The 72089-nt window shown below is 43.5% G+C and overlaps 2 protein-coding genes and 2 long non-coding RNA genes across 4 annotated transcripts in view; 2 read left to right on the plus strand and 2 right to left on the minus strand.

Annotated features, from left to right (window-relative positions):
- The window catches only part of LOC106561504 (tripartite motif-containing protein 16), a 13363-nt gene extending 12967 nt beyond the window's left edge, over positions 1–396 (plus strand). Inside the window, exon 6 of the mRNA XM_045688413.2 lies at positions 1–396. This exon is cut by the window's left edge and continues 460 nt beyond it. Coding sequence (XP_045544369.2) covers positions 1–64 — 64 coding nt within the window. The 3' untranslated portion in view covers positions 65–396.
- Positions 397–11189: 10793 nt separating this feature from the next.
- On the minus strand, positions 11190–33314 carry LOC123724512 (tripartite motif-containing protein 16). The gene is made up of 6 exons (XM_045688411.2): positions 32660–33314; positions 31618–31704; positions 16476–16709; positions 13822–13981; positions 13637–13696; positions 11190–13407 (listed from the first exon to the last, which is right to left on the minus strand). The coding sequence occupies exons 1-6, from the start codon at positions 33254–33256 to the stop codon at positions 12890–12892; spliced, it is 1656 nt and encodes a 551-aa protein (XP_045544367.1). The 5' UTR covers positions 33257–33314; the 3' UTR covers positions 11190–12889.
- Positions 33315–36856: 3542 nt separating this feature from the next.
- On the plus strand, positions 36857–44895 carry LOC106561502 (uncharacterized). The gene is made up of 6 exons (XR_014379134.1): positions 36857–37259; positions 37684–37779; positions 41259–41492; positions 42160–42319; positions 42445–42504; positions 42741–44895. It is a non-coding gene; the product is annotated as an uncharacterized LOC106561502 (long non-coding RNA).
- A 1492-nt stretch (positions 44896–46387) lies between these two features.
- On the minus strand, positions 46388–47094 carry LOC106561507 (uncharacterized). Its single transcript, XR_014378950.1, has 2 exons — positions 46990–47094; positions 46388–46662 (listed from the first exon to the last, which is right to left on the minus strand). It is a non-coding gene; the product is annotated as an uncharacterized LOC106561507 (long non-coding RNA).
- Between the last annotated feature and the right edge of the window lie 24995 nt (positions 47095–72089).

The following is a 72089-nucleotide window of genomic DNA, read 5'->3' on the forward strand; positions in this document are numbered from 1 at the left end:
CACTCAGACCCTCTATCCTGGGTTTTATGTCTATGATGGTACTGCTGAGCTGGTTAAACTGTAGTAGGGTCCACATAGATACTAGTCATGCTGGTGTAGTCTATAGCTGAGCTGGTTAAACTGTAGTTGGGTCCACATAGATACTAGTCATGCTGGTGTAGTCTATAGCTGAGCTGGTTAAACTGTAGTAGGGTCCACATAGATACTAGTCATGCTGGTGTAGTCTATAGCTGAGCTGGTTAAACTGTAGTAGGGTCTACATAGATACTAGTCATGCTGGTGGTGATGGTCCCCAGATGTGATGATTCATTCTGCTCTGTTTTTCTTTCCAATTGATTTTTTTCTGACTGATTTGATCTTCATAGATTTCATCCATTAAAATGCTTTGTATTAATATTTTTTAATCTCTTTCCATTTCCATGAATCATGATGTATGGTGTTGATGTATATTGGTTGTCATTCAGAACCATTGATATGCTTTCTCAATTTGTCAAGTTTTCCGTAGTGGCATTGAACAGATAGTTACTAAACTATATGGACTGGTTTCCTGGACATGGAACAGATAGTAACTAAACTATATGGACTGGTTTCCTGGACATGGAACAGATAGTAACTAAACTATATGGACTGGTTTCCTGGACATGGAACAGATAGTTACTAAACTATATGGACTGGTTTCCTGGACATGGAACAGATAGTAACTAAACTATATGGACTGGTTTCCTGGACATGGAACAGATAGTAACTAAACTATATGGGCTGGTTTCCTGGACATGGAACAGATAGTAACTAAACTATATGGACTGGTTTCCTGGACATGGAACAGATAGTAACTAAACTATATGGACTGGTTTCCTGGACATGGAACAGATAGTAACTAAACTATATGGACTGGTTTCCTGGACATGGAACAGATAGTAACTAAACTATATGGGCTGGTTTCCTGGACATGGAACAGATAGTAACTAAACTATATGGACTGGTTTCCTGGACATGGAACAGATAGTAACTAAACTATATGGACTGGTTTCCTGGACATGGAACAGATTAAGTGTGAAAAAAGTATGTTCAATGTAGATGTCCAGGAAACCGGTCCTAAATGTGTCATATTTCATCCTCCCATACTGCTCAGTCCAGCAACATCAAACCTGTCCAGCAAGTGGTGCTATTGACCAAACAAAAAAACAGCAGATATCTTGACTTGCCACTCAGTATATCAGTAATGTTCAGAATAGTACTTTAATATCATTGGAGATTGATGGTCTTTTTAATCCACTATCCAGAGTCAGGAACAGATGAAGTTAGGTCTGCTACTGTTCAGTGATTAAATATGATTTATGGTAATGGGAAATAAAAAATACAACACTAAACTTCATCTAGTAATAGTTTTCCTTTGTTATTTATTCAAAGGTGTGTCTTTAACTTGTAAATGGATTGTGTGGAGGTGAGCTAGTGGTGTAGGTGAATATTCCAGTTGTGTTTAGGCATCTTCATGTCTGACATCCCCCAGTTCTGTTCAGACCCATTGAACTGGGTCACATTCTAAATGGTGACTTGTATTGATAGTCCATACTGGACCTAACTGTGGTTTACCAGTGACTCCAACCTAAGTGTATGTAAACTTCCGACTTCAACTGTATTCTCTCATTACTGACATACTTTTTCACTAACATAATTGCATAACACAAAATAATTCATGTTAGATACTGCTCACTTCCATGAGAGCCATTGAAGTGTTGGATGAGATAGGACCCTGCCTTCACCTGGGGATATTTGTTGGACCCATCACAACAGGTGATGAGGACCTCATCCTTCAGCTGGACAAAGAAAGCCAGGGACTGCAGTCTGCTCCAGTCTCCAGCAGGGGGCAGTAAAACCCTATGGACCTGAAAGGGAAAGTGATGAGTAAAAATGAAAGGTGAATTTACATTGATGTTTCCACAGAGATCTGAGTCATTTTCACTAGGCACCAAACTGAAGAAAATGAAACTGACCTTAAGAAAATAAAAGTGTTTTGCTACAGTGTGCCCTAACGAATACAACCCTGGATTCAAATATCAATAAGCCAAAAACGTATTGTATGATCTTATCAGGTAAAGGTGTTTCAAATGGAACGGCAAGTCTCACCACTGAGAGGAAAACATCACTGGTCCACCTCTGCATCAGGTCAGCTATGTTGATCAGTACTGTCCCAGGGATGCTGGGAGCAGAGATGAACTCCCCTGACCTGGTACCACCTACGGAGTTGTCATTTTAATATCAGTTTAACCCCATTACTGCTATAACACACATCAACCATGTTAATAGAATGAAATGGATCCAGGTTCCATTTATTCTACAATAGATTTCATCACAGGTCACTTGGTAAGTTTGTTAATATCTCCAAAGTGGTCTGAAATCAAGATGACTGCAGGTCTGAATCCCAAACTAATGGGGGGAAGTGGCTCCATCTAATAAGATGGTATTTAGAGGTATGAACCTTTGCTATTGGGGTGGACAATCTTTAACATAAAGTACTAGTCAAAAGTTTGGAAAACCCTTGAATGAGTAGGTGTTTTCGGAGAAACCACACGCTTGCTCTGTGAATGAGGAAATATATTACTATTTCTCCATCGAGTTTTGGGAGAAACCACACGCTTGCTCTGTGAATGAGGAAATATATTACTATTTCTCCTTCGAGTTTTGGGAGAAACCACACGCTTGCTCCGTAAATGCACGTGAGATCTATGCACATTTCTCTCAAACAATTTGAGAGAAATGGGACTCTTGCTCTTACATGTCAGGACTGTTTTCTTGGTACATATCCATGTCTCTGGACTTTACACATCTCCTGTAATATGTAGTGTTAAAGACTCTGGTGACTATGGATTGTCCTTCAAGTGCTGTCTGTAAATCCACATGTTGTAACCCCCGATCTAGACTGGCCATTATCTTGCTGCTTCTTTTGTCTGCAATCTAACCCAGGTCCTGACATTCTTCCCCCTGCCCAATTAAGTAGGCAAAGTGGCCTGAAGTTTCTGCATATGGATGTAAGAAGTCTTCTGCCGAAGCTTGATTTTGTGGATATATGGATAAAAACTGCAGATCCTGATGTATTTATGCTTTCTGAAACCTGGCTCAAAAAATCTATTACAGACAAAAATATTGTCATAAATGGTTAGAATGTTTTTATTGCAGATGGTAAATCCAAGGGTGGTGGTGTTGCTGTATACGTAAAACACAAATTCTCAGCGGTCATTCTGACTTCTACTAAACCTCAGCAATTTGAATATCTGTGTTTGAACCTAAACCTTGGCTCCTGTTTAAATATTGTTGTATCTTGTTGTTATAGACCATCTGCTACTGTTGGCTCTCTGGATTGTATTTTCAGATTGTTATCACAGCATGTCAACTCTGAGTTTGTCCTGATGGGTGATCTGAATCAGGATTGGTTAACATCTAACTCTGATCAACTCTAAATTCTATGCAATAACTATAATCTCACTCAGATTGTCAACAGTGTAACGGGGTTGAATATAAAGGATCCTCTGAAATCCTCTTTGATTGATTTGATCTTAACCAATACTCCTCATCGTTTTAATGCTTCTGGTGTTTTTGCAAATGACATAAGTGGTCACTGTGCTATTGCCTGTGTGAGAGATGGTCAAATTCCTTAGCATTCTCCACGTGTCATTACGAAACGAAACCAGAAGCTGTTTGATATTCCAGGTTTTTTTACATGATGTATCTAGCATTGAATGGAATAGAATGGAATGAATTACTGATGTTGAATTAGCCTTTTCTTACATCCACAGTGCATTCCAGGATGTATGCAATAGGCCCCTTTAAATAAATTCAGGATTAAGGGCAGAGAGAACCCTTGGTTTACTGAGGAACGTACTAAAATCATAAGGGAACTAAATGCTATGTGGGCTAAAGCAAGAGGGTTCTGGTTCGGCGGATGATTGGATGGCTTTTAAACGTCTTCGAAATATGGGTGTGGCTATGATCCGAAAAGTGAAAGGAGACCACTACCTGAAATCTACTTCAGATCTTTTAAATAATTCCTCCACATTTTGACAAGTAGTGAAAGGTTTGGAGTGAAAAGAAGAATCACAGCTTCCCAAACTATTGTTGGTCGACACACAGGTAGTAACTGAGAGAACCTCCATTCTGAAAGCCTTGAACCAGCATTTTATAGATGCAGGCAGTTTATTTGAAAAGGTCAAAAGGTCTAAATGAGCCCCCTATGAATTTACCTGACACCCCTGTGCACTCCTTCACCAGGTTCTCCTTCTCATCCCTGACACCCCTGTTTACCTCTTCACCAGGTTCTCCTTCTCATCCCTGACACGCCTGTGCACCTCTTCACCAGGTTCTCCTTCTCATCCTTCTCTGTTTCAGAAGTGAGTAAAGCCCTGAAAGAAATTGATAGAAAAAAATCCCTTGGCCCTGATGAACTAGACCCCTGCTTCCTACACCTAGCTGCTGACATCATTGCTCCCCCCCTATATTTGTAACCTCACGCTTGTCGTTAAGGAAATCCCCAAGTTAAAACCTGTTTGGGAAAGGCGTTCCGCTAGAGGCACACCTGGCCAACATCCGGTGAAATTGCAGAGCGCCAAATTCAAAAACAGAAATACTCATAATACAAATTCATAAAACATACAAGTGTTATACAGTGAGCAAAAAAAGTATTTGATCCCCTGCTGATTTTGTACGTTTGCCCACTGACAAAGAAATGATCAGTCTATAATTTTAATGGTAGGTTTATTTGAACAGTGAGAGACAGAATAACCAGAAAAAAATCCAGAAAAACGCATGTCAAAAATGTTATAAATTGATTTGCATTTTAATGAGCGAAAAAAGTATTGGACCCCCTATTTAATCAGAAAGATTTCTGGCTCCCAGGTGTCTTTTATACAGGTAACGAGATGAGATTAGGAGCACACTCTTAAAGGGAGTGCTCCTAATCTCAATTTGTTACCTGTAAAAAAGACACCTGTCCACAGAAGCAATCAATCAATCAGATTCCAAACTCTCCACCATGGCCAAGATCAAAGAGCTCTCCAAGGATGTCAGGGACAAGATTGTAGACCTACACAAGGCTGGAATGGGCTACAAGACCATCGCCAAGCAGCTTGGTGAGAAGGTGACAACAGTTGTTGAGATTACTCGCAAATGGAAGAAACACAAAAGAACTGTCAATCTCCCTCGGCCTGGGGCTCCATGCAAGATCTCACCTCGTGGAGTTGCAATGATCATGAGAACGGTGAGGAATCAGCCCAGAACTACACAGGAGGATCTTGTCAATGATCTCAAGGCAGCTGGGACCATAGTCACCAAGAAAACAATTGGTAACACACTACGCCGTGAAGGACTGAAATCCTGCAGTGCCCGCAAGGTCCCCCTGCTCAAGAAAGCACATATACATGCCCGTCTGAAGTTTGCCAATGAACATCTGAATGATTCAGAGCACAACTGGGTGAAAGTGTTGTGGTCAGATGAGACCAAAATGGAGTTCTTTGGTATCAACTCAACTCGCCGTGTTTGGAGGAGGAGGAATGCTGCCTATGACCCCAAGAACACCATCCCCACCGTCAAACATGGAGGTGGAAACATTATGCTTTGGGGGTGTTTTTCTGCTAAGGGGACAGGACAACTTCATTGCACCAAAGGGACGATGGATGCCATGTACCGTCAAATATTGGGTGAGAACCTCCTTCCCTCAGCCAGGGCATTGAAAATGGGTCGTGGATGGGTATTCCAGCATGACAATGACCCAAAACACACGGCCAAGGCAACAAAGGAGTGGCTCAAGAAGAAGCACATTAACTTATTTCATGTAGGGGGCAGTATTTTCCCTTCCGTATGAAATACGTGCCCATATTAAACTGCCTCCTACTCAAACCTAGAAGCTAGGATATGCATATTATTAGTAGGTTTGGATAGAAACCACTCTGAAGTTTCTAAAACTGTTTGAATGATGTCTGTGAGTATAACAGAACTCAGGCACAAACCTGAGAAAAATCCAACCAGGCAGTGGAAATCTGATGCGTGGAATCTTTCCAAGTCATTGCCTATCTAACACACAGTGACTTAGGTTTCATTTAGCACTTCCTAAGGCTTCCACTAGATGTCAACAGTCTTTAGAACCTTGTTTCAGGCTTTTGCAGGGAACAGAGAGCGAACAAGAAGGTGGGGAAGTTGGTGACCCAGAAAATGACATGAGTTCATTGGCGCGCATTCACATGAGGAGGTAGCTGTGTTCCAAAATGTTTTTCAAAAAAGTTGTACGTTAAAAAGGCCCTAAAGATTGATGCTTTACAACGTTTGACATGTTTGAACGAACGTAAATAAAACTTTTTTTAACTTTTTTTCGTGAAATTTTCCACGTGCTTCCTACATTTGGAGTAGCTTACTGAACGTGCAAACAACAAGGAGGTATTTGGACATAAATGATGGACTTTATCGAACAAAAAAACATTTATTGTGGACCTGGGAATCCTGGAAGTGCCTTCTGATGAATATCATCAAAGGTAAGTGAATATTTCTAATGCTATTTATGATTTTAGATGACTCCAAAATGGCGGGTAACTGTATTGCCTAGTGTATTTTTCTGAGCGCAGTACTCAGATTATTGCAAAGTGTGCTTTCCCCGTGAAGCTTTATTGAAATCTGTCACAGCGGTTGCATAAAGGAGATGTTAATCTATAATTCTTTGAATAACAGTTTAATATTTTATCAACGTTTATGATGAGTATTTTTGTAAATTGTTGTGCTGGTTCACCAACAGTATTGGAGGGAAAATATTATCTGAACATCATGCGCCTATGTAAAAGGCTGTTTTTGGATATAAATATCAACTTGATCGAACAAAAAATGCATGTATTGTGTAACATGATGTCCTAGGAGTGTCATCTGATGAAGATCGTCAAAGGTTAGTGCATAGTTTTAGCTAGTTTTCTGTTTTTTGTGACACATCTCCTTGCTTGGAAAATGGCTGAGGTTATTTTTGTATATGTACTGTCCTAACATAGTCTAATGTTTTGCTTTCACTGTAAAGCCTTTTTTTTAAATCAAGGCTGTAAAGCCTTGATTTTTTACTGGCTATTGTCAAAGTCAATCCGTCGTAAGAAGTTTTTAAGGTCCTGGAGTGGCCTAGCCAGTCTCCAGACCTTAATCCCATAGAGAATCTGTGGAGGGAGCTGAAGGTTCGAGTTGCCAAATGTCAGCCTCGAAACCTAAACCTCTCTAGGGTAGAGGGCAGTATTTTCACGGCCGGATAAAAAACGTACCCGATTTAAACTGGTTACTACTCTTTTCCAGAAACGAGAATATGCATTTGATAGAAAACAATCTAAAGTTTATAAAACTGTTTGAATGGTGTCTGTGAGTATGACAGAACTCATATGGCAGGCCAAAACCTGAGAAGATTCCATACAGGAAGTGCCCTCTCTGAACATTTCTTGTGCTTCTGTGGCATCTCTGTCGAAAATACAGGATCTCTGCTGTAACGTGACAATTTCTAAGGCTCCCATGGGCTCTCTGAAGGCGACAGAAAGTGGAATGAGATCTCTGCTGTTTCTGGGCTAGGTACAGGAGCGCTGTTTGTGAGTGGTCAGGCTGGTGGCTCAGAGACAGGAGATGCGCGGCCCCGAGAAGTGGCCATGTTTCTCTTTCAGCCTTTGAACGAAAACAACATTGCCCGTTTGGAATATTATCGCTATTTTACGAGAAAAATAGCATAAAAATTGATTTTAAACAGCGTTTGACATGCTTCTAAGTACGGTAATGGAATATTTTGAATTTCTTTGTCACGACATGTGTCCGCGCATCACCCTTCGGATAGGGACCTGAACGCACGAACAAAACGGAGGATATTTGAACATAACTTTGGATTATTTTGAACCAAAACAACATTTGTGGTTGAAGTAGAAGTCCTGGGAGTGCATTCTGATGAAGAACAGCAAAGGCAATCCAATTTTTCTACTAGTAATTCTGAGTTTACTGAGTCTCGATGTTGGCGAGTGTCTGTTTAGCTAGCCTTGATGGCCGAGCTATCTACTCAGAATATTGCAAAATGTGCTTTTGCCGAAAAGCTATTTTAAAATCTGACACACGATTGCATAAAGGAGATCTATATCTATAATTCTTTAAATAATTGTTGTGTATTTTGTAAACGATTATCAAGAGTTTTCGGTGTGTTTGCTAGTTCTGAACGTCACATGCTAATGTAAAAAGCAGTTTTTTGATATAAATATGAACTTGATTGAACAAAACATGCATGTATTGTATAACATAATGTCCTAGGAGTGTCATCTGATGAAGATCATCAAAGGTTAGTGCTGCATTTAGCTGTGGTTTTGGTTTTTGTGACATATATTTTAGCTTGAAAAATGACTGTGTGATTATTTCTGGCTGGGTACTCTCCTGACATAATCTAATGTTTTGCTTTCGCTGTAAAGCCTTTTTGAAATCGGACAATGTGGTTAGATTGACGAGAGTCTTGTCTTTAAAATGGTGTAAAATAGTCATATGTTTGAGAAATTGAAGTTATTGCATTTTTAAGGTTTTTGTATTTCACGCCACTCGATTCCACTGGCTGTTGACTAGGTGGGACAATCCCACATACCCAAGAGAGGTTAATGACTTGGAGAAGATCTGCATAGAGGAGTGGGACAAATCCCTCCTGAGATGTGTGCAAACCTGGTAGCCAACTACAAGAAATGTCTGACCTCTGTGATTGCCAACAAGGGTTTTGCCACCAAGTATTAAGTCATGTTTTTCAGAGGGGTCAAATACTTATTTCCCTCATTAAAATGCAAATCAATTCATAAGATTTTTTACATGCGTTTTTCAGGATTTTTTTGTTGTTATTCTGTCTCTCACTGTTCAAATAAACCTACCATTAAAATTATAGACCGATAAATTCTTTGTCAGTGGGCAAACGTACAAAATCAGCAGGGGATCAAATACTTTTTTCCCTCAATGTATTGTATCTATGTATGTATGCTATGTATTTTAGAAGTTTAAAATTATGATGTGCCAAATGTTCATAATATCTGAAAGTTATAGAATGAGTTTTTTTTCTATCTGTCAGGTATCAGCCACAGATGTGGATCAATTTCCCTGAGGGGTGGCAGGTAGCCTAGTGGTTAGAGTGTAGATGTGGCAGGTAGCCTAGTGGTTAGGGTGTAGATGTGGCAGGTAGCCTAGTGGTTAGAGCCTTGGGTCAGTAACCTAAAAGGTTGCTCGATCGAATCCCCAAGCTGACAAGATGAAAATCTGTCGTTCTGCTCTTGAACAAGACAGTTAACCCACTGTTCCTAGACTGTCGTTGTAAATAAGAATTTGTTCTTAACTGACTTGCCTAGTTAAATAAGAATAAAATAAATGAATGTCTGTACTCTGCTCAGGAAGATAATCGACTTAGAACAGCTATAGTCTAGTTCCTCCTGGACAGATGTTTATTTTAGTCAGATGTGACCTGATCGAGTAAGTTCGGTTTGTCACTGGGGTTGACTCTTGGTCTTCTAGAACCAAGAGGGTGTCCTGCAGGTAAACAAGACACCACTGAATCCGCTGGTCTTCTAGAACCAAGAGGGTGACCTGCAGGAAAACAAGACACCACTGAATCCTTCGGTCCTGCAGAACCAAGTGGGTGTCCTGCAGGTAAACAATTCAATTTGTTTTTGAGACCTGCAGTCATCTTGATTTCAGACCACTTTGGAGATATTAACAAACTTACCAAATGACCTGTGATGAAATCTATTGTAGAATAAATGGAACCTGGATCCATTTCATTCTATTAACATGGTTGATGTGTGTTATAGCAGTAATGGGGTTAAACTGATATTAAAATGACAACTCCATAGGTGGTACCAGGTCAGGGGAGTTCATCTCTGCACCCAGCATCCCTGGGACAGTACTGATCAACGTAGCTGACCTGATGCAGAGGTGGACCAGTGATGTTTTCCTCTCAGTGGTGAGACTTGCCCTTCCATTTGAAACACCTTTACCTGAGATGGTACAAGACGTTACAGGCTTATTGCATGTGGAAACAGACCTGCGTTCAATTACTATTTAAAATAATTTGGAATACTTAATAAGCAGTGGTTGATTGAGATTGTTGAAATGGAATCAATAGAAAAGTCCTAAAAGTACAAACATCAAAATAATTTCTTGCTCAGTTAGTACCTCCCTGTTTCAGTTGATTTTCTTCAGTTTGGTGCCTAGTGAATATGACTCAGGTCTCTGTGGAAACATCAATGTAAATTCACCTTTGATTTTTACTCCTCACTTTCCCTTTCAGGTCCATAGGGTTTTACTGCCCCCTGCTGGAGACTGGAGCACACTGCAGTCCCTGGCTTTCTTTGTGCAGATGGACGTTGAGGCCCTCATCACCTGTTGTGATGGGTCCAACAAATATCCCCAGGTGAAGGCAGGGTCCTATCTCATCCAACACGTCAATGACTTTCATAGGAGTGAGGGAGATTTACTTTAATACAATAATAATTCCTTGAATGTAACTATCATCTCTCCATGGGGGAGTACAACCATTACCTCTCTCCTCTTTCACATCCCTCTATCATCTCTCCATGGGAGAGTACAACCATTACCTCTCTCCTCTTTCACATCCCTCTATCATCTCTCCATGGGGGCGTCCCAATAATCTCTCCTTCCTCCTGAAGTGTAGCTTTCCTTCTCTACTCCTCACAAATGTAAAATCATTGGATTGGTGTTGGCATGGGGTAGAGGGAGTTTACATATACCAGTCATTTCCTTTGAATACATGAAGGGAAGTGGACAAGTTCACACTTAGAGAGAAAGGAGATAATTGTTACACACCCCATGTGTTCTGATAACTACAGGAATTAAACTATATTGAGGTTGTCTGCTTTCAATGCACACAGACAGACAGACAGACAGACAGACAGACAGACAGACAGACAGACAGACATCAGGTAAAGTTGTGGAGATGAGGGAATATGTGATCAGAACCCCTCCAGTCTGGTTAACCACAGTTAGGTCCAGTATGGACTATCAATACAAGTCACCATTTAGAATGTGACCCAGTTCAATGGGTCTGAACAGAACTGGGGGATGTCAGACATGAAGATGCCTAAACACAACTGGAATATTCACCCACACCACTAGCTCACCTCCACACAATCCATGTACAAGTTAAAGACACACCTTGGAATAAATAACAAGTGTTGTATTTTTTATTTCCCATCACCATAAATCATATTTAATCACTAAACAGTAGCAGACCTAACTTCATCTGTTCCTGACTCTGGATAGTGGATTAAAAAGACCATCAATCTCCAATTATATTAAAGTACTATTCTGAACATTACTGATATACTGAGTGGCAAGTCAAGATATCTGCTGGTTTTATTGTTTGGTCAATAGCACCTCCTGCTGGACAGGTTTAATGTTGCTGGACTGAGCAGTATGGGAGGATGAAAGATGACACATTTAGGGCCGGTTTCCTGGACATCTACATTGAACATAGTTTTTTCACACTTAATCTGTTCCATGTCCAGGAAACCAGTCCATATAGTTTAGTTACTATCTGTTCCATGTCCAGGAAACCAGTCCATATAGTTTAGTTACTATCTGTTCCATGTCCAGGAAACCAGTCCATATAGTTTAGTTACTATCTGTTCCATGTCCAGGAAACCAGTCCATATAGTTTAGTTACTATCTGTTCCATGTCCAGGAAACCAGTCCATATAGTTTAGTTACTATCTGTTCCATGTCCAGGAAACCAGTCCATATAGTTTAGTTACTATCTGTTCCATGTCCAGGAAACCAGTCCATATAGTTTAGTTACTATCTGTTCCATGTCCAGGAAACCAGTCCATATAGTTTAGTAACTATCTGTTCAATGCCACTACGGAAAACTTGACCAATTGAGAAAATATATCAATGGTTCTGAATGACAACCAATATACATCAACACCATACATCATGATTCATGGAAACGTACAAGATTAAAACATTGTACTATAATAAATATGAATACATTGAATGTTTATTTTAATTCAGAACATCTGAAGATCAAATCAGTTAAATCATTGTAGATAAAACAGAGTAGAATGAATCATCACATCTGGGGACCATCACCACCAGCATGACTAGTATCTATGTGGACCCTACTACAGTTTAACCAGCTCAGCTATAGACTACACCAGCATGACTAGTATCTATGTGGACCCTACTACAGTTTAACCAGCTCAGCTATAGACTACACCAGCATGACTAGTATCTATGTGGACCCTACTACAGTTTAACCAGCTCAGCTATAGACTACACCAGCATGACTAGTATCTATGTGGACCCTACTACAGTTTAACCAGCTCAGCTATAGACTACACCAGCATGACTAGTATCTATGTGGACCCTACTACAGTTTACCCAGCTCAGCTATAGACTACACCAGCATGACTAGTATCTATGTGGACCCTACTACAGTTTAACCAGCTCAGCTATAGACTACACCAGCATGACTAGTATCTATGTGGACCCTACTACAGTTTACCCAGCTCAGCTATAGACTACACCAGCATGACTAGTATCTATGTGGACCCTACTACAGTTTAACCAGCTCAGCTATAGACTACACCAGCATGACTAGTATCTATGTGGACCCTACTACAGTTTAACCAGCTCAGCTATAGACTACACCGCATGACCAGTATCTATTTGGACCCTACTACAGTTTAACCAGCTCAGCTATAGACTACACCAGCATGACTAGTATCTATGTGGACCCTACTACAGTTTAACCAGCTCAGCTATAGACTACACCAGCATGACTAGTATCTATGTAGACCCTACTACAGTTTAACCAGCTCAGCTATAGACTACACCAGCATGACTAGTATCTATGTGGACCCTACTACAGTTTAACCAGCTCAGCAGTACCCCCTACATAGAGCCTAAACCCAGGATAGAGGTTCTGAGTGAATGTGGCCTGGACTCTGTGGAGGAGGGTCATTGTGTCAGAGACACTGTAGAAGGACAGAGTACCTGCCTTGTGATCCAGGTACACTCCTACTCTGGAGGACTGAGGGCCTGATACTTTAGTCTTAACATTATTGTGTTTGAAACAATAACCACCTCTACAGTACAGTAAACTCCAGGACTTGTTATTGTATCCAAATCCAGCATCTGTCTCTGTTCTGCTGATGTCTTTATATGAGACTGCTGTATAAACCCACTCCCCACTCCACTCCACCTCCCAGTAACAGCGTCCAGACAGACCCTCTCTACACAGAACCTGACAGTAGTTGGTGAATCTGTCTGGATGGTCAGGATATGGTTGGACTTGGCGTGTACGTGTCACTTTTCTGTTCCCTTCAGACAGAGAGAGGAGTGTGTGTGCTGTGTTTGGGTCCAGTTTGAGCTGACAGTAATCTGGGAGAAGAGCAGAGACCAATGAGGGGAGTCAGAACAATAAGTTAAGTCAGGTTCTGTATCTACCCTGACTTTGATTAGAGCACAGCAGAGATCAAATCAGAGAAATATGAGGAGTCAGATAGATAGCCAGTCTTTGATTAGATCTACTATTGCTACATATTTCTAGAGGGATTGTTAGGTGTCAGTAATAATATACTGTTAGTTACTTCACTATAAAGAGACTCACATTGTAACAACTGTTCTCTGGTCTTGGGCTGTGGAGGCAGTACAACATCCACTATATTCACTACAGACACACAAACACATAGACAGAGAGAGGGGATGTTATCATCATACCATATTCCACATGTATATGACTAGTAGGGAACTTTCAATGGTCTAAAGTTGATGTTCTTATTGTTTTCAACACACCTGTAGTGGAGATCTTGGTCCATTCTCCTTTAAGGAAGTCTTCTAGTTTCTCTCTCAGTTCAGACACAGTTTTACTCACATCTCCAAAGTACTGAAGAGGACGGACAACAATGCTCGGTAAGTCTGAAGACTTACTGATACTGGAGAGAGACTGATAACTCTGGAGAGAGAGAGAGGGAGATACAGAGAGAGAGAGACAGAGAGGGAAAGAGAGAGAGGGACAGAGAGAAAGACGGAGACAGAGAGACAGAGACAGAGAGAGGGACGGACAGGGAGAGAGAGGGACGGACAGGGAGAGAGAGAGGGACGGACAAAGAGAGAGAGAGGGACGGACAGAGAGAGAGAGGGACGGACAGAGAGAGAGAGGGACGGACAGAGAGAGAGAGGGACGGACAGAGAGAGAGAGGGACGGACAGAGAGAGAGAGGGACGGACAGGGAGAGAGAGAGGGACGGACAGGGTGAGAGAGAGGGACAGACAGAGAGAGAGAGGGACAGACAGAGAGAGAGAGAGGGACGGACAAAGAGAGAGAGAGAGGGACGGACAGAGAGAGAGAGAGAGAGGGACGGACAGAGAGAGAGAGAGGGACGGACAGAGAGAGAGAGAGGGACAGACAGAGAGAGAGAGAGGGACGGACAGAGAGAGAGAGAGGGACGGACAGAGAGAGAGAGAGAGGGATGGACAGAGAGAGGGACGGACAGAGAGAGAGAGGGACGGACAGAAAGAGAGAGGGATGGAGAGAGAGAGAGAGAGGGATGGACAGAGAGAGAGAGGGACGGACAGAGAGAGAGAGGGACGGACAGAGAGAGGGACGGACAGAGAGAGAGAGGGACAGACAGAGAGAGAGAGAGACGGCCAGAGAGAGATTGGGACGGCCAGAGAGAGAGAGGGACAGCCAGAGAGAGATTGGGACGGCCCGAGAGAGAGAGGGACGGCCAGGGAGAGAGAGGGACGGACAGAGAGAGGGACGGACAGAGAGAGAGAGAGACGGACAGAGAGAGAGAGAGAGGGACGGACACAGAGAGAGGGTTGGACAGACAGAGAGAGAGGGACGGACAGACAGAGAGAGAGGGACAGACAGAGAGAGAGGGACGGACAGACAGAGAGAGAGGGACGGACAGACAGAGAGAGAGAGGGACGGACAGACAGAGAGAGAGGGACGGCCAGAGAGAGATTGGGACGGCCCGAGAGAGAGAGGGACGGCCAGAGAGAGAGAGGGACGGACAGAGAGAGAGAGAGAGAGAGAGAGGGACGGACAGAGAGAGAGAGAGGGACGGACAGACAGAGAGAGAGGGACGGACAGACAGAGAGAGAGGGACGGACATACAGAGAGAGAGGGACGGACAGACAGAGAGATAGGGACGGACAGACATAGAGAGAGGGACGGACAGACAGAGAGAGAGGGACGGACAGACAGAGAGCGAGGGACGGACAGACAGAGAGAGAGGGACGGACAGACAGAGAGAGAGGGACGGACAGACAGAGAGAGAGAGGGACGGACAGACAGAGAGAGAGAGGGACGGACAGACAGAGAGAGAGGGACAGACAGAGAGAGATTGGGATGGACAGAGAGAGAGAGGGACGGACAGAGAGAGAGAGGGACGGACAGAGAGAGAGAGAGGGACGGACAGAGAGAGAGAGGGATGAACAGAGAGAGAGAGAGGGACGGACAGAGAGAGAGAGAGGGACAGACAGAGAGAGAGAGAGGGACGGACAGAGAGAGAGAGGGACGGACAGAGAGAGAGAGAGGGACGGACAGAGAGAGAGATAGGGACGGACAGAGAGAGAGATAGGGACAGACAGAGGGAGAGATAGGGACGGACAGAGAGAGAGACAGGGACGGACAGAGAGAGAGATAGGGACGGACAGAGAGAGAGAGGGACGTAGAGAGAGAGAGAGGGACGGACAGAGAGAGGGAGAGTGGGACGGACAGTGAGACAGACAGGACAACATAAGAGAGAGGGACAGAGAGAGAGGGGCAGAGAGAGAGAGGGACAGAGAGAGAGAGGGACAGAGAGAGAGAGGGACAGAGAGAGAGAGAGGGACACAGAGAGAGAGAGAGAGGGACACAGAGAGAGAGAGGGACACAGAGAGAGAGAGAGAGAGAGGGACACAGAGAGAGAGAGAGAGAGAGAGGGACACAGAGAGAGAGAGAGAGACAGAGAGAGAGAGAGAGAGACAGAGAGGGAGAGAGAGAGAGAGAGAGAGGACACAGAGACAGAGAGAGGGACACACAGAGAGAGAGAGAGAGAGAGAGAGAGAGAGAGAGAGAGAGAGGGACACAGAGAGAGAGAGAGACACAGAGAGAGAGAGGGACACAGAGAGAGAGAGAGGGACACAGAGAGAGAGAGAGAGGGACACAGAGAGAGAGAGGGACACAGAGAGAGAGAGGGACACAGAGAGAGAGAGGGACAAAGAGAGAGGGTCAAAGAGAGAGAGAGAGTGACAAAGTGGGAGAGAGGGACAGCGGGACAAAGAGAGGGAGATGGACAAAGAGGGACAGAGAGAGAGAGGGACAGAGAGAGAGAGAGGGACAAAGAGAGAGAGGGACAAAGAGAGAGAGAGAGAGGGACAGACAGGAAAACATAATGTTTGAGATTAATAGTTTCACATTAAGTTAATTTCATGTCACATGTAACAAGACAGTTTAGTTACCTGGAGGAAATGGATGTGATCCTCTGTGTGTGAGAGCTGCTCCAGCTCAGTGCTTCTCTTCCTCAGCTCAGCTATCTCCTGCTTCAGTTGCTCCAGGAGTCCTTCAGCTTGACTCACTTGAGCCTTCTCTTGGGCTCTGATCAGCTCCTTCACCTCAGAGCTCCTTCTCTCAATGGAGCGGATCAGCTCAGTAAAGATCTGATCACTGTCCTCCACTGCTGCCTGTGCAGAGTGCTGTTGAGGGAGAGAGAGAGAGAGGGAGAAAGAGAGAGAGAGAGAGAGGGAGAAAGAGAGAGAGAGAGAGAGGGAGAAAGAGAGAGAGAGAGAAAGAGAGAAAGAGAGAGAGAAGAGAGAGAAAGAGAGAGAGAGAAAGAGAGAGAGAAAGAGAGAGAGAACAGACAGACAGGACAGACAGACAGACAGACAGACAGACAGACAGACAGACAGACAGACAGACAGACAGACAGACAGACAGACAGACAGACAGACAGACAGACAGACAGACAGACAGACAGACAGACAGACAGACAGACAGACAGACAGAGAAAGAGAAAGAGAAAGAGAGGCTGGCTGTGTTAGAGATATGGGTTACTGAGCTGAAGGAGCAGGCCCCAGCTACTCCACCACCAGACACAGAGCTTCTATAGGACCAGATCAACCAGTGCAGGACCCAGCTGAAGAACTCTGTCCAGGAGCTGAGAGATAGCCTTACCACAGCTCTTGAGGAGGTAAAGGAGGAGATGGCAAAGGAGTTGTCTGTAGAGACTCCCAGAGAGAAGCTGCAGCCCCTCACCACCCCTAACAACCCCACCTTTACCCACAATCCCCCCCATACCGACAACACTTTACCCCCAGTCACAAGGAGGCTCATATGGAGACACCTACTACAGAGAGAAGCTATCTGGCCCCCCCTGACACACACCCACACACCCCTCCATGTACACAGGCCCTGTGTACTCCAGCCCCAGACCGTAAACACTAATCTGGTAAAACCCACTGAGGTGGCCATCCTCATTGACTCAAATGGGAAATTCATCCAAGAAGATAAACTCTTTCCCCAACACAAGGTGTGCAAAATATGGTGCCCAAAAACACAGGATAAACTCCACATCCTGTCCCAGCCTGACTTTGGCACACCAGGCCACATTATTATACACAGGCACCAACAACCTGCGAGAGGAGCAGGAGAGAGTAGGCAGCCTGGTCAACAGAGTAGCAGAGAGGGCCTCTGAGTGGTTCCCCAACTCCCACACCGGCACCAACAACCTGCGAGAGGAACAGGAGAGAGTAGGCAGCCTGGTCAACAGAGTAGCAGAGAGGGCCTCTGAGTGGTTCCCCAACTCCCACATCACCATCTCCACTCTGCTGCCCCGCAAAGACTTTCATCCCCGTACCATTCAGAAAGTCAACGCTGACATCACCAGAGGGTGTGGCCTACTCCCGAACTTACACATTGTTCACCACCCAACAATCACCCCAGAGCATCTGCACGACCACTCCCACCTGAGGAAGCAGACAGAATGGGATGTTTGCCAAGTCTCTAAAGGACGTGTCACTTGGTAGACAAACACCCCATTACGCACTGGACAGAGGACCACCCAGAGACCCATACCATACCAGTGCACCACCAAGGAGCCCCAGGCCCCCTCAACGCCCCACCAGACCCAGTGCACCCCACAGGCCCCACCCACCACCAGAGCATCACCACTTCCATCGGCTTAGCCAGACCGGACCGGGCTCAGCCTACTACCCCACACCAGACCACCACCCCTACCAGACCAGAGAGGAAGCCCCACGGCCCAGAACTGGCCCTCCTCCACTCCACAGGGCCCAACAGCAGGACCAGCGCAGCTACGCAGAGGTCGTCAGAGGACAGGAGAACCCTGTAAGATTAAGTGAGATTAAACCGCTTCTCCAGTACATCTGCACTAAACACGGACGGACGGACGCGCGCGGGCACACACACACACACACACACACACACACACACACACACACACACACACACACACACACACACACACACACACACACACACACACACACACACACACACACACACACACACACACACACCTATTGTTCTAGAATTTACTTGTTCAATGAATAGGAATATTTATATGAATAGGAATATTTATATAACAGAAAAAATGTTAGCTGTTATCCTGTTTATCTCTTAACAACTTATTAGTTAGTAGTTACGGTATTTCTGACTGCTATTCTTTCTTTTTGCAACATGAAATCCCTATCAGTTAGCATGTGGAACATTCAGGGTCTAAACTCATCAACCTTTGGACTGAAGAGTTTAGCACTGGAGTTCAACAAACATCTGAAAGATGTTGACATCATCATTCTGCAGGAGACATGGTGTAAGGCTGATGTTGTCACTCACTGTCCCACAGGCTACACAGAGGTCATTGTGTCATCACAGAAACACAGCTCTGTCAATAGAGGCAGAGACTCTGGAGGACTGATCATTTGGTACAAATCCGAACATCTAATTGATCCCCTCAAAATTGGTAAATATCAAATTTGGTTAAAACTGAAAAAATAACTTGTACTGACAGAAAAATATGTGTTCCTTTGCGCAATATATATCCCCCCCTCAGAAACCCCATATTACTCAGAGGAGATGTTCCCCACCCTTGAGGAAGAGACGTGTCATTTCCAGGCCCAGGGAAATGTGCTCATCTGTGGGGACACAAATGCGACACAGGAACACTACCTGATCTAATGAGCACACGAGGGGACAGCTTTATTACAGGCCATACTGTTTCTAACTGTCTTAATTCTCCCTCATAGAAACAACAGTGACAGCACCATCAACAAAAACGGAAGGGATCTTTTTCAGCGCTGTAGAATCCTGGGTCTGTCCTTTGTCAATGGTAGGTTACGGGGGGACTCTTTGGGTAGATTCACCTACTGCTCACCTCTTGGCCACAGTACAGAAGACTATATGATTACAGACATTGACCCTTTCTCTCTCAGCTCATTCACTGTCAAGTCACTAATACCTCTGTCTGATCACAGCCAAATTACGTTGTTCCTCAAAAGAACAGACATGGAAACAACCACACATTCACAGCCCAGTAAGCTGTACAACATCAGAAATTCATACATACAGATGGGCCCAAAACAGCGCAGAAGAATACCAGAAAGCAACCTGGAACCAAAATATCAAAACACTCTTAGATAACTTTCTGGATACCACATTCACTCACAGCAAAGAAGGCATCAATCTAGCAGTACAAAACATCAACTATATATTCAGGCACATGTCATGACGTTGCCCTCTTTGGGTACAGCGAGCACAGTTGACCCCCCTCCCTCTGCACCAGGCCTTTTCTATGCACCATCCCCCGACCTCTATACTTTGACACCAGGCTCTGGGAGAGCGGCCGTAAATTCCTATGAGAAGATTCTCTCCTCATGGCCACAGTATAGAGAACAAAGGAGTCTTCCACCTCACAGAACTGGAGAACCGAACGATATTTATGTTCTGGAGAAGGTATAAAAGATCGGTGAAGAATCCAGTTACGAACTGGTCCGTTTGGTACAATTTTGTGAAACTCATGAGAGACAATACGGCCACATTACCATGGCGCTGTTAATATAATAGCCTCAGTTATAAGACTTACATCTAATGGCTGTGTAAAATGAATGAATAAGGATGAAGCTATTTGTGAGATGATGGGATGCTATCTAATGATGTTAATGTGAGAGAATTGTATTTCTGTTTAAAGTTTCACTAAGTCATTGGCATGCCCAGGGACACAGATGTGACCTGGCGTCATGAGACAGCCTTTTTCTGCTCTTCCGAATAAAACCCGCCTAGGTTTTCTATCACCAGACCGAGCTTACCTCAATTACGAGTTGGCTAAAGGTTGGAGACCAGCTTACCTCAATAACGAGAGGGCCAAGGTTTGACCATGCATTTCTCTTGTTGAACTTTTAGCCATACCACGTGGTTAACCTGTTGGGTCTAGGGGGCAGCATTTGCACGTCTGGATAAAAAAAATGTACCCGATTTAATCTGGTTACTAATCCTACCCAGTAACTACAATATGCATATACTTATTATATATGGATAGAAAACACTCTAAAGTTTCCAAAACTGTTTGAATGGTGTCTGTGAGTATAACAGAACTCATTTGGCAGGCAAAACCCTGAGACATTTTCTGACAGGAAGTGGATACCTGATGTGTTGTATTGACTTTAAACCTATCCCATTGAAAAACACAGGGGTTTAGGAATATTTTGGCACTTCCTATTGCTTCCACTAGATGTCACCAGCCTTTACAAAGTGTTTTGAGTCTTCTGGAGGGAGATCTGACCGAACAAGAGCCATGGAACGTTGATGTCCCATTAGACACCTGGCGCGCTAGTTCATGTTGGGTACCCTCGTTCCAATACGTTATAAAAGAGTATGCATTCGTCCACCTTGAATATTATTCATGTTCTGGTTAAAAAAGGCCCTAATGATTTATGCTATACAACGTTTGACATGTTTGAACGAACGGAAATATATTTTTTCCCCTCGTTCATGACGAGAAGTCCGGCTGGCTTACATCATGTGCTAACGAGACGGAGATTTTTGGACATAAATGATGAGCTTTTTTGAACAAAACTACATTCGTTATGGACCTGTGATACCTGGAAGTGACATCTGATGAAGAGAATCAAAGGTAATGGATTATTTACATAGTATTTTCGATTTTAGATCTCCCCAACATGACGTCCAGTCTGTATCGCAACGCGTATTTTTCTGGGCGCAGTGCTCAGATTATTGCAAAGTGTGATTTCCCAGTAAGGTTATTTTTAAATCTGGCAAGTTGATTGCGTTCAAAAGATGTAAATCTATAATTCTTTAAATGACAATATAATATTTTACCAATGTTTTCTAATTTTAATTATTTAATTTGTGACGCTGACTTGACTGCCGGTTATTGGAGGGAAACGATTTCCTCAACATCAATGCCATAGTAAAACGCTGTTTTTTGATATAAATATGAACTTGATAGAACTAAAAATGCATGCATTGTCTAACATAATGTCCTAGGAGTGTCATCTGATGGAGATTGTAAAAGGTTAGTGCATCATTTTAGCTGGTTTTATGGTTTTGGTGACCCTGTCTTTGACTTGACAAAACATTACACACAACTCTTGTAAATGTACTGTCCTAACATACTCTAAATTTATGCTTTCGCCGTAAAACCTTTTTGAAATCGTAAAACGTGGTTAGATTAAGGAGATGTTTATCTTTCAAATGGTGTAACATAGTTGTATTTTTGAAAAATTTGAATTTTGACATTTATTTGGATTCAAATTTGCCGCTCTTGAAATGCACCTGCTGTTGATGGAGTGCACCACGGGTGGCACGCTAGCGTCCCACCTAGCCCCAAGAGGTTAAACTCTTAGACTATCGATACCGACAGAATAAGAACAAGTTTTGATATTAATTACTAGTCTGCAGCTAGGAATTCGGTATCATTGAACGCGAAGACCGACAACCGCCGAAAACATCTATTCTATAACGACATGAATGAATGTCACTCTGAACTACCCATTCTAACCATGACTGAGCGAGAGAGGGCCGACAGACTCTCCAACAGAAACAAACTTTTCAACAAAGATCCCGATGACACACTTATCGTAAATATATATATATTGATTGCAATTATTCCCGAATGAGTGAGCGTTCATGTGCAAAGGGTTAGCATTTCAATTGTTATAACTATCAACTCTGTAGTGTCTTCTCAGCTGACCCCACTCTCCTTTTGTCTAACAAGCCGCCATGCCAGTTTAGCCCACTAGGGCACATTCCTCTATCATTTCTTTGTAACGATATCTACTGTTTGTTATGCATTTCTGTGAATTACCTAGTTAGTAAATAAATGATTTTAACCTCTATGGGCTAGGCGGGACGAATTCGTCCCACCTACGTAACAGCCAGTTGAAGCCTGTGGCGCGATTTTCAAATACCTTAAAAATCCTATTACTTCAATTTCTCAAACATATGACTATTTTACAGCTATTTAAAGACAAGACTCTCGTTAATCTAACCACACTGTCCGATTTCAAAAAGGCTTTACAACGAAAGCAAAACATTAGATTATGTCAGCAGAGTACCAAGCCAGAAATAATCAGACACCCATTTTTCAAGCTAGCATATAATGTCACAAAAACCCAGAAGACAGCTAAATGCAGCACTAACCTTTGATGATCTTCATCAGATGACACACCTAGGACATTATGTTATACAATACATGCATGTTTTGTTCAATCAAGTTCATATTTATATCAAAAAACAGCTTTTTACATTACCATGTGACGTTCAGAACTAGCAAACTTCCGGCGAATTTACTAACAATTTACTAAATTACTCACGATAAACGTTCACAAAAAGCATAACAATTATTTTAAGAATTATAGATACATTACTCCTCTATGCACTCGATATGTCTGATTTTAAAATAGCTTTTCGGTGAAAGCACATTTTGCAATATTCTAAGTACATAGCCCAGCATCACAGGGCTAGCTATTTAGACACCCAGCAGGTTTAGCACTCACCAATATCAGATTTACTATAAGAAAAATGGTCTTACCTTTCCTGTTCTTCGTCAGAATGCACTCCCAGGACTTCTACTTCAATAACAAATGTAGGTTTGGTCCAAAATAATCCATAGTTATGTTCCAACAGCGACGTTTTGTTCGTGCGTCCCAGACACTATCCCAATGGTAAATAACGGTCGTGCGCACGGCGCATTTCGTGACAAAAGATTTCTAAATATTTCATTACCGTACTTCGAAGCATGTCAACCGCTGTTTAAAGTCAATTTTTATGCCTTTTTTCTCGTAAAAAAGCGATAATATTCCGACCGGGAATCTGCAATTAGATAAACAGCCGAAGGAAAATATATCACTGGGTCGAATCGGGCACGCGCCTAATTCCATTGTCCTCTGATGGGCCACTTGGAAAAGGCGATAATGTGTTTCAGCCTGAGGCTGCCTCGTCATTGTTCAGGTTTTTCCCGGGCCCTGAGAGCCTATTGGAGCCGTGGGAAATGTCACGTTACAGCTAAGATCCTGACTCTTCAATAAACAGAAGCAAGAACAACAACACCTTGTCAGACAGGCCACTTCCTGCATGAAACCTTCTCAGATTTTTGCCTGCCAAATGAGTTCTGTTATACTCACAGACACCATTCAAACAGTTTTAGAAACTTTAGGGTGTTTTCTATCCATATGTAATAAGTATATGCATATTCTAGTTACTGGGTAGGAGTGGTAACCAGATTAAATTGGGTATGTTTTTTATCCGGACGTGAAAATACTGCCCCCTATCCTAAACAGGTTAAGACAATTGATGTATGGATGACTCATAGTGAAGACTGGGTTCGTGCAGATAACCAACAATTTACGACATTTGGAATGAGACTGACGAGGTAAAGAATACATCATTAATCATATTGTCACAGTATCTAACGAAGGTGGCGCCCCTCCTCGGTCGGGCGGCGCTCGGCGGTCGTCGTCGCCGGCCTATTAGCTGCCACCGATCGTTGTTTCTGTGTCTTTTGGTTTTGTCTGTCTATCTCGCACCTGTTTTGTGTTTGTCATTAGTGGGGGGTTATTTAGTGTGTATTTTCAGTTGGGGTTCTCGTGCGGGATTGTTTATTGTCCACTCAGGACAGTTGTGATTGTAAATTGTTATTGTCGATTATTATTGCCGAGCTGCGCCCCGTGCGCTTTTTTTTCCAGTGCGCTTATTTTGGGAAGGTGTTTTTCCCCTGGCAGACTTCGCCACGCGCCTGGTGCCCTACGGCTATTGCGTGTTACTATTATTATTAAAACACAGTTGCTCCGGCCCTCTGTCTCCTGCTCCTGATTCCACATCTCCACTGGTCCTAGACAGTCGTGACACATATTCATTAAGAATACGTCATAGAATACTTCATTAGTTACATCAGTTAGATCAGATATTATAATATCTGAAAGTTATATTAGGAAAATTATAACTTTGTAATCTGAATATTTTCCTTGGTGCCCCGACTTCCTAGTTAATTACAGTTACACGATTAATCAGTTTAATCACGTAATAATAATTACAGAGAGTTATTTGATAAATATGTCTTCAGTTTTAATGATGCCAAAGACACGACACACAATTGAAATTGATAAAAAACTAAACAAAAAAGACCACAGATGACAACTGGTTTGATGCAGATTGTAAAATTATAAGGAAAAAACTTAGAACACTATCCAACCAAAAGCACAGAGACCCAAATAATGGTGAATTATGCCTTCATTACTGTGAGACTTTAAAACTCTATAAATGTACACTCAGAACCAAAAAAGCACAGTACAACAGCAAGCAGCTGACACTAATTGAGGAGTCCATAAACACAAACAACTTCTGGCAAAATTGGAAAAAACAAAAAAAATCTAAACAAGAGGAATTAGCGATACAAAATGGTGACATATGGACAACCCATTTTAAAACACTCTACAACACCGTTCAAATTGACACAAACGCAGAACAACGCCAAATTCATGAGAAGTTGAATGGATTAGAAAAAGCTATAAAGGACAATAAAAATCCATTGGACTCCCCAATTACTGACCAGGAGCTCTATAAGAAACTTCAGGCTCTCAAATTTAAAAAAGCATGCGGACCTGATGGCATCCTAAATGAGATGCTCAAACTCACTAGTGCAAAATTTCAATTGGCTATATTAAAACTGTTTAATTTGATCCTGAGTGTAGGTTATTTCCCTGACATCTGGAATCAAGGACTCATAACCCCAATCTTTAAGAACGGAGACAAATTTGACCCTAACAATTACAGAGGCATTTGTGTGAACAGTAACCTGGGGAAGGTTTTCAGTAGCATTATCAATGTAAGTGTTCTAAACTTCCTTAATAATAAGCACAATGTCTTGAGTAAAAGCCAAATTGGATTCATACCAAAACATCGCACAACTGATCATATTTACACCTGACACACCCTAATAGATAAACATGTCCACCAAAATAATACCAAAATATTCGCTTGCTTTATCGACTTCCAAAAATCATTTGATTCTATTTGGCATACAGGACTGTTCTACAAAATTATTGAAAGTGGTGTAGGGGGTAAAACATATGACATAATTTAATCAATGTATACTGGCAATACGTGCAGCATTAAAATTGGTAAGAAAATAACAGAATTCTTTACCAGGGGCGGGGCCTTTGCCAGGGTTGCAATCTGAGCCCTGCACTCTTCAATATTTACATTAACAAATTGTGTTAGTCTCCACAATTCAGAAGTTAAATGCCTACTCTTCGCAGATGACCTATGCCTGCTGTCACCCACAGCACATGGCCTACAGCAGAGCCTGGACCTGCTAGAGCAGTACTGCCAGAACTGGGCCCTGGCAGTAAACCCCAAAAATACTAAAATAATGATTTTCCAGAGAAGATCCAGATCTCAGGGAATTAGACCAAAGTTCTCAATTGGTACAACATATATAGAGTACTGTACACACTACAATTACTTAGGTTATAAATAAGCTCAACTGGACACCTTAATGATGCAGTGAATGAACTGAGAGAACGCACGCAGGGCATTCTACGCCATTAAAAAGCTAATTCAAATTGACATACCTATTAACATTTGGCTAAAACTAATTGAATATGTCATTGAACCAATTGCACTTTATGGCAGTGAGGTGTGGGGTCCACTTGCAAAACAAGATTTCATCAAATGGGACAAACACCCCGTTGAAACCCTGCATGCAGAGTTCTGTAAGATTCTCCTCCTACATGTCCAGAGGAAAACTACAAACAATGCATGCAGGGCAGAATTAGGCCAATATCCACTAATAATAAAAACTCAAAAAAGAGCAATTAAGTTTTGGAAACATTTAAAATACAGTGACCCCCTCTCATATCATTACCAAGCCCTGCAATGCCAAGAGCTGAGAAAAGAAAAGAGTCCCCTCATCTAGCTGGTCCTGGGGCTGAGTTCACAAACCTGTTCTACTAACACACTGAAGCCTCAGGACCAGAACATCCAATCAATCAGAATAATCCAAATTACAACGCAGTCAAAACAAAACTACATTTACATTTTTTACATTTTAGTCATTTAGCAGACGCTCTTATCCAGAGCGACTTACAAATTGGTGCATTCACCTATAATATCCAGTGGAACAACCACTTTACAATAGTGCATCTAAATCTTTTAAGGGGGGGGTTAGAAGGATTACTTTATCCTATCCCAGGTATTCCTTGAAGAGGTGGGGTTTCAGGTGTCTCCGGAAGGTGGTGATTGACTCCGCTGTCCTGGCGTCGTGAGGGAGCTTGTTCCACCATTGGGGTGCCAGAGCAGCGAACAGTTTTGACTGGGCTGAGCGGGAACTGTGCTTCCTCAGAGGTAGGGAGGCAAGCAGGCCAGAGGTGGATGAACGGAGTGCCCTTGTTTGGGTGTAGGGCCTGATCAGAGCCTGAAGGTACGGAGGTGCCGTTCCCCTCACAGCTCCGTAGGCAAGCACCATGGTCTTGTAGCGGATGCGAGCTTCGACTGGAAGCCAGTGGAGAGAGCGGAGGAGCGGGGTGACGTGAGAGAACTTGGGAAGGTTGAACACCAGACGGGCTGCGGCGTTCTGGATGAGTTGTAGGGGTTTAATGGCACAGGCAGGGAGCCCAGCCAACAGCGAGTTGCAATAATCCAGACGGGAGATGACAAGTGCCTGGATTAGGACCTGCGCCGCTTCCTGTGTGAGGCAGGGTCGTACTCTGCGAATGTTGTAGAGCATGAACCTACAGGATCGGGTCACCGCCTTGATGTTGGTGGAGAACGACAGGGTGTTGTGTACATTGCTTATTGGGAAACACAAGCACAAACACAAAGCAAAATGCAGTGCTACCTGGCCCTAAATCGACAGTACACCGTGGCTAAATATTTGACCATGGTTACTGATCAAAACCTTAGAAAAACCTTGACAAAGTACAAGCTCAGTGAGCACAGCCTTTCCATTGAGAAGGGTAGACACAGGAAAACCTGGCTCCCTGTAAAGGAAAGGCTGTGCAACCACTGCACAACAGCAGAACTTGAGACGGAGCTGCATTTCCTGACAAAATGTAAAAATATAAAACAATTAGGGTGTCATTATCCCAAATTTGAAACCCTTATTCAAGGTTTCAAAGACCTCTCTGATGAGGATAGGCTACCCGTCCTGTTAGGGAGGACGCAGAGAGCTGTGGTTTGGAAGCGCACTACATTGCTGCCTGCCATAAGTTGAGGGACAGTGTCTGACAGACTAATCAACCTGCACATGTCCTCTACTATATGCTTATTGTTATTGTTGAATGTATGGTTATTTTGACCCTTGGTTATAGTTGTTACTGTTGTCCCGTTGACAATTTTGATTCTCATTTTTATTTATATTGTAAATATCCAAAATAAGCTTTGGCAATATGTACATTGTTACGTCACGCCAATAAAGCAAATTGAATTTAATTGACAGAGAGACAGAGAGAGAGAGAGAGAGAGAGAGACAGTAGGTACAGTAGCATTTGCACCTCATTGAGTCAGAACGCTGCCACCCTGCTCTCCAGGTCCACCAGGCCTTGTACCCCCTCCTGGTCAGGCAGGTACAAAACACCACTTGGCCCTGCTCTACACTCCTCCCTCCTGTTACCCCCTCCAGTAGCCTGCCCTATAGCAGAGCTAGACCCAGCCTCTGTCCCCTGAGTCCTAGTAGGCTGGACAATAGAACGAGTCAAAACGGCCAAAGAACGTTGTCTGAGCTGGAACACTAGCGAGGCCATAGCAAATGAATTGAAACGAACCTTCACAGAGCCTCTTCTGACTGGAATGATCCTTAGAATTCCATTTCCCCTAAATGGCACCAACAAATGTCTACCTTTTTATTTGACCACTAAAACCTGTTCTTAGGACCAAACTGAAAAATAACTGGTGTAGAAAGTAAACATCCGCAACTCGATGGTGCCAAGTGTGTTTATGTCTGCATTACCAGGAAGTAGGAAAAAAACGGCAACTTCTGACTATTTCTGGTCTAGTGATCGATGACAGCAGAGGACGCTGCCCAACCTTATGTCATTAGAAAGAGGAGATTCTCCTGATTAAAATGGTGTCCGACATGAAAACATCTAAATTTACACATTGTGAGATATTTAGTGAAATAAACAGACATACCATAACTAAGCTACTCAAACTTACATCATTAGAAATAATAGGTTATCCTGATTAAAATGGTGAAGAACTTCAAACCATTAAAATAAATACATCTATTACAGATAATTGGAGAAATAGACATGTCCCTATTTCTCCAAAACAATGGCAGTCTGAAAGTTATAACAGCAGTCTTTTATTTAACCAGCTTACCATTTATCTACTACCATTTGACTTTGTGTTAAACATTTAGTGGTTTGTAATCTAGTGGTTAAGAACGTTGGGCAGTAACTGAAAGGTGGATGGTTCGAATCCCCGAGCAGACTAGGTGAAAAATCAGTAAATTGCCTTTTTTAGGCAGATTTGGGCTCTTAACCCTAGTGGCTCTGGATAAGAGTGTCTGCTAAATGACTCACATGTAATAGTAAACTAGGACTCTGTGAAAGGGCAGCAGGTAGTCTAGTGGTTAGAGTGTTTGGCCGGGCAGCAGGTAGCCTAGTGGATAGAGCATTGGGCCAGTAACCGAAAGGTCGCTGGATCGAATACTGAGCTGACAAGGTAAAAATCTGTCGTTCTGCTCCAGAACAAGGCAGTTAACCTGTTATGGCTAGGGGGCAGTATTTTCACGGCTGGATAAAAAACGTACCCGATTTAATCTGGTTACCACTCCTACCCAGTAACTAGAATATGCATATACTTATTACATATGGATAGCAAACATCCTAAAGTTTCTAAAACTGTTTGAATGGTGTCTGTGAGGATAACAGAACTCATATGGCAGGCCAAAATCTGAGAAGGTTTCATTCAGGAAGTGGCCTGTCTGACAAGGTGTCGTTCTTCTTGTCTCTGTTTATTGAAGAGTGAGGATCTTAGCTGTCCCGTGACACTTCCTACGGCTGCCATAGGTTCTCAGAAGGCGGCAAAAAGCGGAATCGTGGCTTTGCAGGCTCTGGCTGAAACAAAGTCGACCGTAAAGGTTTGTTTTCATTCCTCTGTTTAGCTAAATGGACATTCCCGGTCGGAATATTATCGCTTCTTTACGCGAAAAATGGCATAAAAATGGATTTTAAACAGCGGTTGACATGCTTCGAAGTACGGTAATGGAATATTTAGATTTTTTTTGTCACGAATTGCGCCATGCGCACGACCCTTCTTTACCATTCGGATAGTGTCTGGGACGCACGAACAAAACGCCGCTATTCGGATATAACGATGGATTATTTTGGACCAAACCAACATTCGTTATTGAAGTAGCAGTCCTGGGAGTGCATTATGACGAAGACAACAAAAGGTAATCAAACTTTTATAATAGTAAATCTGATATTGGTGAGTGCTAAACTTGCCGGGTGTCTAAATAGCTAGCCCGTGATGCCTGGGCTATGTACTTAGAATATTGCAAAATGTGCTTTCACCAAAAAGCTATTTTAAAATCGGACATATCGAGTGAATAGAGGAGTTATGTATCTATAATTCTTAAAATAATTGTTATGCTTTTTGTGAACGTTTATCGTGAGTAATTTAGTAAATTGTTAGCAAATTCCCCGGAAGTTTTCGGTGGGTATGCTAGTTCTGAACGTCACATGCTAATGTAAAAAGCTGGTTTTTGATATAAATATGAACTTGATTGAACAAAACATGCATGTATTGTATAACATAATGTCCTAGGAGTGTCATCTGATGAAGATCATCAAAGATTAGTGCTGCATTTAGCTGTGGTTTTGGTTTTTGTGACATATATGCTGGTTTGAAAAATGGGTGTGTGATTATTTCTGGTTGGGTATTCTCCTGACATAATCTAATGTTTTGCTTTTGCTGTAAAGCCTTTTTGAAATCGGACAATGTGGTTAGATAAAGGAGAGTCTTATCTTTCCAATGGTATAAAATAGTCATATGTTTGAGAAATTGAAATTATAGCATTTTTAAGGTTTTTCGTATTTTGCGCCAGGCGCTACCATTGGATATTGGTGAGGCGTTCCGCTAGCGGAGGTTATCTCACCTCGTTTGCTCAGATTGTACATAGACTTATTTTTCTACTGTATTATTGACTATATTTGTTTTACTCCATGTGTAACTCTGTGTTGTTGTATGTTGTCGAAATGCTTTGCTTTATCTTGGCCAGGTCGCAATTGTAAATGAGAACTTGTTCTCAACTTGCCTACCTGGTTAAATAAAGGTGAAAAAATATATATATTTAAAATTAAAAAATGCTGACAGTGACTCCTCTGTTTCACCACGCTCACCACCGGGTCTGCTTCACACCAAACGGTGGGCATCACAAACACCAAGAGTCTTCAACTTCAATTGCTCCACCTCCACACTTAACGCTACCCCAGAAATCACTCCTTTCAATGGTGCCCTGTTCCTAAGAGCAAAACAAGAAACAGATCTTGACCAAAGTTGCGTGACACGGAGCGACCACTCTCTCCGGTCAGAAGAAACACAAACAAATATTGAAAGTCCCACCCACCGTGAAACCACAAAAAAACTCTGTTTTCCAATTGAATTATAACATTTGAAATGTCTCTATTCCTTTGAATCTTTTGTTAGTGTAATGTTTACTGTTCACTTCTGTTCATATGTAAACATATGTTTCCCATGCCAATAAAGCCCTTTGAATTGAATTGAATTGAATTGAGAGAGAGCTCCATGTTAATGTATAGGGGACATGAGTCAGTCATGGTTACTCATGGTTATGTGATGAGGTAGCCCTGCCTTTGACTTCTAAATCAGTGGCGGCCCAATAGGGAATGTTCTATTGATGTAATGGTCAAGATGTTGGTTTATCCCACGGTAGACCTGGGTTCATATCCTGTCAGTTACATTAAGCAGTCTATTCTCTGAAAGGGGTCCAGACAGCCTGTTCCCAACAGTGGGGTCAGTGGGATTGGAGAGGGGCCCCTCTCTCTCTCTCTGACTGGAGGAGAGAAGTGAATTGGTGTGTCTCCTCTGGTCAACAATGCTCACCTTGAGAGACTCCACAGCCTGTTGGAGCTCCTTCAGCTCCTTCTCTCTCTCCTGGAATCTCTGCTGGACCTTCTGCTGACTCATCCCCTACAAATATTGAGTAAGTGTCTGTCGTGTGAATGATTATAGTTTTAACAGAACACAAATCAGGGAGTTGATTGGGTGTTTGATAACGAATGATAATGATGTTTGATAACAAATGATAATGATGTTTGACTTGTTGGATTCTATCAAGAAATATACTTATTCATGTTACCATACTATAACGTATTGATGACTTTACATGTATAAGGAATGTATATGTTGGGGTCAATGAAGGGTGGATAGGAACTTGGTGTATGGAAAGTTACTGAGAGAGACAAGGGGAAGTGCTGAAATATTCTGTTCAAACATGTTATTGTTGAATATAAATGTTCCTAAAGAGGGGGGCAAAGGGCAACTAGTTTCAGTTCCTGATAAGGCAGGCCAGCTGCAGAACTAGGGAGGAGCCAGGAATTTGTCTTCAGGTCAAGTCAACAGATGAAGTGAGAAGAAACCTCTGGGAGGGGGGCCAGAGAGTCCCACCACAACGACCCTCCTACTACAGTCCTATCTCACACACATACACTTCCACACCCACGAAGGTTTTAGCATCAGGCAGGGCCATGACTACACCAGTGACAGGAACCAATTCAGTTCCTGCCTAGCAACAGAGATGAATTGGCTGTCTAGATGTGTAAGCAGTTGACCCCGCCTAGAATGAGGTTATAAATATATGTTCTTGGGTAATCATACCATTATCTTTGCAGCTGTATGACCCAAGTGAGTGAATAAACTTGGTTTGAGTTTTCACTCTGTCTGTTCAGAACCTAACAGACTTTAGAAAATGGTGATATATTTGGAGAATCTGGGTTAACATATCTATATACTCAAGGTTTGTGTTCATATTTGGATCAATTTCAATTTCATTTGAATGATTTCATATTCAAACAGATTTAGTTCCTACTGTATCTTTAATTATTTTTTTTAACAGACAGTCACCAAGAAGTTGTTCTGGTCTTACCTGTTTCTCAGTCCTCTCTGCAGCAGCTGACACTGTATCATGGCCTTTATGTTCATCCATTGTACACATCAGACAGATACACTGCTGATCGGTACGACAGTAAACCTCCAGCAGTTTGTCATGATGAGAGCAGATCTTCTCCTGTAGTTGTGCGGTGGCTTTGACCAGCTTGTGCTTCTTGAAACCAGGAAATTCATAGTGAGGTTGGAGGTGAGGTTCACAGTAAGAGGCCAGACATGCCAGACAGGACATGAGGGCTTTCTGCTTTCTGGTCCCAGTGCAGAAATCACACGCCACATCTCCAGGTCCAGCATAGCACAGAGCAGGAAGGGGAGCAGCCTGGAGTCCTGTCTTCTTCAGTTCCACCACCATATCAGCCAACATGTTATTTTTCCTCAGATTAGGCCTTGGAGTGAAGGTCTCTCTGCACTGAGGACAGCTATAGACCCCTTTCAGAACATCCTGATCCCAGCAGTCCTCAATACAGATTCTACAGTAATTGTGTCCACAGGCAGTAGTGACCGGCTCCTTCAGTAGATCCAGACAGACAGAACAACAGAACTGGTCCTGGTCCAGCAGAACTCCCTGCTGAGCCATTTGGACGGTTGTTCACTCTCACACAGACAGACAAGACAGAGACTCAGATCAGTTTCGTTTCCTCAGAAAATAGTTTGTGGGAGGGGGAGGGACTTCCTGGTTCTGCCAGAGGGGTGGTGTTAGAGGGAGGGGTCACAGGGAGGGAGGGGTTAGACGGAGGGAGGGGTTAGAGAGAGGGAGGGGTTAGAGAGAGGGAGGGAACGAGGGAGGAAACGAGGGAGGGAGGGGTGCAGGGAGGGAGCCAGTGAGGTTGAAGTTAGAGCAAGGGAGGGAGAGAGAACTGCATGCAACGTCTAGAGGGAGACAAAGATTTTAGTTCCCAGGTTAGGACCATTAATATGGAATACATTAAATACAGTTGTTAGAATATCTAAAGGGTAACAGTTTCTTTGAAGTACATATCTATAATGCTATTAATGAATGAGTGTCACGTCCTGACCATAGAAAGCTGTTATTTTGTATAGTAGGTCAGGGCGTGACAGTTTTTTTTTTCTATTTTAGATTTTCTATGTTATGTTCTAGTTTTTGTATTTCTATGTTGTTGTTTTTTGGGATGATCTCCAATTAGAGGCAGCTGGTCATCGTTGTCTCTAATTGGAGATCATACTTAACCAGATAGTGCATCTGTTCCTTTGAAGTAAAGCTGTCATGATGATTGATGTGTAGGGACCTCGTTGAACTGGGGAATGTGTTTGAACATTTCATAGAGTATGGCCCCCCCTGTTGTAGTGAACTTAGGGCTGTTGTATATGAAACAGTAATGTCCGGGGGCATTGGACAGCTGCACTATAAGTAAGCACTGTCAACACTACAAGCGAGCTCGATAAACCCCTAAATAAGAAATTAAAATAAACCCAGACCACTAAAGAGGAAATTAAACATGTCTCCTAGGCCAATTGTAGGTGTACTTTGAAAAGGTTAACCTGTACTTTCTAAAAGCTTAACCTGTCTGGGCTAGGAGGCAGTATTTTCACTTTTGGATAAAAAGCATGCCCAGAGTAAACAGCCTAATACTCGGGCCCAGAGTCAAATATTTGCAAATTATTATTGGATTTGGATACAAAACACTCTAAAGTTTCCAGAACTGTTTGAATGATGTCTGTGAGTATAACAGAACTCATATGGCAGGCAAAAACCTGAGAGAAATCCAACCAGGAAATGTTAATACTTTATGTCCCAATAGCGTTAGCGCGCTCCGAAGGCTAGTGAAAATGTACCGTCTGCGTCTGACTTGTCGTCAGGAATGAGCAAAAAAAAAATATTTAAGTTCGTTCAAACATGTCAAACGTTGTATAACATAAATCTTTAGGGGCTTTTTCAACCAGGGCTTCAATAATATTCCATTGGGATGGTTGCATTGTCTTTCAAAACGTTTCGAAAAGGGAGAGTACCCATGGGCGCCGACGTCACAATGGTAATGGCCCATTTCCTGTGACCAAGGTAAACATCCTCTCTTTCAGTCAATTTTGATGGTAGGAGGCTCAAAACACTTTGTAAAGACTGGGGACATCTAGTGGAAGCTTTAGGAAGTGCTAAATGAATCGCAAGCCACTGTGTGTTTCAATGGCAAATGTTTGAAGTGATATCCACACATCAGATTTCAGTTTCCTGTCAGGATTTGTCTCAGGGTTTTGACTGCCATATGAGTTCTGTTATACTCACAGACACCATTCAAACAGTTTTAGAAACTTTAGGGTGTTTTCTATCCAAAGCCAATAATTATATGCATATTCTAGTTACTGGGCAGGAGTAGTAACCAGATTAAATCGGGTACGTTTTTTATCCAGCCGTGTCAGTACTGCCCCCTAGCCCTAACAGGTTATTAAGGGTGGAATGATAAGAGAATTATCTAATAAAGGTAAATTAATCAATAATCCATTATTAATTAGTAGTTATGTAGCATGGGTAATGAATAAATAAAGTACTGAACGTTAGTCCCATAAGGTCTATTAGACACCCGGAAGGGAGAGAACTGTGTGTGTGATTAGTGGGCCTAAGGGAACTGTAGATGTGTGTGAAGAGACTGGGACAAAATGTGTGTGTGTGTATTAGCAGGGAGATAAGAGAACAGTAGACATCTGTTTTACCTGACCTAGCAACTTGGAGAGACTTTGGAGAAAACCGGGAGGGACCCTCAAGTTTTCTCTAATCTCGGGGGAAAGGAGCGCTGGATAGTGATTAATGATTGTTTGAAATCCGGGGAGGGATTCATATATCTACTGTTTGTGTGTGGATGTATGTGCGTAATTAACCTGTTAGGGCTAGGGGGCAGTATTGACACGGCAAGCGTCCCACCTAGCCCATAGAGGTTAAGGAGTGAACTATAAAATAAATGTCTTTGTTATTGGGACCTCAGAACGTTCTCTGAATAAAACCGTATGAACCTTTTGCAGAAAGCTCAGTCCTTGCCTAATTATTATTAACCCAGTGTCTTACAAACCCTGGGGATTAGTCAAGGCTTATTGATTGCTAATTATTATCATTAGGATATCAAATTCCTTTAACAGTTCCTGAATCATTGGTCTCTCTACCATGCACCCTGAGTGATGGTTGACCTCATGTCTCCACATCTTAATACAGCTGTTGTTACTGTATCATTGGTCCCTACCATGCACCCTGAGTGATGGTTGACCTCATGTCTCCACATATTAATACAGCTGTTGTTGAAAGATTCTTCAGTCTCTCCCCTTTCTGGTTAGAATGTCTACAACACATTTTTATGTCTCTGCGTGCAGTTTTTAAGAGATCGCCAGTGATTATGCTCTGAGGAGAGCTAGGTATTTTATTTAGTATTTTGAAATCCTTTTGAAAGTGATTTTTTTGAAACATTTATTTTTAATAAAACTACATGACATTTTCCTGTTTAAACCAGTCCTTTGCCTCCAGTGTCCTGGTCCTGAAAACACCCTACAGACAAGACTATTCTACTACCAGGGATGGACAGAAATTACTACATACAAATACAATATTCAGATACAAAATACCATAAAGATCAATGTATCAAATTAAAGTACTAAATACTTGCATTTTGTAATGTATGTAATTACATGTAATGTATTTATTTTTATATACAAAATACATTTGGAAGTGTCCGGCCCGAACAGCAACAAGATTCTCAGTAACGGTTACAAAACCTTTTTTCTTGCTTGTTGACAGTGATACTGTATGTTGTTATCTACCTTAGTTGAGCAAGTCACTCTGGAGAAGCTAAATTACTAAAATACGAATGTATATGTGATAATTAACATACCAAATAAACTGCAAAGCACACTGGATATTATTATTGGTCTTGTTTCGGGACAGAGCTCATTAGAATAATACTCAACATGCTTTGCATATTATTAATTTTACATTTACATTTTAATCATTTAGCAGACGCTCTTATCCAGAGAGACTTTCAATTAGTGCAGTCATCATAAGACAGATAGGTGACAAAACAATATATTACTAACGTATCAAGTACATTTTCCCTCAACGAAGTATTTATCAACATACTTCCTTATCAAAGAAAGTCATACCTCCTTATCAAAGAAACCACACCCCCTCTACATACAGATTACACAGTCCAGTAGGAAGCCACTCCCTGTCCTCTGGTGTAGAGTTACATGAAACAGAAAGTCATCTTTCACACTGCCATTGCTTAACCTACAGGAGAGAGCACCAAAATGGCAGAGAATCAGGAACTGTTCTGTTGCTCCATCTGTCTGGATCTACTGAAGGATCCGGTGACTACTGCCTGTGGACACAGTTACTGTATGGGCTGCATTAAAGAAATCTGGGATCAGGATGTTCTGAAAGGGGTCTACAGCTGTCTCCTGCTTTGAAGAAGCACAAGCTGGTCAAAGCCACCGCACAACTACAGGAGAAGATCTGCTCTCATCATGACAAACTGCTGGAGGTTTACTGTCGTACCGATCAGCAGTGTATCTGTATGCTGTGTACAATGGATGAACATAAATACCATGATACAGTGTCAGCTGCAGCAGAGAGGACTGAGAAACAGGTAAGACCAGAACAACTTGTTGGTGACTGTCTGATAAACAAAGAATTAAAGATACAGTAGGAACTACATCTGTTTGAATATGAGATCATTCAAATGAAATGGATCCACAAATATGAACACAAACCTTAAGTGTATAGATATGTTAACCCAGATTCTCCAAATGTATCACCATTTTCTAAAGTCAAACACTGTTATCATTCTGAATGACCTTTATGACTCCAAAGTTCAGTCTCAACCCCTTGATACATGTAGTCCGACTGTAAAACTATAATCATTCACATAGCAACATAATAATATCATTTTGTAAAGAGACTTCCTCAGGATTGTAGACCTTCCTCTCTATGGGCCCTATGTCACATTACTATACTATTGATCTACTGGACAAATAAAGCTTGATAGCTCATTGAAGAGTGATCCTCCACAGAGGCAGCTGGGGATGAGTCAGCAGAAGGTCCAGCAGAGATTCCAGGAGAGAGAGAAGGAGCTGAAGGAGCTCCAACAGGCTGTGGAGTCTTTCAAGGTGAGTATTGTTGACCAGAGGAGACACACCATTTTACCTGTCTCCTCCAATCAGAGAGAGAGAGAGAGAGAGAGAGAGAGAGAAGGGACCTTCTCCAATCCCACTATGTCTGGACCCCTATCAGACTGCTTTATGTAACTAATGGGATATGAACCCAGGTCTACTGTGGGATAAACCAACATCTTAACCATTACATCAAGAGAACATTCCCTATTGGGCCGACACTGACTTTGAAGTCGCAGGCAGGGCTACCTCATCACATAACCATGAGTAACCATGACTGACTCATGTCCCCTATACATTAACATGGAGCTCTCTCTCTCTCTCTCTCTCAATTCAATTCAAAGATCTTTATTGGCATGGGAAACATATGTTTACATTGCCAAAGCAAGTGAAATAGATAATAAACAAAAGTGAAATAAACAACCAGAAATGAACAGTAAACATCACGCACAAAGGATTCAAAGGAATAGAGACATTTCAAATGTTATAATTCAAGTGCATACAGAGAGAGCCGTGCGCCAGACTGAGTTCTGGAGGTGAAATGGAAATGAATGAGGGAGAGTTAAGTGAGGTAGAAGGTGTGGAGAAGAGCTCAGAACCAGAGCCTGGCATCAATGGACATGATAAAGAAGAATCTGGTGGATCCATACCTTTTGGCAGAACCATTTGTGGTTTCAGGGTGGGTGGGAAAGGAGTTGGGTGCAGTTGAATCAGTGAAGGTAACCTGCAGTGGACTTATGATATTTGTTTGTGTTTCTTCTGACCAGAGGGAGTGGTCGCTCCGTGTCACCCAACTTGGGTCAAGATCTGTTTCTTGCTTTGCTCTCAGGAACAGGGCACCATTGAAAGGAGTTCCAGGTACCAAGTTTATGGTCATGTTGCAGCAGTTTGTAGGAGGGAGATTCCAAGATGTGGGAAGTGTGCAGGAGGTCATGGGATAGAGGATTGTGTAGTTTCAGTGGATAAAGTTGTGTGTCAACTGTAGGGGTGTCCATGTTGCTGGGGATCAGAGGTGTCCGGTGAGAGAGAGGCAGGTTGAGGTGGCTAGGGTCAGAGTAGTGCAGAAGGTGTTGTATGTAGAGGCAGTGAAGAAAGTAGAGGAGGATGGGTCAAGGGTGAGGGATCCTGAGAGGATCCCTGTGAGTAGTAGATCTTTGCCAGTACAGAGGGATAGGCCAACGAGTGATATATGCTTCAGTAAGGTTGGCTTCTTAGAGTTCAAAGCAATGGTTATCAACTGTACAGCAGAAATTGATGTAAATCACAGACAATAGATGTTGTGGTGACAGCTGCAGAGACGTATTTGGTCATATGAGATTTGACTTCAGAAGAGTTCCAGGGTGTGTTGAGTGGTGGTGTCCCATCCTCCCAGGTCGTTGGCATGGTGCAGGAGCAGATAGGGTCAAAGTAGTGGAATGGGGTAGTGGGTTTTTAATGAGTGTAGGGTTAGTTGGCATGGTGCAGGAGCAGATAGGGTCCAAGTAGTGGAATGGGGTAGTGGGTTTTTAATGAGTGTAGGGTTAGTTGGCATGGTGAAGGAGCAGATAGGGTCAAAGTAGTGGAATGGGTTAGTGGGTTTTTAATGAGGGTAGGGTTAGTTGGAAGGGTGTTTTTTTATTAGAAAAATATGAGATGTTCCTTTTCCCATTTTGTATCACAAAGCAAAATAGATTTATATTATAGTCCAGTTGGGGGCGGTAATTCAACATATTGGATGCCAACCGCCGTTAAACTCCAAAGAAGAAGAAACGTTATATTATGTCTATGTTCAGTGTTGTAACGATGTCTCTCTCTCTCTCTCATTCCATCACTTTCGTGGTAGTTGGTTGTGTGGGTCTCTGGTTGTGAATGGGGTGCTGACAGACAATCGTTGATGGATATTTATAGAGCTCTGATCAGGACGACAATTGATTACGGGTGTATAGTTTATGGAACAGCAGCAAAGACTTAAGCTGGACAGAATCCAGAATATAGCTTTAAGGATATGTATTGGTGCATTTAAATCAACATCTGTATGTGTCTTACTAGTGGAGGCAGGTGAGATGCCTTTGGGTATACGGCGTAATAAATTGTCATTATCTTATTGGGTTGCAAGGCTGTGAGGTTGAGCATCCCACTGCTACTGTTCTAGATGACTGTTGGGAATATACTAGTAGACAAGGCAGTGGTTTTGGTTGGACAGTTGTAGGTATCAATGTTATTATGGAGAAATGAGAGAATGGGTGTAGTAGTGAGATTCTGCTGGGTCCCAGCACATTCAGGTGTGGAAGGGAATGAAATTGTAGAGCAGTTAGAAATGTGGTTGGTGCAAAGCCATCAAACTTTAAACATGTTTAACCACATTTATTTTCAGAAAATGTTTTAAAACCTAAACAAAACGTATGTCCCTGTCCTCTTTTTCAAGATGTGGCCAATTTAAACAGTCAGAAAATATTTTTTTGTAAATGAAGAAATATATATATTTTTTTATATATGTTCTTTCTAAATGGCTGCTGGGTAATTAGATAATCATTGAAATCTGTTGGTTCATAGACATCAAATAGAGAGAATGCTGCGCAGGTTCACTGAGTTGTAAACCAAATGGATAGGTGGAGCTCATTGATTTGTAGCTCTGACGCAGTTGCTACCTCAGATTATGAGTCTATCAAGTGTGGTGAATGAGGTATGTAGTACCCCCAGAAGACCACAGGGAGGAGCAAGAGAGATATAAACCCATACAGGTTTTCTCTTTAAATACCCTGAACCTAACAATCAATCAAATGTATTTATGAAGCCCTTTTTACATCAGCAGATGTCACAAAGTGCTGTACAGAAACTCTAACCCTACGTATAACCTATTTTAGCCTGAACCCTAATTCTAGGGTAGGGTAGCCTACAACTATTTTAGTAATAGTATTATGTTAGTAAATACCATTTTAGTACTAAATAGCATTTGTTATTTTTTAAATTAAACCTATGTAAGCATTTGCTTTTTATTAGTTATTTTATTATATTTATTATTGCAAGGCAGAACTCTTGATAAACAAGAATCATTTGTTTTATATGTTAAATGTGGCTTGAACTGGGTGACATAGTAACCTCTATGTAAAAGTCCAGCAATTGGCGTGGGATAGGTGGGGGAGGTTTGAGACTGATCTCTCTAATTAAATACACTTTATTTCTCAGCTGCCTCACCAATGTCTTTATGTGAATTAAGAACTTTTAATTGGTAAATATTTCCAATAGATGGCAGCATAAGACCACGAAGCATCAGTTATAGGCTACAAGCAGCAATATGATTGACATAAAATAGCATGCAACCAAAGACAATATGTCCCATGATTTTCTAAAATGGTCACTACCTACTGTGTCTCTCTCTCTCTCTCTCTCTCTCTCTCTCTCTCTCTCTCTCTCTCTCTCTCTCTCTCTCTCTCTCTCTCTCTCTCTCTGTCTCTCTCTGTGTCTCTCTCTGTGTCTCTCTCTGTCTCTCTTAACAGCGCTCTGCACAGTCAGCAGTGGAGGACAGTGATCAGATCTTTACTGAGCTGATCCGCTCCATTGAGAGAAGGAGCTCTGAAGTGAAGTAGCTGATCAGAGCCCAAGAGAAGGCTCAAGTGAGTCAAGCTGAAGGACTCCTGGAGCAACTGAAGCAGGAGATAGCTGAGCTGAGGAAGAGAAGCACTGAGCTGGAGCAGCTCTCACACACAGAGGATCACATCCATTTCCTCCAGGTTACTAAACTGTCTTGTTACATGTGATATGAAATTAACTTAACGTGAAACTATTCATCTCAATCATTATGTTGTCCTGTCTGTCTCTCTGTCCCTGTCTCTCCCTCTCTCTGTCCTTGTCCCTCTCCCTCTCTCTGTCCGCTCCTCTCCCTCTCTCTGTCCGTCCCTCTCCCTCTGTCCATCCCTCTCCCTCTTTCTGTCCGTCCCTCTCCCTCTCTCTGTCCGTCCCTCTCTCTCTCTGCCCGTCCCTCTCTCTCTCTGTCCGTCCCTCTCTCGCTCTGTCCGTCCCTATCTCTCTCTGTCCGTCCCTATCTCTCTCTGTCCGTCCCTCACTCTCTCTGTCCGTCCCTCTCTCTCTCTGTCCATCACTCTCTCTCTCTGTCTGTCCCTCTCTCTCTCTGTCCGTCCCTCTCTCTCTCTCTGTCCGTCCGTCCCTCTCTCTCTTGTCCGTCCCTCTCTCTCTCTCTGTCCGTCCCTCTCTCGCTCTCCGTCCCTCTCTCTCTCTCTCTGTCCGTCCCTCTCTGTCCGTCCCTCTGTCTCTGTCCTTCCCGCTCTCTCCCTCTCTCTGTCTGTCCCTCTCTGTCTCTGTCTCTGTCGCTGTCCCTCTCTCTCTCTCTGTCCCCCTCTCTCTCTCTCTCACTCTCTCTCTGTCCCTCTCTCTCTCCAGAGTTATCAGTCTCTCTCCAGTGTCAGTGTTTCTTCAGACTTACCCAGCATCGTTGTCCATCCTCTTCAGTACTTTGGAGATGTGAGTAAGACTGTGTCTGAACTGAGAGAGAAACTTGAAGACTTCCTTAAAGGAGAATGGACCAAGATCTCCACTACAGGTGTGTTGAAAACAATAAGAACATCAACTTTAGACCATTGAAAGTTCCCTACTAGTCATATACATGTGGAATATGGTATGATGATAACATTCCCTCTCTCTGTCAATGTGTTTGTGTGTCTGTAGTGAATATAGTGGATGTTGTACTGCCTCCAGAGCCCAAGACCAGAGAACAGTTGTTACAATGTGAGTCTCTTTATTGTGAAGTAACTAACAGTCTCTTTTTACTGACACTCCTAACAATCCCTCTAGAAATATATAGCAATAGTAGATCTAATCAAAGACTGGGTATCTATCTGACTCCTCATATTTCTCTGATTTGATCTCTGCTGTGCTCTAATCAAAGACAGGGTAGATACAGTATCTGACTTAACTTATTGTTCTGACTCCCCTCATTGGTCTCTACTCTGCTCTTCTCCTAGATTCCTGTCAGCTCACACTGGATCCAAACACAGCACACACACGCCTCTCTCTGTCTAAAGGGAACAGAAAGGTGACCTATACAGACCAAGTCCAACCATATCCTCACCATCCAGACAGATTCACCAACCAGAGGCAGGTTCTGTGTAGAGAGGGTCTGTCTGGACGCTGTTACTGGGAGGTGGAGTGGACTGGAGAGTTGGTTGTTATAGCAGTCTCATATAAAGACATCAGCAGAACAGAGAGAGGTAATATATTTGGACACAATAACAAGTCCTGGAGTTTACAGTACTATAGAGGTGGTTATTGTTTCAGACACAATAATGTTGTGACTAAAGTATCAGGCCCTCAGTCCTCCAGAGTAGGAGTGTACCTGGATCACAAGGCAGGTACTCTGTCCTTCTACAGTGTCTCTGACACAATGACCCTTCTCCACAGAGTCCAGACCACATTCACTCAGTCCCTCAATCCTGGGTTTATCCTCTATGGTACTGCTGAGCTGGTTAAACTGTAGTAGGGTACACATAGATACTAGTCATGCTGGTATAGTCTATAGCTGAGCTGGTTAAACTGTAGTAGGGTCCACATAGATACTAGTCATGCTGGTGTAGTCTATAGCTGAGCTGGTTAAACTGTAGTAGGGTCCACATAGATACTAGTCATGCTGGTGTAGTCTATAGCTGAGCTGGTTAAACTGTAGTTGGGTCCACATAGATACTAGTCATGCTGGTGTAGTCTATAGCTGAGCTGGTTAAACTGTAGTAGGGTCCACATAGATACTAGTCATGCTGGTGTAGTCTATAGCTGAGCTGGTTAAACTGTAGTAGGGTCCACATAGATACTAGTCATGCTGGTGTAGTCTATAGCTGAGCTGGTTAAACTGTAGTTGGGTCCACATAGATACTAGTCATGCTGGTGTAGTCTATAGCTGAGCTGGTTAAACTGTAGTAGGGTCCACATAGATACTAGTCATGCTGGTGTAGTCTATAGCTGAGCTGGGTAAACTGTAGTAGGGTCCACATAGATACTAGTCATGCTGGTGTAGTCTATAGCTGAGCTGGGTAAACTGTAGTAGGGTCCACATAGATACTAGTCATGCTGGTGTAGTCTATAGCTGAGCTGGTTAAACTGTAGTAGGGTCCACATAGATACTAGTCATGCTGGTGTAGTCTATAGCTGAGCTGGTTAAACTGTAGTAGGGTCCACATAGATACTAGTCATGCTGGTGTAGTCTATAGCTGAGCTGGTTAAACTGTAGTAGGGTCCACATAGATACTAGTCATGCTGGTGTAGTCTATAGCTGAGCTGGTTAAACTGTAGTAGGGTCCACATAGATACTAGTCATGCTGGTGTAGTCTATAGCTGAGCTGGTTAAACTGTAGTAGGGTCCACATAGATACTAGTCATGCTGGTGGTGATGGTCCCCAGATGTGATGATTCATTCTACTCTGTTTTATCTACAATGATTTAACTGATTTGATCTTCAGATGTTCTGAATTAAAATGCAATGGATTCATATATTTGTAAATACAATGTTTTAATCTTGTACATTTCCATGAATCATCATGTATGGTGTTGATGTATATTGGTTGTCATTCAGAACCATTGATATGTTTTCTCAGTTGGTTCTCTGTCTCTATGTAATTCTCCTCAGTATCATTGATCAGCTTGTAGGTTCGGCCCTAATTGATGTGTTCTCTGTCACCTGGAGCTGCATGGAAAATGGTCCAGGAACAAAAGGACAATTCAGGACTAGTCAGCCCACTACAAGCTGGAATCACTTACTTTCTACTAAAGTATATGGTCTGGTTTCCCAGACACAGATTAATCCTAGTCCTGGACTAAAAAGCATGTTCAATGTAGATGTCCAGGAAACCGGCCCTAAATGTGTCATCTTTCATCCTCCCATACTGCTCAGTCCAGCAACATTAAACCTGTCCAGCAGGTGGTGCTATTGACCAAACAATAAAACCAGCAGATATCTTGACTTGCCACTCAGTATATCAGTAATGTTCAGAATAGTACTTTAATATAATTGGAGATTGATGGTCTTTTTAATCCGCTATCCAGAGTCAGGAACAGATGAAGTTAGGTCTGCTACTGTTCAGTGATTAAATATGATTTATGGTGATGGGAAATAAAAAATACAACACTAAACTTCTTCTAGTAATAGTTTCCCTTTGTTATTTATTCCAAGGTGTGTCTTTAACTTGTAAATGGATTGTGTGGAGGTGAGCTAGTGGTGTGGCTGATAGAATATAACGAAAAGGGAGGAGGGGAGGAAGAGGGGAGGAGTGAAGGGCTGTTCAAGAAACCAGATGAGGAAGAGAAAGATGTTCAGGGGAATTACTGGCTCTGTTCCAAATGGTTCCCTGTTCCCTACGTAGTGCACTACGGTGCTTCTGACCAGGTCTAAAGTAGTGTTCTACATAGGGAATAGGGTGTATATTTATTACAATTTCATGCTTTAGTGTTTGGCACAAAAAATATTAGATCTCCACCCTCCCACTGAAAGAGGAGAGAGGTAATGGTTGTACACCCCCATTACCTGGAGAGATGTTATTATCTCCACAACTCTCTCTCTCTCTCTCTCTCTCTCTCTCTTCTCTCTCTCTCTCTCTCTCTCTCTCTCTCAGATAGCAGACAACCTCAATATGGTTTAATTCCTGTAGTTATCAGTACACATGGGGTTTGTCCCATTTATCTCCTTGCCCACTTCCCTTCATGTATTTAAAAGGAAATGACTGGTATATGTAAACTCCCTCTACTCCATGTCAACACCAATCCAATGCTTTTTCATTTGTGAGGAGTAGTGAAGGAATGCTACACTTTAGGATGAAGGAGAGATTATTGGGACGCTCCCATGGAGAGATGATAGAGGGATGTGAAAGAGGAGAGAGGTAATGGTTGTACTCTCCCATGGAGAGATGATAGAGGGATGTGAAAGAGGAGAGAGGTAATGGTTGTACTCCCCCATGGAGAGATGATAGAGGGATGTGAAAGAGGAGAGAGGTAATGGTTGTACTCCCCCATGGAGAGATGATAGAGGGATGTGAAAGAGGAGAGAGGTAATGGTTGTACTCTCCCATGGAGAGATGATAGAGGGATGTGAAAGAGGAGAGAGGTAATGGTTGTACTCCCCCATGGAGAGATGATAGAGGGATGTGAAAGAGGAGAGAGGTAATGGTTGTACTCCCCCATGGAGAGATGATAGAGGGATGTGAAAGAGGAGAGAGGTAATGGTTGTACTCCCCCATGGAGAGATGATAGAGGTATGTGAAAGAGGAGAGAGGTAATGGTTGTACTCCCCCATGGAGAGATGATAGAGGGATGTGAAAGAGGAGAGAGGTAATGGTTGTACTCCCCATGGAGAGATGATAGAGGAATGTGAAAGAGGAGAGAGGTAATGGTTGTACTCCCCCATGGAGAGATGATAGAGGGATGTGAAAGAGGAGAGAGGTAATGGTTGTACTCCCCCATGGAGTGATGATAGAGGGATGTGAAAGAGGAGAGAGGTAATGGTTGTACTCCCCCATGGAGAGATGATAGAGGGATGTGAAATTGGAGAGAGGTAATGGTTGGACTGCACTTATTTATTCTCTCATTAATGACTTATTCCGTTTCAATAACATAATTACAATACACAAACTAATTACATTGAAGGAATTATTGTATTAAAGTAAATCTGTATTAAAATTCACCATAAAATGTACAGTTCATTCCATAGCTTAACATTGGAAATGCTCCCTCCCTCCTATAAAAGTCATTGACGTGTTGGATGAGATAGGACCCTGCCTTCACCTGGGGATATTTGTTGGACCCATCACAACAGGTGATGAGAACCTCATCCTCCAGCTGCACAAAGAAAGCCAGGGACTGCAGTGTGCTCCAGTCTCCAGCAGGGGGCAGTAAAACCCTATGGACCTGAAAGGGAAAGTGAGGAGTAAAAATCAAAGGTGAATTTACATTGATGTTTCCACGGAGACCTGAGTCATATTCACTAGGCACCAAACTGAAGAAAATCAACTGAATCAAGGAAGGACTAACTGAGCAAGAAATATTTTCGATGTTTGTACTTTTAGGACTTTTCTATTGGTTCCATTTCAACAATCTCAATCAACCACTGCTCATGAAGTATTCAACATTATTTTAAATAGTAATTGAAAGCAGGTCTGTTTCCACATGCAATAAGCCTGTAACGTCTTGTACGATATCAGGTAAAGGTTTTTCAAATGGAAGGGCAAGTCTCACCACTGAGAGGAAAACATCACTGGTCCACCTCTGCATCAGGTCAGCTATGTTGATCAGTACTGTCCCAGGGATGCTGGGAGCAGAGATGAATTCCCCTGACCTGGTACCACCTATGGAGTTGTCATTTTAATATCAGTTTAACCCCATTACTGCTATAACACACATCAACCATGTTAATAGAATGAAATGGATCCAGGTTCTATTTATTCTACAATAGATTTCATCACAGGTCACTTGGTAAGTTTGTTAATCATCATCATCATCATCATCATCATCATCATCATCATCATCATCAAATGTATTTATAAAGCCCGTTTTACATCAGCCGATGTCACCAAGTGCTGTACAGAAACAGTCTATGTCATGGAAAGAGCAGGTGTCCTTAATGTTTTGTACACTCAGTATATGTTGTGTCTACAAGCTCATTCCCACAGAAAACTGCAGAGGGAAGCAGTACCACCCAGTCAACCATCAGACTCCATTGTGAGACGCCTCACAGAGGATATTCAACCATAATTGCAAATCCAAGATGTCAATATCAACAAGGTGCTGATCAGTAAAGAGAAGAGAGACTAACATTCTAGAATGATCCCTTTTTTCTGCCCGGTTCTCACAGTGAAAAACTACAGGATTACAAGAGTGTTCTACGCTTTCTTCATGTGATCCAATTCAAAGTTGCCAATTATTTTATGGGATGAGAATTAAGTGGAGTGACTAATCTTAGCTGGTCTGAGAAAACTGTCCTTTATGTATACATTGGGCCATTTAAAAAGACACCAATCTGTAGAATCTCTTCTCACAGTCAGTGCAGTGATGAGGCTTCTCTCAAGTGTGTAATCGTTGGTGTGTTTTTACATTGCCCAATAGGGAGAAACTCTTGCCACATTAAGAGAAGAAGTAAGGCTTCTCTCCTCTGTGTGTTCTCTGATGACCCTTTTAGCTCAGCTGTTGATAAAAACAAAATCTACAGTCAAATCAGTGATAAGGCTTCTCTCCTGTATGTGTATGTTCATGTGTTTTTAAGTTTTCCAGTAGAGAGAAACTCTTTCCACAGTCAGAGCAGGAGTAAGGCATCTCTCCTTTCTGATTACCTTGGTGTCTTTTTGGGGGGGATATTTGTCAAATTATTTGTCAAAACATTTTGTCACCTGGTGATTTAGGATGGGTCTTGGCTTGTTCTAACATGTTACTGTGTCACCGGGATCTGATTACTGTGGGGTCACCATGATCTGATTACTGTGGGGTCACCATGATCTGATTACTGTGGGGTCACCGGGATCTGATTACTGTGGGGTCACCATGATCTGATTACTGTGGGGTCACCATGATCTGATTACTGTGGGGTCACCATTATCTGATTACTGTGGGGTCACCGGGATCTGATTACTGTGGGGTCACCGGGATCTGATTACTGTGGGGTCACCATGATCTGATTACTGTGGGGTCACCGGGATCTGATTACTGTGTCACCATGATCTGACTACTGTGGGGTCACCGGGATCTGATTACTGTGGGGTCACCGGGATCTGATTACTGTGGGGTCACCGTGATCTGATTACTGTGGGGTCACCGGGATCTGATTACTGTGGGGTCACCATGATCTGATTACTGTGGGGTCACCATGATCTGATTACTGAGGGGTCACCATGATCTGATTACTGTGGGGTCACCATGATCTGATTACTGTGGGGTCACCAGGATCTGATTACTGTGGGGTCACCATGATCTGATTACTGTGGGGTCACCATGATCTGATTACTGTGGGGTCACCATGATCTGATTACTGTGGGGTCACCATGATCTGATTACTGTGGGGTCACCATGATCTGATTACTGTGGGGCCGCCATGATCTGATTACTGTGGGGTCACCGGGATCTGATTACTGAGGGGTCACCATGATCTGATTACTGTGGGGTCACCATGATCTGATTACTGTGGGGCCGCCTATCGCTACTATGTGAGAAGCATTGCGTGTCACGACTCTAGCAAGACAAGTGCAATTGAAGCAGCTGCGTACTCTGGTATCATGGCCGTACATATGGACAAGGAAGCCGCGGCTGTAAACAAGAAGAAACGGATCCTGCTCAACAAACGTTACGGAGGTAACCAGACCGAAGAAGAAGTGCAAGCATGCTCACTGGAGAAGCTGTATATTGACAACACGGATGACATGTCAGCCATGGCAAACATTGGATTCAAGCACCATTATGAGAAGAACCCCCATCACCCTGAGCACTTTCATCAGGATGAGATCGACGATATGAACCTGGTGGAAGCAATCGTCGATGGCTTGGCCTGTATATTCGAAAGAAACACGGCACACACAAATGTGAAAACCTGGCTGGACATGTACAATGTCGAGAGGTTTAAAGGTCAGAATAAGGACCTTGCCGTGAACATAATAGAGGCTCTCGGGATGTATATCACGGCCGCAGATTATACAACCCTGCAGACCTTCAGGGGCTCCATATTCTCTATCATTGGAAAATCTATCCCATGGTCCCGTGTGACGATGACGGAATGCTGCAATGACAAAAGGGAGCCCGATAACTCTTTAACTAGGCGTGATTTTGTACCATGTTTTGTAACTAACAACTAACCTCACAGATGATTTGTTTACTTGTTCTGTGTAACCTTTGAATCTTTATTGAACCAGATATGCTGTTCACCTATGTTATTTGTGGAATGTATATACATTTAAGTTAGTTTATACAATGCTTTGTACAATGAATAAAGAAATCGTGACTCAATGTAGACCTGTGACATGTCTTTATTACTTTCTGTGTTGGTAGTCCCATTGAGTACATATCATTTCCTACTGCTAGTGGGGAATAGCCGTAGTTGCTATGTCACACACTAACAGAGTACAAGGACAATTCCAAGTCCTGAGGCAACACACATCGTCACTCAGACATTCACAAGTCTATCTGAACCAGAGGTTATTGCCATTAGGCTGTGTAGCTCGAGGTCGGAAGGGCTAGTCGTTGCTTGATGCAACTGGTAAAATGAAATATCCAAAATGGTTATAAAGGGTGAGGATGTGAACTAGATCTTACACTCAACATCACCTGGTCTGATGATATTGAAATGGAACAGCTGCTGACAAACATCTCTAACATCCGAGCTGCATGCCTATCGCTCTCGATTAAGATGCATAGTGTGAACACAATATGTCATCTAAACGGAATTGTCAAGCACAGGGACTGGGTAAACAAGGCATGTGTTACAGAATCTTCCAGAGACACAGATAACCCAAGATTCAACGTGTACATCTTGTCAGATGTACAAGGGATAGAAGAGGCCGAGAAGCAGATAATTACCAAGTTGAAAGGATCCGTTTTCCCCACACACAGTGAAAACATGATCAGTATACTGTGCAAGTATCTAATCCTGGAACATGTCCGAGAACACACGTCCCGTACCCTGTCACCTATCCATGTGCTGAATGAAAGTGTCACACTGGTAGCTGCCAAGCTGTTCTCTAAATGTGCATTGGACATTAGGTTGTTACGCTTCAAGAGTTGGAAGTGCATTGCTGTATGCTGCCTGCTCAGAATGATCACGGTGTGCATTATGGATCCCAAGGAGGGACTCCGGCTGGAAAGCAGTTTGATGTCGCTGTTGGGAAAGCTTAAGCCTGGCGAGTTCACACAAAAGGATCTGTGTGACCTTAGTGAGATGTTGACTCAGGACTGTGTGGTATGCAGCAGTTCCTTTGTCAACCCTGATGTGTGCAAGACTCTACGTAAGATATCATCTGTGTCTTGCGCCAAGTGTAGGAAGACCACTCGTAAGAGGAAATTATGATGACCATTGGACTAGGCAAACAAAGGGAAAGGGGGTATCTAATAGTAAAGTGGCACGGTACTCTGTTTAGTTTAATAACACTTGGTCTATAGTGTGGCTATGTAACCTATGTATCTAATGATGATATATGTCAATGTCTATATGCCTATGAAATAAAGTCATAACAGATCCTTAAACAATGTTTCAAATAAAATGTTTTATTATTCCCAGAGTACAATACAGTCACATCACATGTACATAGATAGTGTCAATAACTACAGAGAGGAATGTTGCACCCTGACATCCCTCAGACCGGGTTACCATTGTCAACTTATACATTGCCTATGTGTGCTCGAATAAAATAGCTCATTGAGATTCCCACCCTGAATGTGATATTGACTCCCAGTTTGGACGTCCCATCCCCAGTCCTATGGCTTGCCTTAGACTGGATATGGCGCTCCTCGTCGGATTTACTGAAATTGGGGACTTTCCGATCTCATTCCTATGGCTTGCCTTAGACTGGATACGACAATCTACATGAAGCTTACCAAGAGTTGAGAGGAAACAAGTTCTACGCCTCTGCTTCCGATGTCCTGCGTTTTGTTGCTTTCACCGCATACGCCGATCAGGCTGAACACTTGGTCTATCACGATGCCGATGTTCACTTCAAACCTTTTGGGCATGATCATAAAAAACGGACCTTGGCTCAGGTGCAGACATGAAGGCTGTAATGATAACCTTAACCAAGCGTACCGATGAAGCCCTAGCCAATCAGCTCTCGTTTGTGGAACCGAGTTATTTCTACGACCGCACACTGTACGAGTACCCACAATACACCCAGTTCAACTCCGATTTGATCTTCATGCGGAAGACAGCTGCTATAAGTTCTGCTTTTAAAATCTGAGTGATGCAGTTAAATTATAGCTGCAAGCCGAATAGCAAAAGTTGACAAAATCATTTGGACTGAAAAACATAGAATGACCTTACATGAAGCACTTTTTACAACTCACCCTGAAGAGACTACATTTTCAATGCCTAAGGAAACATGTAGCTTGCTCTACAGACAACGTGGAAACGAATGGACCGAGTACACTCCAAGACAGCTGAAAAGTGCCTACGTAAGCGCTCTAGGCCTGAACCCTTTGGACTTTCTCCTCGAAAGAAAGATGAACGCCTGTTATAGGGCTACCGGTCCACTTTCGACCTCTGTCAAGACGGGAGGTGAGCGCTACTTTAGAGTGGAAATCAATACCTTCCTTCGTACCCTAGAAGTGAAAGGTGAGACTCATACCATGAAGATGTTCATATCCGAATCTGCACTCAACCCGGCTGATGTCGGAGCCGTAACACGTCAAGACGCTCGAAATTGGTACGGAGATAAGCAGCATGATCATCTCCATGTGCCAGTGTACACTCTGGAAGAAGAATCTGCTATCACTGGCTCAAATGGCTCCCTGTTGTCTTCTCCGCAACAATCGAGACCCTCCAGTCCTGAACTGCTTGAAGTGGACAACCCTGTCTAAGTTAGTCCTCTGCTAGAGCCCAGTCTCGTTGACTACATTGCTCCTGAAGTGAACGGTCCTGCTGCTGAAGTGAACGGTCCTGCCCCTGAAGCGGACACCCCTGTTGAAGTTCGTTCTCTGCTAGAGCCCAGTCTCGTTGACTACATTGCTCCTGAAGTGAAGGGTCGTGCTCCTGAAGTGAATGGTCGTGCTCCTGAAGTGGACAGTCCTGCTGTGGTCGAGGTAAACGTGGACATGAGCACGCTCTCATTCGGTTCCAATAGACAGACCCACCACGTCAACCCAGAGACAGAACCCGAAGCTTTCCAGTGTGACATAAGAGCTTGCGGGCTCCATAGCAAGCGTAGACGCAGGGCTGCTGCTCACTGTTCCCTCTATGACGAGGAGAACTTCTCTACCAAGCATAATGGCGAGTTCCTGTTTAAAGACAAATGGCCTGCAACATTTTTAAGAGAGGAAGGGTCTCTAAAGATGATAGTGGAATCCACTGTGAATGCGAAGAATGTCTTTACTCAAGTTGTTACCAAGATTCCAGGCGCTCCGGTAAAAGCTCTTATACAGAAGCGCAAGGCAATTGTGGAAACGGCCCGCACACAGTTGGAGTCAATGATGAACAACCCCGAAGTAGAAGCCGCGGTGAATACCATGCTGTCCGAGGCTCACAGTGCCATTCCCAGTGATCAACGCCGAGCGGTGAAGCGAATGGGCTCTGCGTATGCTCGCGCTGCCACAACGGGTCCTAAGTCACAACTAGCAATCAAAGCCTGTGTCGTTGGAGCACGGGCCTACGGGGTGTTCACCAACATTGGGGCCCTGGGGTACGGAGACCCCTTGGTGAAGACGTTTGCTGCCTTAGATCTTAGTCAAACAGTAAACGGTTACATGGCTCACAAATTGGGCCAGTACGCAAAGACCAAGGCTCTGTCTGAGACTTTGGAGGTGTTAGCTTACAACCCTGTCATGAATATGGCCGGTGCAGCAGCTAACATCTTCTTCTTTGCTCAGAACATCCGCAACGTCGCCAACGGACACCACAGTCCTATTGACTACTATTGGCTGACAAGACCCTCTATGCAGATGATAACTCTGGTATTTGAACGTCTGAACCCTGAAATGTTACCCATGGTCTCGGTGGATGTTCTAGTCACGCTCATAACACAAGGGGAATATGCGACTCACGTGGTGAGGTCAGTTGCTAACAAACTGCCTCTTAGCACAAAGGAGATGTGGAGATTGGGGGCAACTCGTTTCTTTGGCTCTACATCGTGGTTCGACTACTATGAGAAGGTGGCCGACCTGGAGCGTATCAACAGTGTAAATGCAAACTCTTTGCTTCAAGCCTTACGCACGGTAAACATGGTAGTTGGCTTCCCTGTAACTACAGTCATCAATGAGTTTCATAATCAGCAAGGCCACCAATGTGTGGAGAGTGCAGTCGAGGTGTGGCCTGCTATATTGGACGTAGCTCCACCGGACCTGACTCCACACCCAGAAATATATCAGGTAAACATTTCAGTGGAGCACAGTGTGCCCCTGAAAGAGGTATACATAGGGAAACTTGAGACTCAGCAACTGTGTTACAAATTGGCCTGTATACACTGTAGCAAAGCCAAACATTCCATGATCAGGATGTTCATGGAAGCATTGAGTCTACAGATGGGTGCATTGCCTATCAACGAAGAATGCGCGTTCTACGACCGGACTATACCCAACGCCACTGATCCCTGTGGCAACGTGGATAGATATATAGAAGACGCAAGTGAGAGAAAGAGGTTCGTGGCAGTAACCACAGAATTAGGTGATCCTCTTATGGAACCGCAACTGAGAGTCGCCACCGTCAATGCATACACAGCCGAAATGATTTCACATCCTCTCGGATTGATGAAGGAATCACGGAGGTGTTCCAGATACATTGTTATACCGGGAAAGGGCCGTCCATTGTTCCTCAAAAAGAGAACCACAGATGCTAACATCTTCAAGGGTAAATGTAGGAGCTTGAGACAGTGTATTGCTTGCAATTGCGCTTGCGTCCCACCTACTCAACAGCCAGTGTAATCCCGTGGCGCCATATTCAAATACCTCAAAAATGCAAAAACTTCAATTTCTCAAACATATGACTACTTTACACCATTTTAAAGACAAGACTCTCGTTAATCTAACCACACTGTCCGATTTCAAAAAGGCTTTACAACGAAAGCAAAACATTAGATTATGTCAGCAGAGTACCCAGCCAGAAATAATCAGACACCCATTTTTCAAGCTAGCATATAATGTCACATAAACCCAAATCACAGCTAAATGCAGCACTAACCTTTGATGATCTTCATCAGATGACAACCCTAGGACATTATGTTATACAATACATGCATGTTTTGTTCAATCAAGTTCATATTTATATCAAAAACCAGCTTTTTACATTAGCATGTGACTAGCATGTGACTAGCATTCCCACCGAACACTGCCGGTGAATTTACTAAATTACTCACGATAAACGTTCACAAAAAACATAACAATTATTTTAAGAATTATACATACAGAACTCCTCTATGCACTCGCTATGTCCGATTTTAAAATAGCTTTTCGGTGAAAGCACATTTTGCAATATTCTCATTAGATAGCCCGGCATCACAGGGCTAGCTATTTAGACACCCAGCAAGTTTAGCACTCACCAAAGTCAGATTTACTATAAGAAAAATGTTATTACCTTTGCTGTTCTTCGTCAGAATGCACTCCCAGGACTTCTACTTCAATAACAAATGTTGGTTTGGTCCCAAATAATCCATTGTTATATCCAAATAGCGGCGTTTTGTTCGTGCGTTCAAGACACTATCCGAAAGGGTAAAAAAGGGTGACGAGCATGGCGCATTTCGTGACAAAAAATGTCTAAATATTCCATTACCGTACTTCGAAGCATGTCAACCGCTGTTTAAAATCAATTTTTCTGCCATTTTTCTCGTAAAAAAGCGATAATATTCCGACCGGGAAAGCCTGTATACGTACAAAGATAGAGAAAATAAATACATCTCGTGCCCTCGTGCACGAGCGTGAGTCTCAGAGTACTCTGACCAGCCACTATCCAAACGCGATAATGTGTTTCAGCCAGAGGCTGCCTCGATATCATTCCGCTTTTTCCCGGGTTCTGAGAGCCTATGGGAGCCGTAGGAAGTGTCACGTTATGGCAAAGATCCTCAGTCTTCAATAAAAAGAGCCAAGATGAACAACAACTTGTCAGAGAGGGCGCTTCCTGTTTGGAATCTTCTCAGGTTTTTGCCTGCCATATGAGTTCTGTTATACTCACAGACACCATTCAAACAGTTTTAGAAACTTTAGGGTGTTTTCTATCCAAAGCCAATAATTATATGCATATTCTAGTTACTGGGCAGGAGTAGTAACCAGATTAAATCTGGTACGGTTTTTATCCGGCCGTGTCAATACTGCCCCCTAGCCCTAACAGGTTAAGTGTAATAAATGGACCGGCCTACTGAGATACTGAGTGCTTTGTCAACTACTGTAATGGTTGGGGGTGTAGTTTGTTGTTATACTGTACCTAACAAATGTACATTGTGAATATACTCTATAATAAACCATACATCTATCAGTCTGATCTACTCTTTTTGGTTTCACACAGACACAAGACTCAGACATGTACCCATTGTATTATATTGTATTCTGGTGTACATGCCACACATGTACAATACTGTAAAAGCAGAGGCTACAGTGGTTATTTTATGAACAGGCTACGGATGGGTGAACGAACAGTGGGCAGACACGGAAACATTGGGTCCATGAACGCCATAGCATAACATCGGTTGGAACACCCACTAGTTGTTTGATTACCAAGCAGTATGTAGATGTTCCTATGCCCAAACATGTTACATTGGTTGGACTAAAGAGCAATATGTAGACACTCAGCAGCATTTGGACGTTTAGAAGGCCATACACGTAACATTTCCTTCAATGTCACAGCAGGGATTGGGCTATCCAGCAGTTGTTGGACGAAGGAGCTTTGTATATCCAGCAGTGGTTGGACATCTGGAACTCCATAGATGTGACATTTATTGGCTGGCCAAATGAGCTTGGCTCTACACTTCCACTTACCATAGACATGTTTTTAAAAGGCTCTTGTCCTTTTACCAAAGGTGTCAGTAGCCTGTTAGACTTAGAGCTCTACAATGGACTCACTTGTCAATGGCACATTGAATAATGTTACAATCTTCAATAGATCATCAAAGTACCCAGATTCGGATTCACATTGTTATAGTCTCTATGAATACAGCCGCACCATATACATCCCTGTCTTACATGCGCTGGTTATGGTCACGGGGTTGGTTGTCAATCTATACATGGTCATCACGATCTACTGTTCCTGTTCAAAGGACTCGGGGAGGCAAAGCAAGGTCCTCAGTGATATCGACGTTTTCTTTTCACATCTCGGGGTCTGTGACATAGCCACTTTGCTCACTACCCCGGTGTGGGTTACGCAGACGATTCTCGTGAAGGGCTGGGTGTTTGGCTTCGTCCTGTGCAAACTGATTAAAGGGGCGATCTCAGTACGTAACACCAAGCGTAGGCTTTGAGGACCTATACACACACAAGCCTATCCAACCAGCTCAGCTAATGACATATGCTTTGTTTCCTTATTCCTTACAGTTCTGTTTCCAGTACGGAATATGTCTCATGTTCTACATCAACATAGAAAGATACATGAAGGTGGTACACAACAGAACAACACTGAAATGCCTGGTGAACAGACGTGCGTCAAGCAGAAGGAGAATCATGGCTCGATTGTGTGCCTGTGTACCCATGCTCTCGGCTCTGTTGGACATATGCTATTACACTGTTCGTCCCATATCTGAGACTAGCATGATCTGTTTCAACCCTATGCATCCCACTCTCCGGCTTACAGTCTTCTGGGTCAGGATGATAATTTGTTTCATCGTACCTATTCTCGTTCTCGTTTACTGCAACGTGATGATAGTGTACAGTGTCAGACAGCACATGAAACGGTATTCATTTGGACATACGATGAAAAGGGCACAGGTTTTCACATTTCTCACTGCGACGTGCTTTATGTGCTGCTGGATACCCTGGATCGCAAGCACTATCTACTACTGCTCCCATGTTCAGTGTGAGGAGGTGAAGTACGTGGTGCTCAATGTCTGCATAGCTATAGGGAACATGCACTGTATCACCAGTCCCACTTTGTATATAATTATGAAGTCTCGCAGGGGTACCCAAGGAGCCTTTAGTCACCAAAGCACAGGTACTCCTCAGTCTCAGCGAAAGGGCACTGATGCAAACACAGCCTGCTAGTCCGAACGATCCGCAAGGTGTATCTGTAATGGCTAGGTGTAATCCGGACTAAAGGGGACATTGCTATGTATGTAACCAGCACAGCTACTGTACGCCACAATGAACTGGGATCTAAGCACAGCAGGCTAGAGGCTGGATGGCTCGATGCTGTTGAAGTGGATACCAATGATAAATTACCTTGAGTCAACCATGATAATCAATATCACTGTTACATGTGGCCATTTGTTGTGTACCATTTATGTGAAACAAGTGTCGAAACTAAATGTATACTGTGTATCATTCTGAATAAAACATGACAAACCCACTTTCACTTAATGTTAGACATGTGCAGTTTATTAAAACATAAAATATAGTCACTGAAACACCATTGTGCTGAAACTACACCATATCCACAGTCATATCCATGGTTTGACAACCTAGATTTGATATCGATCGCACTCGCCCACTTCATGTTGGCATACTTCGAACAGCTGAGCATCGTTATCCATGGACATATCAAAGTCTCTACATCGGATCTTTGGGGCGCTGTCCGAGTTCCGGTTGTTGATAACATCTGTATGATGCATTGGAGGATCACTATCAGCAAATAGGTCTTGGCTGTTATCGGCCCATGTTGGACACGTCTGCCTCACAGTAAGGCTGTTCTGCTCAGGATCATCAAACCTCAAAGTGTTGTACTCCACCCATGTTGGACACGTCTGCCTCACAGCAAGGCTGTTCTGCTCAGGGTTATCCAACCTGACGGGTCCGGTTGTGCTCATGGTTGTGCTCATGTCATCTAGCATCAAGAAGGCGCTGGCACATAGAGCTTCTATCCTCTCGAGCAGTGCTGTGTAAAAGCTGGCAAACTCATCCCCGTATACCCTGTACTGATCCACAGGCATGCGGATGAACTGGATGAAACTCGTGTTCTCAAACGAGATGGCAAAACGGGACATTCCCATGACCCTGAGGCACTTACTAACTAGAGGGTTGAGCTTAACATCTTACATCTAGACGTTCCGCTAGCGGAACACCTGCTCCAATATCCAATGATAGGCGTGGCGCGAATTACAATTCCTCAAAAATACAAAAACTTCAATTTTTCAAACATATGACTATTTCACAGCATTTTAAAGACAAGACTCTCCTTTATCTAACCACACTGTCCGATTTCAAAAAGGCTTTACAACGAAAGCAAAACATTAGATTATGTCAGCAGAGTACCCAGCCAGAAATAATCAGACACCCATTTTTCAAGCTAGCATATAATGTCACAAAAACCCAGAAGACAGCTAAATGCAGCACTAACCTTTGATGATCTTCATCAGATGACACACCTAGGACATTATGTTAAACAATACATGCATGTTTTCAATCAAGTTCATATTTATATCAAAAAACAGCTTTTTACATTAGCATGTGACGTTCAGAACTAGCATACCCCCCGCAAACTTCCGGGGAATTTACTAACAATTTACTAAATTCCTCACGATAAACGTTCACAAAAAGCATAACAATTATTTTAAGAATTATAGATACAGAACTCCTCTATGCACTCGATATGTCCGATTTTAAAATAGCTTTTTGGTGAAAGCACATTTTGCAATATTCTAAGTACATAGCCCAGCCATCACGGGCTAGCTATTTAGACACCCGGCAAGTTTAGCCTTCACCAAAATCAGATTTACTATTACAAAAATGTTATTACCTTTTGTTGTCTTCATCAGAATGCACTCCCAGGACTGCTACTTTAATAACAAATGTTGGTTTGGTCCCAAATAATCCATGGTCATATCCGAATAGCGGCGTTTTGTTTGTGCGTTCCAGAAACTATCCGAAATGGTATATCAGGGTCGTGCGCATGGCGCAATTCGTGACAAAAAAATTCTAAATATTCCATTACCGTACTTCAAAGCATGTCAACCGCTGTTTAAAATCAATTTTTATGCAATTTATCTCGTAAAAAAGCGATAATATTCCGACCGGGAATCTCCTTTTCGGCAAACAGAGGAAAAATCACAAAGACGGGGGGCGGCCAGGGCACGCGCCTAAGCCCACAGTCCCTTGATCGGCCACTTGAGAAAGGCGATAATGTGTTTCAGCCTGGGGCTGGGATGACGACATTCTGTTTTTTTCCCAGGCTCTGAGAGCCTATGGAAGACGTAGGAAGTGTCACGTTAGAGCAGAGATCCTTTGTAATTGAATGAGATGGCAAAGAAGTTCAAGAAATGGTCAGACAGGCCACTTCCTGTAAAGGAATCTCTCAGGTTTTGACCTGCCATTTGAGTTCTGTTATACTCACAGACACCATTCAAACAGTTTTAGAAACTTTGGAGTGTTTTCTATCCAAAGCCAATAATTATATGCATATTCTAGTTACTGGGCAGGAGTAGTAACCAGATTAAATCGGGTACGTTTTTTATCCAGCCGTGAAAATACTGCCCCCTAGCCATAACAGGTTAACCTTCTCCCGCCTCTGCTGCCTCTCTCGTCGGTGCTTTTGAAGAGATTTAGACCGAGAATACATGATGTATGATACGCAGTCCAATGTAGTCTGTAATGTATTATAAAATAGTATGACTTAATGGAAATGTAACTTATAGAGCAAAAGGTTCACTGTGAAAACTGAACACTGTGGACTAATATAGATAGCTTTACAATTAACTAGGTTGTCGTTGGTTGTATGTGTGAACAAGTCGATGTGCCTGCAGTCAATGACTGAATATGTCTGAGATGTAGACCCTTTTGTACCTAATGTCACTGCTTATGACACATAATAAATGAAAGCGACTTAACCAATGTGTGATCTCTTCACCCAGTCTTAATCTGTCATGCCCATAAATGACATTTGTCATATCATATAAAAGAGGGTGATATAATAACATAATCACTATACACAGGTTGCTGGGTTGCATGTACACTTTATTTACATGGTGTTATTTACATCGTATTTGCTATATGTCACAACAACCACACAGGGTCTACCAATGTACATGGGCATCTGACCTCACATTAGTGTAGCCCCTTGTCTACCCCTCGAACATGGGGCGTTTTCTTTTGTCCACTCTCAGCCTTTCCACAGAGCCTCTGGGCTGGTGATCATTATTAGTCCTTTTATGTCCCTGGCTACTTGTCCTGGGCACTTGCTCTAGGCGTCGCTTCTGAGTCCTACATTGTTGTGTGTCACTAGCAGGCCTCATACCCTTTCTCAGGGCAAGTGCTGAGCGTCCGTTTGCCTCGAGCAGTCCAGTTATCATGGCCTTGAGTTTCCTGGAATGCCGAGGCCTTGCAGTTATCAACTCTCCCTTTACGTCCACCATTGTCGCAGCGTAGTCCCATTTCAACATCTCAACCGAGAACACAACAGTGCCGTGAACCTTGTTGAACACGTCGGTCGCGTCCTTCCACTCCCAATCCTCCTCTAACTCAGCTAAGTAACCGCGATTGTCACAGTTGACTCTCAATATTATCTTTTCCTGGTGATACATGGTCCGTGTGTTGCAAAAGGAGCTAACGTTTTTCACGGGTACACCAGAGTACTGCGCTGAGTAAACGTTCAGTCTGGGTCCATGAAAGGTGCCTTTCGGGCCTAGTATAGATTCTTTCAGGTGTCTTTTATCATAGGCTTCCTTAGGTGCATTCGGAGATATTGCCTTTCTGACAACCCCCCATAATACAAGGGAGCAGAGCACTGGAAAGTCTCCCCTCCCAGCACGCACTTGTTGAAAGTGAGTTCGTTTAGTGGTTCTATTGCAGCCGTAGCTTCCAGTATTACGGACCGCTGCGGGTCCTTGTTGAAGTCCAAGGTGAATATCAATCTTGGCATAGGTTGCTGATCTTCACTGCTTTCATTGGCAAACTGGCCGAAAGCATTCACATCCTCGAATTCTCCTTTCTCGTACGCCTCCACCATCGCCTCACCCAACTGATCCCAAAAGCCTGAGTGAGACCTTGGAGCGTATAGGGCAAGGATATCATATACCGCTTCAAGGGGAACTGTGACAGAACCTACTTTCTTGCAATGATTCGAGGCTTCTCTCCTGATATGCGGAGCGTTGTGGTTCGTGGCGTATCTGTACGTACACAGCTTGTAAGTTGTTATAGCAGGGTTCGTACCCTGCCGAGCCGGGACCTTGCATGTGGAGCACAGCAAAAGCATCCCGTTCGCAACCTCGTTGCCACCCTTGATCTTTTTATCAGAGAAAAACATAGCATCTATACCCGAAATGGACATGTGTCCATTTTTCAAACTAGTCTTCAGCTGCTGCTCATGGATCTGGGTTAAGATGTACCCTAGCACCTTGCAGGCAAAGTGACCCTGTATGTCGACCGCACGGGGACATATGTCTGGAAGACAGGCCGAAGTGCACAGCTTGTAGACAGCGTTGGTCTCTAGGCAGATCTGTCCGAAGGAAAGCTGGTTCAGAGCTTTCAGCCTGTTCCTGTTCATCTGCTTCATGTAACCCCTCAGGTGGTGATAATCCTTCTCATCTGGAATCTCTGTCCACGGAGGGATCCATATGTCAAAAACAAAGTGACACGCCAACTTCATGGCCTCAGCAAACACAAGCTGGTTGATGCAGAACGAAACCCTCCGACTGATGACTCCGGTGCACACAATGTGACTAGGGTATAATGCTGCAAGGCATGCGTCCCTGCTAGTGCCGAACCTCACACCGAACTGCATTATATCGGACTCTGCAATCATGGTCGCTGACTGTATCAGGTTCTGCCTATACAAACACACTGCAGCTATACGGTCCATCTTGAGTTTGACTACTGTGTCCTGTATCTGATTGGTGCTACGCGTGCGAGTTACATGCTCGGGAAACTCAGATTCCATGATCAGACACCGGTCGGCCCAAGCATCGCTCACAAAGCCCATGGTGTTGGTGTTCTACACAAAGCCGCAGTTGTGGACAGCGTGGTACTTCACAGTGTCCACCTTGCCGCTGCTCATGTCTCTGGTTACCACATCACTCTCCAGTACGCTGGTGTCTAACAGATTCTTGAACGTATTGGGGATCACGTTGGACTCTTTGTCGACTGATTTCATGTTCTTCTCGTGGGTTATATGAGTGTCGTCTATCATGACTACACACAAGTTCCTCTTCTGCTTGTACTTGAAAGATTGCGGGGTGAAAGACGTCAGCGTCTCTATGCAGCCTTTTACTGTCCTGAACTGGTAGTTTAGAACATTGTTTGCGTAACTCTTACCTTCACCGGGACCCGTGACGTTTAAGAGCATAATCCGTTCGATGGTGTACCTGGGAGCGGTGTTGGTGATAATGTAATTGAACGTTGTAGACGCCTGAAACAACCTGCCCACTTGAAGGCTGTCACAGAACAAGTAGCGCACCAATGCTTGGTCATACACTTTCAACGGATTCAGAGGGTCCGAATGCTCCGGATATTCATCGGCGTCGCCAGGCGCCAGGTAAAACGACTCGTGTATCTCGGTGAGGTCGTGACCAAGAGACAAGCTCGAGATTCTCATTCTGTCATCTATCACGTCAGTCAAACCTAGGTATAGTGACTCTTTCTCACTGAACTGGTGCCTGACAAGGATATTGAACACCATATCCGCTATGCTCTCAAACTGTCTGCGGCCTCTGTACCTGACTTTCATTTCCTTGCTGAGGCGCTCCAGTTTACCCAGATGAGGGTACAGGTGCACAAAGTAGTAGCTGTGGTCGTCTTTACTCACAATGAAGGGGTGATGATCTGAGGCGTTGTAGAAACACGAATATGCGGTCTGACACTCTCCGCTACACGCTCCAATGCGGTCCTGGTTGAGCCTTGTCTTGCAATGACACTGTCCTTTCTTCAGCAAAGACGCAATAGCTTTAGTCCTGCGTCTACTCTTTACGTCACATAACACCCTGGCAATGCGGCTCTTGGTGACGGCCATGTGCCTGTGGATCAGAGAGTTGACAAATAGGTCCGGGTTCTCCCTGTCAATGAGTTTCTCCACAGAGTACCTGAATACCAAGAGACCTCTGATGTCAACCTCCATGCCTCCCGAGGAGCTGTTGAGATCGACCGTGAAACGTTTCAGTCTTTCCACAAATCTCATATCCTCTGGAATGGTCGAGTTGTAGCCAGTTTCAACAACCTTCTGTTTCAGCCATTGCACGCTCGTCAGGTTAGACATGATTGCTAGGAACAAGTTCTTGGATTCACCTTTGCTTGTACTGTCTGTGATCCTCCCTATGGAGGTCTCCAGAACATTGAGATTTAGGTCCATTATAGACTCTGGTAAGAAAAACACCTGCCTCCCTGACTGACAGGCTGGGGTGTACATGGAACCCTGTAGTTCCTTCACCTTCTTCCTATCCACCTTGGTAGCATTCAGTGTATCACTGCGGATATCCACCCAGTTGAACATGGAGCCTAGCTCTCTCTTGCTGTCTCTCATCACTATCATAGCATTGTTGATGGATGATGCCCTTTTCCTAACCAATTGCAGTCGCATGAAAGCGTTGAACGCCTCCTCAAAGGCTTCTGTCATATCAGTGTCAGTTGCTTGATGTGGGGACGTTTCGTCTCTGGTGTCAGACCTGGCGTCATCTCCTCTGAACACGTCCATGTTCACACTCATGTTCATGAGACTGAGCAACTGGGTACTGGACACATCCCCATCCGTATCACCAGAGGCGGCCAGTGTGCTTAACGGGGACTGTACATCGAGGCTAGATGACGGCATATTTGTTTCACATGGCTCCTCATTACTCATGTCTAGGACAAAACAGAATAGGCGCCCCTGAGCAAAATCCTCTCCGATAGGTGGTGACATACTGCAGAAATCTGTGTTCTCCAGAGTTACTTGGAGAACCTCGCCTTTGCAGCAATATGTCAGGTAAAGGAGAAAGTGGAACGTAGCTCTGTCCTTTGCAGGCAAAGCGCCGAAAGACAGCTCATTGGATATCTTATCGTGTAGTATGTCAGTGTCAACCGCTAAGAAGAAGGCTCTCCTGTTTGAAAGCACCTTCACTCTTTCTAACACAGCTGTATTTGCTTGTCTGTGAGGCAAACCATTACAATTGATTGACACTGTTGGATTTTTCTTAGTGGCCATGCTTTGATAGTGTTGTCTTCTCTGGTCTAACACAATTGAGAGCTCTAGGTGAGCCTACTTCCTAACCCCTTGGCATACATGTTACACTAAACCTAATGTACTTGACAGGGTAGCTTTTGAAGTTTCACAATGTCTCACACTTGGGTGAGTCATTAGTGGCATGCTATGTGAACCCTGGCTGGCTAGTTAATCTGTAACTGGATTCAGCTCTGCTAGGATGAGCCAGCTGTGCTCGGGCACCTCAGACTTGGTCACAACTGGATAATTCAGCTCTTCTAGGATGAGCCAGCTGTGCTCGGGCACCTCAGACTTGGTCACAAATGGGTAATTCAGCTCTGCTCGGATGAGCCAGCTGTGCTCGGGCACCTCAGACTTGGTCACAAATTGGTAATTCAGCTCTGCTCGGATGAGCAAGCTGTGCTCGGGCACCTCAGACTTGTTCACAAATGGGTAATTCAGCTCTGCTCGGATGAGCCAGCTGTGCTCGGGCACCTCAGACTTGTTCACAAATGGGTAATTCAGCTCTGCTCGGATGAGCCAACCCTTGTTGTGTAGGTCTGTACTTGGTCTAGATTAAGATCTTTCATTCTTTGCTCTCCATATGCTCCTTAGTTCAACACCTTGATATCTTAGCATCAGTTGGATGCTTGATACTATACAAAGGGTGTCCGGTTGTCACTGAACAGTAGTTCTATGAAAAGATGTGACTACACTCTGTAAAATAAAGTCCCGTAGGTCTCTTGAGTAACAATCATGAACAAAGCTGTGCCTTTCGTCGATTACTTTCCTGACATCTACCCTGAGCGTAGAGTTGTAAACCCTGACCTTGAGCCCAATCTGGTGGGGGTGATGATCAAGTCTGTCCTCTTTAACCTCTATGGGCTAGGTGGGACGCTAGCGTGCCACCCGTGGTGCACTCCATCAACAGCAGGTGCATTTCAAGAGCGGCAAATTTGAATCCAAATAAATGTCAAAATTCAAATTTTTCAAAAATACAACTATTTTACACCATTTGAAAGATAAACATCTCCTTAATCTAACCACGTTTTACGATTTCAAAAAGGTTTTATGGCGAAAGCATAAATTTAGAGTATGTTAGGACAGTACATTTACAAGAGTTGTGTGTAATGTTTTGTAAAGTCAAAGACAGGGTCACCAAAACCATAAAACCAGCTAAAATGATGCACTAACCTTTTACAATCTCCATCAGATGACACTCCTAGGACATTATGTTAGACAATGCATGCATTTTTAGTTCTATCAAGTTCATATTTATATCCAAAAACAGCGTTTTACTATGGCATTGATGTTGAGGAAATCGTTTCCCTCCAATAACCGGCAGTCAAGTCAGCGTCACAAATTAAATAATTAAAATTAGAAAACATTGGTAAAATATTATATTGTCATTTAAAGAATTATAGATTTACATCTCTTGAACGCAATCAACTTGCCAGATTTAAAAATAACCTTACTGGGAAATCACACTTTGCAATAATCTGAGCACTGCGCCCAGAAAAATACGCGATGCGATACAGACTAGACGTCATGTTGGGGAGATCTAAAATCGAAAATACTATGTAAATAATCCATTACCTTTGATTCTCTTCATCAGATGTCACTTCCAGGTATCACAGGTCCATAACGAATGTAGTTTTGTTCAAAAAAGCTCATCATTTATGTCCAAAAATCTCCGTCTTGTTAGCACATGATCTAAGCCAGCCGGACTTCTCGTCATGAACGAGGGGAAAAAATATATTTCCGTTCGTTCAAAAATGTCAAACGTTGTATAGCATAAATCATTAGGGCCTTTTTTAACCAGAACATGAATAATATTCAAGGTGGACGAATGCATACTCTTTTATAACGTATTGGAACGAGGGTACCCAACATGAACTCGCGCGCCAGGTGTCTAATGGGACATCATTGTTCCATGGCTCTTGTTCGGTCAGATCTCCCTCCAGAAGACTCCAAACACTTTGCAAAGGCTGGTGACATCTAGTGGAAGCAATAGGAAGTGCCAAAATATTCCTCAGCCCCTGTGTTTTTCAATGGGATAGGTTTAAAGTCAATACAACACATCAGGTATCCACTTCCTGTCAGAAAATGTCTCAGGGTTTTGCCTGCCAAATGAGTTCTGTTATACTCACAGACACCATTCAAACAGTTTTAGAAACTTTAGAGTGTTTTCTATCCATATATAATAAGTATATGCATATTCTAGTTACTGGGTAGGATTAGTAACCAGATTAAATCGGGTAAATTTTTTTTATCCAGACGTGCAAATGCTGCCCCCTAGCCCTAACAGGTTAACCTGTTGGGGCTAGGGGGCAGTATTGATACGGCTGGATAAAAAACATACCCGATTTAATCTGGTTACCACTCCTACCCAGTAACTAGAATATCAAAACCTGAGAGATTCCTTTACAGGAAGTGGCCTGTCTGACCATTTCTTGAACTTCTTTTCCATCTCTATCTTTTACTAAGGATCTCTGCTCTAACGTGACACTTCCCACGTCGTCCATAGGCGCTCAGAGCCCGGGAAAAAACAGAATGTCGTCATTCCAGCCCCAGGCTGAAACACATTATCGCCTTTCTCAAGTGGCCGATCAAGGGACTCTGGGCTTTTGCGCGTGACCCGACCGCCCCCGCCTTTGTGATTTTTTTCCTCTGTTTGCCGAAAAGGAGATTCCCTGTCGGAATATTATCGCTTTTCTACGAGAAAAATGGCGTAAAAATTGATTTTAAACAGCGGTTGACATGCTTCGAAGTACGGTAATGGAATATTTAGAATTTTATTGTCACGAATTGCGCCATGCGCACGACACTTCTTTACCATTTCGGATAGTGTCTGGAACGCACGAACAAAACGCCGCTATACGGATATAACGATGGATTATTTTGGACCAAACCAACATTTGTTATTGAAGTAGCAGTCCTGGGAGTGCATTCTGACGAAGACAACAAAAGGTAATCAAACTTTTATAATAGTAAATATGATTATGGTGAGTGCTAAACTTGCCGGGTGTCTAAATAGCGAGCCCGTGATGCCTGGGCTATGTACTTAGAATATTGCAAAATGTGCTTTCACCAAAAAGCTATTTTAAAATCGGACATATCGAGTGCATAGAGGAGGTCTGTATCTATAATTCTTAAAATAATTGTTATGCTTTTTGTGAACGTTTATCGTGAGTAATTTAGTAAAATTTTAGCGAATTCCCCGGAAGTTTGCGGGGGGTATGCTAGTTCTGAACGTCACATGCTAATGTAAAAAGCTGGTTTTTGATATAAATATGAACTTGATTGAACAAAACATGCATGTATTGTATAACATAATGTCCTAGGGTTGTCATCTGATGAAGATCATCAAAGGTGAGTGCTGCATTTAGCTGTCTTCTGGGTTTTGGTGACATTATATGCTTGCTTGAAAAATGGGTGTCTGATTATTTCTGGCTTGGTACTCTGCTGACATAATCTAATGTTTTGCTTTCGTTGTAAAGCCTTTTTGAAATCGGACAGTGTGGTTAGATTAACGAGAGTCTTGTCTTTAAATAGCTGTAAAATAGTCATATGTTTGAGAAATTGAAGTAATAGGATTTTTAAGGTTTTGAAAATCGCGCCACGCAAGCGTCCCACCTAGCCCATAGAGCTTAACAGACAGGAGGAGGCGCTGTTATGCAGAGGGTTGGTGGTGCAGGCTCGAGATATCAACATCTACACTACGGTACACTTCAAAGTTACTGGTATAGCTCCTGTTGTGGGTTATGACCTAGACTTAGGTCTCGATCAGGATGGCGAGGAAGAGACCTGGGAGCTGGTTTGTAGAACTTGGTCTAAACACTTTGCTGCTGAGCCAGTGAACATCCACGTTCTCCATGATGACATTAAACGGAAAGTAAATGCTCTCGTTTTCCCGCTTAAATGTATATCCTTGGCCAAAAGGTATGTGGAATCTGTAAGGGGAGCACTCACTTTCGGAGACTTCTGCCCCGATAAGGGCTACTACATTGTTCGAGACGGTAACACACCTGTCTTGTGCTCCGATGTCATGTTCGGTAGGGTCTATTTCATGTCTGCAAACAAGCTGAACCAGGTGCTCTCAGTGTCCAAACTCATCTATGATCACGACCTGTCTGAGGCTGAGACTAAGCTCTTTGACAGTAAACACGTGGCAGCGTGTCTGGATATTGAGACCGTGTTTGACAAAGCATACCGAGATATGTCCCTAAGATGGGACTCATTCGCCTACAGGTTCCCCTACTGCACTGAGCGTACGGTTGAGGGCATGACAGAGTACAGGACTAAGCTGGTTCACATGCTAAACACTGGCAGGTCACAATTGCCAAAATATAGTAAGCACGTCTCTATCCCTAGTCTATCGCCTGACATGCCAGGTCAGGAGCACGAGATAACCTGCATCTCTCTCGTGATACTCAACTCCCACATACCCAAGACTTCACCTGACCACCACAGGAAGAAGTTGATAGGTGTCTATAATAAATGTAAGGTAACACACAACCATCACCCAGAGGCTGACCACGAACTAGCCAGGGGTGCCGGTATAGACGATGTCACAAGGATTATGTTTTACCCGTGCTCCGGAGAACTCACAGTCCTGGAGAAGACGATCAAACTGTTGTACAAGTACGGCATAGAACTGCTGTACGTGTTCAACGCCGAATTCGATGTGAGAGTGATCGAGCAGCGTGTGCATTTTTACACTCAATCGAATTACACCAAGTTCCGAGACTCCGTTACCCAGGAACGAGGAACCTCGCTACGGCGAGCCTGGTACGGCCTCTTTGTCACCAAGGCCCTGGCCCATGACATGGTAACGTTCTTCCAGGTTGAAAACGTACGTTGCCTTGATATGTACAAGGAGATGCTGAAGAACGTAGGCTCTGTGTTGCTCAATGGAACCTTGACCGAGTACAAGCTCCAACTGATATCTGTGCACATACAAACGTTCAACAAAGAGAAAGCCAAGCTGGGCCACTTCAAGATGAACAGCTGCGGTATGAACATCATAGATCTGTACAGGATGGCAGGGACCAGAGATATAAAGTTTGCGTGTACCAGCATGAAGTTGAACGACGTGGCACCCTTTGTCATCTCCAAGGTCAGGAAGCTACACAGAAAGGCCCCAAAGGACACCAGAAAGCTTTGCAAGCTAGCCGACGTGGGTTACTCTAGCATGGACGAGATGATCAGACTCGGATGTAGGAGTCTATTTGCTGTGCTCCTCTACAACTTGGTCGACTCACAGCTGTGCGCCAGGCTGGCTAAAGTTCTCAACCCAGTATCAGCTCTGTTTCATCGATGTAGGGCAACTCTCAATATAGACGTGGTGGTACACGGAAGAGGGGATAACTTTTGTGGCTTTGTGCAGAGCATTCACTCGGTTCAGATCCCCCAGCTCAAGTTTACACTCGATACCCTCAGAGTGAAAGCGGGACCCCTGGGCATGGAATTGAACAGCCGCCTGCGATGGGATCCTAATCTCGCCTCAGACAATGGTGACAGTGACATGTGGAAGGGAGGATCTGTGTGTGACCCACTCACTTGGCTACACTACTCGGGGCCCGGCATGGGTCTGGAGCTGTCGTTTGACTTCTCCAGTATGTACCCCTCGATCATGTGCGCTCTCAACATCTCACCTGAGACCACTATCCCCTGGCCTCCCGTTGACTTTCCCCACGATCTATCAGGTTGGGTGTGTTACAACTGGGAGGCTGAGGGGTTTCAGTACGCTTCGCTCATTCTCAAGTACGACCAGACCCAAGGCTGCTTTATCCGTGCCCCGGGCATATTCTCTTCCTCGGTAGAGTACTATCTCAACCAGCGAGCTGAGTTCAAGAGGAAACTCAAGAACCCTGACATCAGCGAGGCCGAGCGGGTCTACTACAAGCTGCAGGAGGGAGAGTGTAAAGTCCTAGCCAACTCCTTCTACGGAACTGCTCCTCGTCCCTGCGGGCCTCTCATATCTGGCCACGGCAGGCAACAGATTGCCATTGTAAACAACTGTGTGTCTACGTTCTACCAGCACAGCTGCCCTGTTGTCTACGGTGACACTGACAGTGTCATGGTCTCAGTTGGATAAAGTTCCGGGGACATTCCCGAAAGGGACGTGTCTGATGTAGTCGTGCACAGAACAGATACAGCCCGGTCCGGGGACACTGACATCAAACTCCTCGAGAGCTTTGCCTGTAATGCCCGGACGGCTGTGGGTGACATGTTTAAGAGGGCTGGCTCCCAGGTGCCTGCCTTTCTGGACTACGTGCACACTGCCTTGGTTGAGGACACTCTCGGGAGGATGTACATGATAGGCAGACGTAACACACACAGAAATGTAGTCAGAGACCTGAAAGGAACATTCACCAAGGAAGGATATCCCATCTTTGTGGCAGGAGTCCCTGGGTCCGAAGAAGTTGCGGACGTCACTGGGCCCTTCGTTAAAGACAGGAGAGTCAAGCTGGAGTATGAAAACAGTTGCTCGGTCTACTGTCACGTAGCTAAGAAGACCTACGTGGCTCTCAGTCACAACCTAGACAACAAGGGTGCTCTGTCTTCGATTTACGTAAAGGTCAGGGGGCTGTCGGCCTTCAAAAGTATGCGCTCCCCTTGTGATTCTGCCATGACGGACACCTTCATATCCTGCGTGATGAGGGGAGACTGTGTCAAACTGGAGACTGACATGGTATCCTGCTTTTCAACCTCTCCCTGGCACCAGCTCAAGGCTGGAGTTGTAATCTTATACCTGGAGAGGGAACCGATCCTGGACGATGTCGGGCAGTGGTTAGACACATCGAGCTAGCTCCTTCCTCACCTCTTACATAGTGGACGATGTTATAACCTTGAAGCTGGAATCTGGGTTCTCTGCTGTCTCTACGACACTGGTCCCCGTACAGGGCTACGGGTCTGCGTCGAGCGACACCATCACAGTGAGAACACTGTACAAGGACTGGAAATACTGCATGAACCACATGTTCTCGCGCAAGGAAGCCATCCTCAGAGACCTGTTAGCGTGCAAAGCATCGCAACTCATCTCGTCCAAGATGGCAGCCGGGTTCTTTCCTTGGAGCAGTCTCATCAAATCAGCAAAGAACAAGCACTTTAGTCAACAAACGCTGGATCGCTTGAAGGTAGCCAACTCCAGTGTTAAAACTACCTACCTAGAAACGGTGAAGACGTGGCTACAGCACATTACAGGACTCTCTGTCAAGCCAGTCGAATGCCCCGAGTATCACAAGTGTAACCCTTGCGAAGCAGCCTTCTACAGATACCCCTTGAACCGCCAGGTTAACCTGTTAGGGCTAGGGGGCAGTATTGACACGGCTGGATAAAAAACATACCCGATTTAATCTGGTTACCACTCCTATCCAGTAACTAGAATATGGATATACTTATTACATATGGATAG

Source organism: Salmo salar, chromosome 10, assembly GCF_965601325.2.
Source record: "Salmo salar chromosome 10, fSalSal1, whole genome shotgun sequence".
Lineage (NCBI taxonomy): Eukaryota > Metazoa > Chordata > Actinopteri > Salmoniformes > Salmonidae > Salmo > Salmo salar.

Bases quoted from the DNA above. Each gene is read 5' to 3' on its own strand.
- LOC123724512 (XM_045688411.2), bottom strand. From the start codon at position 33,256: ATGGCTCAGCAGGGAGTTCTGCTGGACCAGGACCAGTTCTGTTGTTCT. The intron at 16,710-31,617 runs GTGAGCATTGTT...CTCCCTCAACAG, and splicing joins AGGCTGTGGAGTCTCTCAAG to CACTCTGCACAGGCAGCAGT. The intron at 13,408-13,636 runs GTGAGTCTCTTT...CTCTTCTCCCAG, and splicing joins CAGAGAACAGTTGTTACAAT to ATTACTGTCAGCTCAAACTG.